Raw genomic sequence first — 72,089 nt, 5'->3', positions numbered from 1 at the left:
TTTCATTTCTACCATTTTCTACCTAGAACTTGTTACTCTCAGCAGTAACTAATGGTTACCCAGGTTACTAAATCTCCAATAACCATTACCCGCTAAATCTCAACTTAACCATAAAATTCCCGAGGTACCCCTAGGCTCCTCCCGAGCTGGGTATAGAAATCCCGTTGTGACTCTTGAGTTAACTAGCTCTCTAGGACCGTCTCGGCACGTGCATCACAATAATACAACCACACCCACGTGGTACAATTCACAGAATACAATTATCACATATCAATACCGTTATGCCAATCATTGCCAAAATTACAATTATGCCCTTCTAACACGATCCGGGCCTACATGCATACTAGTAAACATAGCCATGCATCTCAGTTAAACAAATAGCCAAATAACATGCTTTAAATCATAATCACGCATTTAATTCATAAAATCACACATAAATCCCAACCTGCCCTCCTGGCACACTAATCAAGGCCCTTAAGCCTTATTAGCGAATTTGGGTCGTCACAGTAAGTGATGGCTCGGACCACCTTGGTCCGAGGAGAGAAGTCCAATGCCCGATCGAGCATGGGTTGAACGAAGGAGGCTCGGACCACTTTAGTGCAAGGAGACAACTGCACCCGATCGGACATGTTCATGGGAGAGACCTTGGGTTGTTTGGATCCAAAGTGGTGATATGTGAAGGAAGAGTCCAGTGCCCGATCGAACAGTGGGTGCACGAGGGAAAGCTCGAACCATGTTGGTCCGAGGAGAAGGAATGTGTGCCCGATCGGACAGGGTACTTATGAGGTACCTTGGACCATTTTGATCCAAGGAGAGGTAAGTGGTGGCTCAGACCACCTAGGTCCAAAGAGAAAAGACCAAGGTTCGATCGGACCTTGGTTAAACGAAGGAAGCTTGGACCATTTAGGTCCAAGTAGAGGGGCATTGCGCCCGATCGCACAAGACGCCTCCCCCGATCGCACAAGACGCCTGAAGGAGTGTTTTGGACCATTTTGGTCCGAGGAGATGCTAGGAAGAAGATGGCTCGGACCACCTTGGTCCGAGGAGCAAAGTGCAAGGTCCGATCGGACCTTGATTGAAGGAGTCAAATAAGGTGGTTTGAACCACCTTAAGCCAAAGAAGACAACCATTGTGTCCGATCGGACACAATGAAGGAGTATACCTCGAATGTACCTGACCTTTGGTCCAAGGAGAGCCATGCACATACCACCTTTGACCTACGTAAAGCTTGAAGAATAGTCAACATGCATGAGAAGCTACGTAAAACTGCCCAAAACTACTTCAGTGAGAATTGGTCCAAGCATCCGGGAATCACTCAATCCTCACTTGAAATTAGGGATCAGTTATATTTTGAATGTTTATTTAGTAATATAAATATTAGGTAAATAATGGAATATCCCTATCAAAAGGGGATATCAGTTGGGAATCCAGGTCTATAAATAGAGACTTGGGAGGATCGTAAGAAGGGACTTTTTTTTGGGGAAATTTGAGAGTGAATCTGTATTCTAGAGAGAGAAAGTGTGTTGTTCTTGAGAGAAACCCTTTTTTGTATTCTGAAATTTTTGCACTAAAGAAACTCAGTTGACTCTGGTTCATCTGATCTTGAGTGTGAATACAGTAATAAAATCTCTAAGTGGATTAGGCTATTACCGATCATCGGGGCTGAACCACTATAAAAACCTCGTGTTATTTACTTTCATTCATAAAAACTGTCTGTTGTCGTTTATAATTCTCTTGAAGGTTGTCGTAGTTGACGTTCTTACGTCGTTGGCTAAATTCACAGTCAACACAAGGGATAGTAAAAGTACCAGGATCCTTACACTTTGGTGGAAGCTTCTTTTGTAGACCTGCGGAAACATTCTCCCCCACACTAACTTTTTCATTACCCCTCAACTTACGCTTATTAGTGCACAACTCTTTCAGATACTTAGCATAGCGCGACACTTGTTTAATAGCGTCAAGAAGAGGAATATTCACTTCTACCTTTCGGAATGTATCAAGAATTTCCTTGTCAACCTCTTCCTTTTTAGTCTTTTTCAGTCTGCTTGGGAATGGAGGTGGAATGACAATAGTAGGCTTAGGGCTGAGTTGTGTAGGAGTGGTTGGCTTTGGAGAAACATCTTCATTAACTGAGCAATCAACTTGTGGCTTGGATGACAATTTACTGGGCATTGGAGGACTAGGTGGATCATATTGCGTCCCACTGCGCAAAGTTACTGCACTAGCATTCTCCTTGGGATTCATCTCAGGTTGTGAAGGCAATTTATTTGACAGATGAGCCTCCAACCGGTTATATGATGCTGCTAATTGTCCCACCTGATTCTCCAAACTTTTGATGGACGCTTGGGTGGTTTGCTGAAATTGAAGAGTATTTGTAGCAAGTGCATTGATTAAATCCTCAGTAGAAGTTTTGGCACTTGGTTGTGGAGCAGCCTGCGGTGGTTGTGATGGTCTAGGTACATAATTATTTTGAGGCCTTTGGTGTGTAGTGAAACCAGGTGGTCTTGCTGCTGTTGGTTGTTGAGCTATTTGTTGATGATTCCCATATCGAAGGTTGGGATGATCACGCCAGCCAGGATTATAAGTTTGTGAAAATGGTTCATAATATATCTGACGTAATTGACCAGGAAAATTTCCCACAGCATTAACACCCTCAGTTTCTCCCTCTACTAGAGTGGGGCACGTATCAGTAGGGTGCCCCACTACTTGACAGATTCCACATGGCCGCACATGTTGGCCCAAAGCTAGTTGTTGTACCACTGAAGTCAGTTGAGCTATCTGTTGACCAAATTGATTATCAACAGTAGTTTGCACCTCGTTAACCCTTCTTGAAGATGACATATGCTCCTGGCGAGTACCAAACTGTTGGGAATTAGCTACCATATTAGAAATCAAGCTCCTGGCTGCTGCAGGAGTCTTGTCCACTAGTTCCCCTCCACTGGCTGCATCAATCATACTTCTGTCCAACGGCAGTAATCCCTCATAGAAATATTGAATCAATAGTTGCTCACTGATCTGATGGTGAGGACAACTAGCACACAACCGCTTAAAGCGCTCCCAGTAATCATAGAGTGATTCTCCCACAGCCTGCCTGATGCCACAAATTTCTTTCCTTATACTCCCCACTTTAGACGCTGGAAAATACCGCTCCAAAAACAAGGTCTTCATAGTGTTCCAGGTCTCCACAGTACCAGGGGGGAGATAATACAGCCACTCCTTTGCTGAATCCTTTAGAGAGAAAGGAAAAGCTCGGAGTTTTATTTGTTCTTCTGTCACTGAGGCTGGCTTCATACTGGAGCATACAATATGGAACTCCTTGAGATGATTATTCGGATCCTCACCAGGCAGCCCATGGAACGATGGCAATAGATGAATGAGGCCCGACTTAAGCTCAAAATTCACATCAAGAGGTGCATATTGAATGCATAGCGGTTGTTGATCAATATCTGGCGCAACCAACTCTTTCAACGTCCTATTTTGTGCCATATCTCTGTAAGATGTAATAGAATCGTCTGAATCTGAGTCGTGAGATGGTAAGGGCACTTTCACAGGATCCACTTGATGAGCAAGACGTTGAAATAGTGGATTATCAGTAATAGTCCGCGAAGTCCGAGAAGAAGATGAAGTAGCAAGATACTGTTTGATTGCCTCCAACCTGTTCTGAGTGTCTTCGCCAGACATATAACTCTGAGATGCCAAGAGAAATCAAGTTAGTAAGCGTAAACCAATATGAATAATAAAAAGAATTAAATAGTTCCCCGGCAACGGCGCCAAAAATTTGATGCGTGTCGTATTGCGTACCAAATTTAACAAATATTTTATTTACTCTAAAACCAATTATTTAGTAATAGTATAACGGCAAATAGAGGTCGAACCCAAGGGAACTATATTCAGTTTATTATTCACAAAAGCTTAACAAAGTTAAATTGGAAAGGGGGTTTTGGAAAGTAAAAGTAAAAGCAAGAATTAAGAAAACAATTGATAGCAAGAAGAGATTAACAACGATTTTAAAGACAGTTAAGAATTATTCTCCACCTCAGACAATCATGCATGAATATCAATAATGAATATTATTCCGATTCCCAATTAAACTATTAACCCTGCAGATAACGCTTAAGCAGTCAATTATCCCAATCTCCCTATCACAATCAATTACGGCTAAGCGCTCAATAATTAATTCTTTTTACCAAACAACAAACCTATTAAGCATACGATTCATTCAATTTAGTAAAAGCATTAACAACAGTGGAGATAGGTTAATCTAGGCAATAAATCAATGAAGCATTTAATTCATTTAACCTAGGTTCTATTCTTCATCACAATCAACAATGCTTTTGACCACATCATCAATTGCAATTTATCACAAACATTTAGAATCCTAAACTATTAGGTGAATAGAAATTCTAAGATGACAGTAAAATAATGCAAGCCCTAATTAGTTGTACACCCTAACAAGGAATCACAATATTTCATACAATAGGCATAGAAGAATAGAAGCAATTTAACATTATGGAAATCAAGAACAATATTCACATCTAAAATCAAACATTCATGTCTGGGTTTTGAATAGCCCTTAACCTAAAAGAAACTTAGCCAACAATCATGATGAAAAACATAACCAAAATCAAAGAATAGAAGAGTTTAGAGAAGAAGAAAACTATTGAAAAAGTTGAATGCGATCGTCCTTCTTCTCCTGCGCTCTCTCTGTGTTCCTCTCTCTAAAATCGTGTCTCTAAAACTCCTTTACAAATATGACCTAATCCCCCTTTTATTTCCCGTCCAAAAATTAAGAAAAATCGAATTTAATTCTGAATTCAAACGCGTGCCGCGGCAGCCATATTTCCTTGCCGCGGCACGAGGCTTCAGATATGCGATATAGGCTTTGTGTGCCGCGGTATGCAACTTTCCTTGCCGCGGCACGAGACTCTCTGTTTCTCTTGTAGCGGCAGGGACTTTTCCCTGTAGCGGCAAGCTCTCAGATTTCTGTACTTTTGTTCTTTTCTCGATTTTTCTTCTCTTTAACACTTTACTCCAATGGTTAGAATCCTACAAAATCATCATTCAACCAAAAATCATCAAAAATATACAAATATCCTTAAAAATAATGATTTAGATTAAATGAAACAAATTAACAAAACGATTCTAACTATCCCCAAACACACTACTTATGAACACAAAATCTGATAAGTAGAAAGGTAAACTATATACAAAAATATACTTATCACGGGTTGTGTGGGTCAAATGTTCACCCCTAATAATTATTATATCTATTATATATAAAAATCGTATAAATAATGAAAATTCTTGATTTTAACGGTTTGGTTTGTTAATTTTAATGGAATATTTCAAATATTTAATGGAATATACATTTAAAACTAATTAAAAATAGATATGTATTAATTATATTAATATAAATTCAAATGTATCATTATTATAATATTATATAATACAAAACTAGATATTTAATAATTATATTAATATAAATTTAAATGTTATAAAATATTATTATGATAATAATATATAATCCTAATTTTTTATTAACTATATTAATATGAATTCAAATATTATAAAATATCATAATAAAAATAATATATAATACATAATCTTAAATTTTATTAAAAAAATTATCATTTATGTTTTAAGAAGTTACCACATCACATATATATATTTTAAAAAATTATAAACAATATTTTAGTTTAATTTTTCATTTAATATGTTTATATCATTCTTTTATATATAATATTATTTATTTATTTAAAATTTATATGACAATGATATAAATTTAATAAAAATAATTAATAAATTATATAAATAAAACCAAACAAACGTATGCGTATCTAGTATATATACATGTGTGTTCTACTATATATATGTGTATGTACTGCAAAATTAAATAATTTTGTTGTCTCGTAGGTAGAAAAATTATGTGACCACTATGAGAGGAAGTTTAATTAATCATAGAGTTTCTTTTTTAATTATGTGTGTATATATAAATGGTACTTACCCCATGTTTATATTAAGTGATTAAATGAGTGTATATGATGAGAGTACTCTTTAAAGCTTATAATTAGCTTGTTAATTTCCAAGTGCTAATAAATTTCCATGCAAGCATGTAATTGCCACCCCATATATTATAATGAATAAGAATATAAAAGAATCATGTGGCTCTCAAGTGTCTTTTTGCACTATACGTATCTCGTGCGACTTAACTCACTATTTTGATCTCAAGTGTCTTATTGCACTAAGGCGATTTCAAGCGTTTCTTTGGATTGGATGTCTGCTAGGAAATTGGCTCATGATATCATGACAAGAATCATGAGACTCCATCTTAAAACCAATTAGTGATTAGTGGAGTTACTCGTGTTCTTATTAATGATTCAATATTCTTACACGTATTCCATATGGGACACCATACTCCAATAGAATAAAGATTTATATATATAGACTATAGTTGTATACATATTATAGTTGGCAATATACATCTCAATGAAAACCTACTACTAATACTAATGATAATATATATCCTTTTTTTTCATCCATTTCCACCACAATTATTCTTTCAACTTGAAAAAAATAATAAAGGGTAAAGTACTACTATAGCTTGGAAAAGTATGTAAGGGATATATTCACCACCACCACCAAAATTATATATAAGACCATTTTATTCTTAGCACGTTAACTCAAATTTTTTAAAACGATGATATATATTGTAGTTATAGTATACATAGTACTAATTTTCAGGAAATTGTGAATAATTTATGGTGCCAAAAAAACTTCAAAATAATTTATTTCACGCGCGTATAAACACATGTTTTCGTGTTTTTGGTACATGGATTGTAACGCCCTAGTTAACCAAGACCGTTACACTGTGTGTTTAAAATAGTGCAGGACTTGCTAATTAAGTCATTTGAATGAAAATGTGATCCTAAAGTCATAAACAAGTTGGGTTTACAAGATTTTGGTCATAAATGGATAATTTTCATTAAAATAAACGTTTAGTATATGGGATCCCAAAAACAGGGTTTAAAGAACATATTTACAAAATTTCCAAAAGTTATAAACAATCAAGGCCATTCTAATGGCAAAATACACATTTTAGGTTTTCGTCCTTGTACAATCGCTCGACCGTGGCAGCCGAGCAGCTGACAATGTACACCTCGCCACCAGAGTTCCCCAACCCATGGTTGATCCACCTTACCCTTGCCTACCTACACCACGTAGCACCCGTGAGCCAAGACCCAGCAAGAAAATCATATTACAGAGCATAATCAATAATCAATAATCAGATAATTTATAAAGCATAACCAGATATTCAGCAGCCCATAGCATTCACATAACCAGTGATAACAATTGACAAATCAACAATTTATTATCTATGTATTCAGCATATCATATTCATCAAATTAACAACAATAATAGACATGTCATGCAATAGCTAGGGTTGACGCCCTTAGGCCACACCCTCTGCTTAAGTCATTGTCTTTGGCTCACTTAGGTCGAGCCCAGTGTTCAACCCACTAAGTTTGGCTCGCTTAGGCCAAGCTCGGTGATTATTTAATTAACCTCTGCTACTAGTGGCTGAGCCGCGTCCTTGTGTGCCAATATTAATTCTGGCACTCTTAGGTCGTTTATCTCATGTCCACATGGCATAATACCATCATATGACATTGCATACAAGTATAAGGAACTCTTAATCCCGACATAACCACATAACCGGTTGCAGTTTTCTTACCTTTGATTTCGAGCGGAGAAGGTGAACTAATTCCGAGCATGGTCCTTAGCTCCGAGCCTTGGCGATAAACCTAGTCACAATCCATAAATGGTACTTTGATGAGTTTTAATTTCCAAAGGACAATCCCGGGACCAAACTCACGCTCTCAGGACCTTTAATTCCACTAAATGAAGTGGTGAAACCGTCCCCCCGAGCCCCCAAGCAAAACCCTAAAAAGTACCTAAAACCCAGTTCTTGAGGCAGGGTAGTGCTACAACGCTACAAACAGAGACCTAAGCCTCTCAGAAACGCAGGCTAGAGCCGTAGCGCTCTAAACCTACCCCTACAACGCTAGCACCAGAAATGACAATTTATGGGTTTCTTCCTTCGAACTTTCTCAAGCCAAAGCTCCACAAACCCCCTCCAAACCTCAACTAAACTCAAAATTGAACCTACAATTCACTATAAAAGTCATCTAAAAACCAGAAACCCAAAGAATAAAAGTCAGAAATTGTTAACTCTGATTACTGAATACGACCCTTGGTTGCCTTCACTATTTCCTCTAGCTTTGATTCCTCCAATTCCCAAGTTTAAATCCTTAAACTCCCATCCCAAAACCAAAGTCAGAAACCATACTCAATAAAGCCAGAAAAACTCAGATAAAACCTTAAAATTTACCATAATTTAGAAACTAATTCCAGCTGAATTCTTTAGCTACTCCAGGGATCAAGGTCCCAAAACCTAGCCCAGGCTTTCTCTTGAGTTCTCAGTTTCAAATTTCTCAAGGCAGAGTGAGAGAGAGCAAATCGTGAGGGAGAGAGAAGGAGGTGAGTTCAGTGTTTTTGTTTTTCTTCTTTTCATTCCTCTACTTCTATTACTTTCTACCAAAGTCTAAGGAACAACATAGTAAATCAGTTTTCTTTCCTAATTGCCAAAAGACTCTTTTACCCTCCCAATTAAAACTATGCCTTTTAATCAGGGTATTTTGGTCATTTGCTCCCAATTCCTGCTAATCTATCGAGTCTTCCTAATGTTCATCACTTAATTCCCGTCACCCAATTAATCTCCAATCATTTTCCCCAATGTCCAAAAATCTCCAATATATTTCCCAGATTGACCCCCGCCCCGAGTCGGGTATAAATCCCAGTTATGACTATTTCGCTAATCTGCTTACTAAGATTGTCTCAAGCCACATGCCGCAAATATATCCACATAATAATGTGGTGTCAACAATTAATCACATATAATTATATTTATGCCCCCAACGGGCCAAAATTACAAATATGTCATTCTAAGCAGAACAGGGCCCACATACTTATTTAATACTCATAAACATACATTTTACATATCTATACAATCATAGGATCATGCATATCATATAATTATGCATTTTATCAGCAATTCACATAAACACCAATTATGTCATCCCGACACACTAATCAAGACAATTAAGTCTTATTAGTAATTTTTGGTCGTTACATGGATAGAATCTAATATAATTTTTTTTATAAAACGGTGTACAATGTAGTTATTTAAAATCTTCATAAATTTTTAGAAAATTCTAAATAATTTACTATACTGAAAATAAAAAAATAGATTGTTTTGAAGCATGTTTTATAAGCACGTGAAATAAATTATTTTGAATTTTGTTTTTGGTACTATAAATTATTCGAAATTTTCTCAAAACTGATAGAATTTCCTAAATAACTATAATTTACACAATTATATAAAAAAAAATTAGATTATTATTTTTCCAAGGGCAAAAAAATAAATAAATAGATCCTTGACAATGAAGGCAAAATACATGCCCATCTATATATAGAGAGATATTAATATTGACTTTGATAAACGATTAAGTAAGTAATATGATGAAGCTGAGAGAGAGATATATGAATTGACTTTTAAGTAAATAGATCGATGATAATATATAAACAAATATATATATATATATATTTATATAAAGCATGCATGTATAGCAGTACATACACATAATTGATTCTCTCTTTCTTCTTTGTCAAAATAAAGAAGAAAAAAAAGAGGGTAAAAGATCACACTAAGCACTTACTATAACATAACATGCATGCACATATATATATTAATAACACTTTTCACTATTATATTTAGTTGTATACAACAAACAAACCACCTTTTAATAGATTCTAATATATCTCAAAGTTGGGTTAATTCACTGGACAACACTCATTAATTAGTTTTTTTTTTCTTTCTATACATTTCAAATTAAACCAGGCCACTTTTAACGTGGACACAACACAAGTAAATGTAACATACAATAAAATTGATTTATATATATATATATAGATACATTTATACACTTAAGAGAGCATGGCAGCGTTTTGGACAGGAGTAACGTATATCACTTTATTGTTACTATATTAGTGACACTTTTAATATTTTTTATATATAAATAAGCTGCAATTTTAATATATATATTTTTTTATATGAGAGCATATAATATAGCTACATGGCACATTTAATAATTCATAATGTCGAAATCAAGATTTAAATCGCTTGTTGCACGCGTATTTATTTCAATATTTATATATGTACAATATGCTATTTAAATTATGATTTCGACATATTAAATTATTCAAAAATACTTAAAAATTTGTGAGAGATCCTATAATTATGTTATAGACCGTCGTGTAAAAAAACAATATAGTTACAATTTATTCATTTAACAAAAATAGTAAACATATCTATAAATAATGATTTAAAACCATCACTATTCAAAAAATTCATATATATTTATTATAAGTGAATGTGTGGGTAAATAAAAAGAATAGTAAGATTCTTTTGAATATTAATAATAATAATATATAAAGATAGGAAAGGACATTGGAAACGACGGAAATTTGTGTGTCTTTTTTTTAAATACTCGTGCCTTCATTTTTACTAAAATAAAAGCATTATAATTTATATATATAGATATATATATTTTTAAAAAAAAAGATAAAGAAAAGAAGAAAAAGTGGCTCTCTATAATATATATGTTCTTATTCTCTTTGTAAGCTTTTCATGTATGCCGTGCATGGTACCACATATCCAACCAAAAAAATCATTTTTATAAAAATGAAGATATACATCTTAATATTATACACAGCGATATGATAATTTAGCTTATCCAATCACATTTATTAAAATTAAGATTTATTATTTTAAAAAGTAATAATACGTTATTGTGTATAATATTTTGGTACATATTTTAAGTGCACATATCATTCCTCTAGTAAAATATACTTGGTTTTATATGCAATAATTAGACACTTTTGACTTGTATTACTATTATGACTATTTTATTAGTTATTTGATTCATTTAGATAAATCATTATACTAGTTATTATTACTCACTTAGCAAAAATTTGTATTTTATATATATACATATTTACATAAAATGACTTCTTAATAGAGTGTTGAAATGATAGGATGTGGAATGTCATTTTGTAAAAAAAAATTATCAAAATGAAACGTTTGTAAAATGACAATTAAAAAAAATTGAACTGCCTAGATATCACATTTTTATTAAGAGATCATTATAGTAATTTTTGTTTTTGACAAAAAAAAATATAAAAGGAAAATGAGAAATTAATTTTAAAATATCTCCAATAATTAATGTAATTAAATTTATCAGTGTATAATTATCACAAAAATATTATGTGATAAATTTTGTATTCAATTAACTTTAACATTATTTTATTGTCTTCTTGTATAATTTAAAATATTAAAATCCACACTTTAGATGCTCAATCGATTCAAAGTTACTTTATTAGTTAATTATTGGTGTACTATATGATATTTAAATCGTACTATACATATAATAAAAGAATCGAATGCAATATAAACTACTTCTCCAACCAAATCCCTATAATATTAATTACTCATTTACTCCCACCCAAAAAAATAAAATAATAATAAATCAATTTTCACATAAGAACAAAAAAACTTTTAAAAAATTGTTTGATTACATTTTTTTATTCCAAATTTTATGTATTTGAGATTTAATGAAAAATATAGATAAATTGTCAAATATTTATATAGCTATACATATGGTTTTTTTCTAGCTGCAATCCCATTTTTTACACATTGTAACACTTAGGTCCCGAAAGTTAATTTTGTATCAGTTAGGTTTCCATCATTTTCAAATCGTATCATTTAGGTCTTTAAATAATATTATTTTTATTTCTTTTTCTTTCAAAATATATTAATAAAATATAAAAAAAAATGGTCAACAAAAATTAAAAAAATTTGGATCACTTAATTTATGACAATACCAAACATGAAATTAAAAAATATATATTTTCATAACATTTAAAAAAATATTTAATAGTTTTACAAATTAAATTAATTTTTAATTAAAAAAAATCTTATCTATGTTTTTTTTAATATTAATAATTAAACTATTACGAAATTATTAATATTTATCATGTACATATTTATTTTTATTTTGTAAATTTTTTCTATAATGCAACTTATAACTAATCATATATATATGCACATAAATAACTTTATATACACTATTAAGTTTTAAAAAATGTATGAAATAAACAAGTATATACATAATTGATAATATCAAAATAATCGAGATAATACACTTATAAATATTAATAATAAAACAACAATGTAGGTATGAATATTTTTTTAATAAAAAATTAATATTAAATATTTCTAAAATGGTCATAAAAATATTTTTTTCTCATGTTATGTTTGGTTTTATCATAAATTAAATATTCAAATATTTTAAGAATGATTAACTATTTATTTTGTATTTTTTATGTATTTAAGAAGAAAAAATAAAAAATAAATAAAAGTAGCATTTAGGGATCTAAATAATACAATTTAAAAATGTTGAAGACCTAACTGATACAAATTTTTTTTTTTTTTTTATATAAGTGGTATAAAGTGTAAATAATGAGAACTCACATATTTCAAAACTATTTTTACATGGATAGTTGAATTGAGCTGTCCATGAGATGAGAGTAAGCCAATATATATTTATATAAATTTAAAAAATAAATGTGGATGATAATAATTGAGTGTTAATCCAGGTGTCGTTGTCACATATATATATATAATTAGTTAGTAATAAAATATTATTATTTTAATTCATCGTAATTATAATATTAGTGAAAATTAAAATAAAGTTACTAATGATGAGGGCCAGCAAGATTAGTCATAATATTGTGTCTATTAATCAAGCAATATATAGTTATGGCCTTATATGAGCTTAATTATTATATTTTTTGCCTCACTTAAATTTTCAAATAGCCATAACTTTTTTTTCTTGAATAGTAGTAGTAATTATTATTATTATTAAGGTGAAATCAAATTTGAATCTTATTATGCCTTTGATTAGTGATGGTACTTTTTCCAACAAATTTTAAGAATTTTTAATGTTTATATAAAGATAATCTAAAATACACTAAATTTGTAACTTTTTTTGCACATAATATTAAATTACATCCATTACATATATTTGGCCATTAATCCCATGATAATTAAAAAGTATTACCTTAATTAACGTTGAGAAAATATAATTAAATTTAACTCATAATATAATATACATATACATATATTAATACTTGTATATATATAGCATATGGTTGACTAATCTTGATTTGTCGTTACATAAATGGACATATCAATCTAATTCCAAAGAAGGCATCGATCTAGGTTGAAATTTTCATTCCTATATATGCATTTCTAGTAATATGTTATTAGATAAAACTTTTATTAATATTCTGATTTTGAGTTTGACTAAATAATATAACATTTGAAATGTGGATACAAATACAGCTTATATATATTTATATATGTTATCATCTTGGAACTCGATATACTTTATATTATATATATATATAGTTTTTTTTGTATAAATTAAAAAGAGAAAATAAAAAGCCAAAAAAAAGAAGACAACTAAGTAATGAATATTTATTTTGATCGTATACTATAGTTTCCTACTTCCATTACAACTCAACCCACCTTACATAAATATACACATTTGACTAGTCAAAATCACAAGTACAAGGTTACATTTTTGGCGTTTTGGTATAAATTAATACCGTATATATATATATATATATATAGGGAGATACTATTGTAGTAGGGATACTTTTGTATTTATTGGTAGGGGTGTATCTGTTTTCGATATATAAAGAATGGTGGGTAGTCATTTGGTATTTTTTTGTTTTTGTAAAGTATTATTTTGGTATCCTCTGTTTTCAATAATGCTTATGTGGTACTCTGTATTTTAAAATCGTACATATTTGGTACCCTAAACTCAAATTTAATTAATAAAATTTTACCAATTTAATCAAACTGCTATCAATTATGTAAGTTACAAATTTAAATTTAATTACTTAATTACATATAACTGATGACAGTTTGATCATATTGACAAAATTTTATCTATCAAATCTGAGTCTAGGGTATCAAATATGTATAATTTTAAAATACTGGGTACTATATAAGTATTATTGAAAACAGATGGTACCAAAATGATACTTTGTAAAAACATAAGGTGCCAAATGAGTAAATTCCCTATAAAGAAATTATAACTCAAATTTGTTTATATGATGATATTGTAGTTATAGTAAGTATCCCATCAATTTTTGGAAAATTTCAAATAATTTACGGTACCGAAATCAGAGCTCAAATAGTGTATTTTATACGCGTATAAAAAAATAAGCATGTTTGCAACTGACGGTTTGAACCCTGATTTCAGTGCTGTAAATTGTTCATAATTTTTCAAAAATTGGTAGAGTGTGCGCCATAACTACAATACATATTGTCATAAAAAAATTGGGTTATAATTTTTGTATGTAACGAAAACAATAACGCCCCTATCATTACGGGAAAAAATAATCTCATATATGAGAATTTCCCCATATATCTATATATTTGTGTAGAGATTAATAAAAAAATGTGGTAATAAATATGTTTAATTAATTTTTAAATTGCTTATTAAAATTTTTGACAAAAAAACACATGGTTAATGAACATAAGTTTCTATTTTTATTATTATTATTATTATTATTAGTGCTTAAGAATAATATTTATGAAAATATTGTTATATAATAAAAATGAAACAATGTCCAAGTAGTAATATTATTGCCTCTTGAATTTACAAAATACTTACTAATTAATTTTGTAATATTATTAATTACTAATAATTTTTCTAGTAAAAAATTTGCAAAATAATCTTTAAATTTATCTTAATTTAACATGTATACTTTTTTAAAATGCGAGATACTTATTACTTATCAAAATTTAACAATTAAAATTAATCACTATAATTTTTGCAAATTCAAAATTTTAATCATGAAAATATATATATAAATATCACTATGCTTAATTAAATGAATTCTAACAATGAACAAATTCAAAGAAAAATAATTGAAATGAGTGCTATACAGAGGACAGTGTATAGTCTATACAGTTGGACAATAAAAGCAAGCTCTCCTACTTCATATTCTACACTTCTTTATTAGCCAACAAATAATAAATACTCTTAAGAAATAATATAATAATTTTTATTTTTTTATTATACTGATGATAATTAATAATAATAAGAAATTACTCCTTCAAGTCCATACAATACATAGGGAGAATAATAGGTAGAGATTTTTACCAAAATAAATGAAACAATTCATAAATATATATAATGATATAATTGAAGGGAGTTATATTTTTTTTTAAATTAATATAAAGACAATTCTTTTTTAAAATATTTTTCTAGCACATATTTATCTTTAACTAAAATATAGTATTTAAATTTTTTTAGGGGATACTATTTAAATTTTTAATTGTATAAATTTGTAGACTTGGTAAGTATTAGAATAATAAATTTCGTGTAATCTTTTTAGATATTAACTTTAATGTCCGAATTTTCGGGGTATTTTTATTCCATGTTGGTTGTAAGTTTAATAATGTGATTCATAAATTGGCTTAATATGTTCTCAAGTTAAACAATGAGCGTTGTTGGAAAGAAAAAGTCCATCTTCCTATTTAAAATCTTTCTCATTCTAAATAGTGGTGTAGCCTATTTTTACAAAAAAAAAAAAAAAAATCGAATATATTATTATAATGGTATTATGAAACGGTTGCCAAATTTATAACAAATTATAGCATTGATAGAATTTGACATAACAATAAATTTTGTATTTATTATATTACCACTGCTATGATTTATTAATTGACAATTAATTATTAAGTTTTGAGAGCATACAATGGTAGAAATAGATTGAAGTCCACAATTTGGACAGTAAAAAATAAAGAAAAAATTAATTTTGACATAACATATTCTAAAAAAATATTAAATAATTATTAATTCATATTTATTTTTTAAAGTTAAATTTTAGTTTGTGCATTATAACACAATTAACATTAGTTAATTTTTGTACCAAATTTAACATGAATTTATACTATAAGGCAATGTTTGGTTTTGAGGGATGGAATAGAATGAAATGTCTTTTAAATCCATTCCATTGTTTGTCTAATATACGTTTTCACTGGAGGGCAATTTCGTAATTTTGTCGTTGTATGTATCTTTGTCATATTTTTTCTTTTCTTTTCATTTGATAGAATATTGGATATGTATAATTTTTAATGGCAATAAAATTCATGGTTCTTTATGTTTGAATTTTTATGGAATCACGACATGAGTATAATGCCAAGTGAATAAATAACAGCTCGGGTTAAGTTGTTATTTATTAATTGAATATTATTATTGTTAACCGAGATTTTCGGTAACTATATTAACAAATATTATTTAAGGATAATTGTAATGAAAGCTGAAGATTAACACGAGGTTTTTACGTACTTGGAGCGTTAACTAGCCTTAGTCCACGAGTCAATGGTATTAGAGCTTGAAAAACCTTTTACAATGGAGTTTCTCTGTATTTTGACAGGGTTACTGTATCTTAGTTGAAGATCGATCCTTTTTACAATGTTCTGTAGCTTATATTTATAGGCTTATGGGAACACTGGATCTAAGCCGGGTACGACCCGGGCCCGTCGGAGATATGGATATTCTTGGCCTTTCGGGTGGAAGCTCAATACAAAAGATACAAAATACATGAATTCTAGGCTGGCTAAGGCCCAATAAGTTGACTCAAGAGCTATGTCTCGCCCGACAAAACGGTGCTTTTGGTCTGGCCACTTCGAGTTACGAGGCAGATTCAGGAGACAAGACCAGTCAGAGTACTTGACAGAGCAGACCTGAAACAATGGCGTGCAATCCCGAGGTGGCCTTTTCTGCAGGTGAAAAGTGGGGACAACGCCCATGCGGAGTGGGGCGGTTTCAGCGTCCTGGACGCTTGACCCCTCCACTCGGGGATGAGGTGATCCGGGTCTGTTTACCTTTGTCCCTCTTCATTTACCACGGGCCCGGACCGCGCCAGGGTCCGGGACCAGGACGCGTAGGTCGTGGGGGATCCGAATGATCTGTACATCACCCGAACGACCGTCCCGGAGGACGGAATCCGGAGGGACATGCCGGACCTCTTAACGGGCCCAGACATGCACCCCCGGTCCATACCCTTCTCGGACATTTCCGCACCGAGAGGCCTTGGGCCGGGCCCGCACGCCTACCTGGCCCTTGACAATGGGCCTGGAAGAAGGCCTCGAGGTCCATGCAGGAAATGGGGATAACAATTATTATGGGCATAATAGTAATAATAATATGTATGAAATTATTTTATCATATGATGTGTAATTTTTGGTTTGTCATGATATTATTATTATTTAATTGAATTAAATAACTAATTGAATTTGTGAAAGGACCATAATGCCCTCAAGTTTGGGATTGGTTCAAGATGAATTTTAAAGACTTTATTTTAATTATTTTATATGATTAAAAACCACAAATAATTTGCCAATTTTTCGAAATACAGCGAATGATATCAGTTGTGGAATTGTTCCACATAATTTTTAACTTTTTTTATAAAAGAAACTCATTAGAAATAGGATCTAGAAGCTTCAAATGCTCAATTTAGTTTTTGCACTTCTTAAATCGTGTTACCATGATTATTTGAATAATTTAATTCGCATGATAAAGGAAAAGTCACATAGTTGAAGAGAGGGAGAGAGAAAAATTATCATCTTTTAGAAAAGAGAGAGAATTTTTTAGTTCTTGCACTTGAGAAATTTTGGGTAGTATTTAACGTTCTAGAATCATTCTAGGGGTGAAAATAAATGCGTTGAATGCGGGAAAAGCAAGGGTAAGGCACCAAGTCGAGATTCACCATTTTTATCCAAGAAAAATGCAAGTTCTTGGATAGTTTATGATTTGAGGAGGTTTGGATTGTTTCTGAGTTCGTTGAGGCTTGTGCACCAGAGCAGGAAAACTAATTTTGAGCTCCATTGTTGCGGTACACCGGAGTTGGAGAAGGAGACGTCGATCCGAGGGGCTACGGGCAAGTTCTTGGGCTGGGGTTTATTGCTTTGAGGTGCTGGACACGAGGGGATCACTTTGCAAGCGAAAGAACGGGTCAGAATGCAGCCAAAACGAAGCCCTAGGCTTGCCAGCGCCAAAGAATAAGAGAACTTTGGTGAAGCCCGATTTGGGCACTTGATTAGTTAGCTAAGTTGATTCAAAACTAATCACATAGAAACTAGACAACACAAAGATGGCTAATCCTTGGGACCAAGTCCAGAGGAAATCACTAAGGGGTCATTTGGTATGCAGGAATCTGGAGACGAGAACAATAATCTGAACACTTTCTCATGTTTAGTGCTCGATTTGAATTTTTGTCACTTAGGAAACTGTACTCTAGGGGTTTTAACTTTACTTGATTTTGGGTTTAAGTGAAACTCATCTGACAGATGGTTTTCAGATACCCATGAATGTGAAACACTTCAAAATTATTATTTTTTTAAAAAATAAATCTCAAACTAATAATTTTTTAGTTAACGAGTTATTTTGTTTTCTAAATCTTATAATATAAAAACAAATAAACATATGTCAAACTATAACATGATAAATAATGTTTGTTTATTTAAATAAAATAACATGTAAAACATTTATATCATTACTTTAGTTTAAAATACCAAATAAAATATTATTAAAATAAAATAAATGTATTTTTGTATTTTTAAAATTTATACTAGATTCTAGTATTTAATAACTGTTTTTTTTAATTCTGTTATAAATAAATTTCATGAATAAAATTGTTTATAAATGAGTATTTACCTTATAAATTATAATCTAAGGAGAATTTGGTAATTTTTTAAAATTTCATTTGCTATTTATAATTATATATTTATTATTTTGATAAAATATATTATTATATTAATTTTATGAAAGTATGAAAACTTGACAAATTCCTATGCACAAGACAACCAAACACAGAAAAGTGATATTCTCATAAATCATAGATTAGATTATAGTGCACAACCAAACACAATGATGCAAGTTTCCAGACTATTAGATTACCCTATTCAACTTTCCTAGTAATATGAAAATTGTGAACTCCTCGTACTAAACAACCCCTAAGTATCAATAATCAATTTACACATAGTTGCTACAACTTTCTCACAAAACAGATTGTAAAGCAATACACTTTGCTAAATTCGTACATTATTAGCTTTTCAATTGTTGAGTATCCCACTCATTCTTCACTTTGAACTCCCTTCAAAGTATTTTTGTACCCCCTTCAGATCTAATTGAAAATCTCCTCCTATCTCTAAATTTCGAACTCCATCGATGAATGACTGAACTCTTCTCCTTTAACCAGAAAAACAAAGCAAGAATACACCAAAAAAAACACAAGAGAGTATCAAGTATAAAATATAAGAGTCAATCTTCTGCATTAGGGTTTTGGTGTCTATGTAAAGAAAAGCAGCTAACTGACTATCTAACCAACTAAAAGCTCAACAAATTGACAGACTTAACAACCAAAAGTTTAACAACTAAAGGTATAACTAATTAGATGTTAAAAGACACACATGTTGAAATTGTTCAATTACAAAACATGACAGACACGACTAACACAAAACCAAACACAACTACATGAATAATTTTGCCAAACTAAAGTTCTCAAAACATGGTTCTTACAAATAGATATATATTTTAATTAAATATAAAAGAATATAAAAAATAGTTTGTAAAGAGAGTACATCAAACTTTTCTTACATAATAACATTGGAATGAAACCGAATAATTTTTAATATCGACAATAGAGTTCAAACAACTGCTTTTACACGCGTATAATAAAAAATAAGCATGCATGTAACAAGTTGTTCGTTACGCAATTTCTACACGCAAGTATACGCGTTCATTTAACAGGTAATATAATGTAAGAAATGTCGAACCCACAAGGACTGTTACCAAGTACCAATTATTAATCATAATATTCTATTTGGTTAACAATAATTTGATTATAAGAATTAAGCAAAACTATTGAAATAAGGAACGCAATTGCAGGAATAAAAGACAGCAAAATAAATAGAGTTCAATAATTAAATGAACTAGGGCAATTAACTTCATCTACCATCCACTTTATATTTCAATAATACCAATTATACTAGTCAATTATCTCTCGTGATAGCAGGTCAACAAAAGTAACTTATATTCGTACTAGGATATACAAGTTTCAACCTTATGTAATTTTTCTACATCTCTGTGATAAATGAACATAAGACAGCATTAAGTACTACAACCCTAAGGCGACACAAACCAAATAGATACTCTCGTCCTATAATGAAATCTATGTCTATTCAATTACAGCATAACCAATTATCACTTCTCAGATTTCGAATCAAAATCATATAAATTATGTAATAGATGGCCAGTCAATCACAAGCATCAAGCAAAAAATCAAATAGATCACAAGATAGAATATAAATCATAAAACTTGCATTAATTTAAAATAAAGTTTAAGGAGAATCCATTAACACCCTAAAAAAAGAGTTTAGTTCATGACATAATTCATAATAACCATAGAAGAATTAAAAAGCATCCAAATCATATAAATTAAAAGTAGAAAAGAAGAAAAACTATGATAAGTTATTTGATTCCACTTGCAATCCTCCACAATATGTTTCTCTCCGTCTCCTAGGGTTAATCTCTTCTTAAAAATGTCATTAAGAAAGCTTTTATAGTCCTTAATTAATTATGTGCGAAATGACAAAATTGCCCTTGAAAAATATCATAATTTATGATTTCATACGGACTGGCGCTGCGACGCTAGTGTGTAGAGTTGCGGGTCTAATGTGCTTCGCGTTCCAGATTTCATCTCTGGAGTATGTAGCGCCGCAGCTCTAATTCTGGCTGACTTTTGTTTTCTTCTTTATAACTCTTAGGGCTGCGGCTTTACACCATAGAGTTGCGCTTCTAATTCCAATTTTTCACCAAATCATCAATTTGACCACCGATTTCGCCCAGTTTCCATTCCTTAGCCCGTTTAACACTGCTTCTTCAAGAATTAAGCGCTGTTACTCTAATTTCAAGCTATTTCCTAAATATCCACACTTAATCCTGAAAACACAATAATCACTATATAATATCGCACAAAATCAAATAAAAGACTAAAAGTGCATCTTAAAATACGCCATAAAAACATACCAAATCTAATCCTAACATTGTTTGAATTCTATTTTTTACACTATAAATTATTCCAAATCTTTTAAAAACTTGCAGTAAGTTCATTATAACTAAAATGTATACTGTCATAATTTTTTTTTTTTTTTTTTTTTGAAAATGCTCCGAGGTACCTATACAAGAAATGTCAAAATATCTAGCTATACGAAAACAATAAAGAAATCACTTTAAAAATATATTAAATTTTTTTAAAAAAAAGAAAAGAAAGTATTGGGGATTGGGATGGGGTGCGAATGTAGAGGAGAGGAATGGGAGACATCAAAGGGAGGCGTACGCCGTATGTTTTCATCCAGACAACTCGCCCATCATTAATTATCAATACCAAACCAAGCCCCTATTATTATTATACAATTTTATTTATTTATTTATTAATTATTTCCAAATATATAATATCTATCGATATATGCATAGGTCTTCCAAAGCACATCATGACTGAGAAAAAAAACTCTTCACGGAGGACATACTACTCTTTATGTACCTTTCCAATGCAGCTCTCTCTCTCCTTTCATAATTTTTAGACTTCATTTGGTCTAGAGAGAAGTTTGATGTGAATAAATAGGCTCAATATTATGCAATAAATATATAGGTTTTGATTTTGATTTTATTTTTCTAAGAAATTTAGATATATCTAGGGAATTTCTTTATTGCAACTCTCAAAAAGAGATGTACCGGTGCAATTCTTTTTGTTTGGATCTCGTAAACAGTTTTCAGTGTGATTTTTTATTATGAAAGTGTATTTTATAATTATTTAGAGCATTTTGTAAATTTTCAAAAAATTCTGAATAATTTAGAATACCGAAAATAATGTTCAAATAATATTGTTTTCCATTCACATAAAAAAATAGTCGCGGATGCAACAATCTGTTTGAATGTTGTTTTCGCTACTGTAAATTATTTAGAATTTTTTCAAAATTTACAAGATGCTCTAAATAACTATAATATACACAGTCATAAAAAATTTCACGTCGTAAACTGTTCACGGGGTACAAATAAAAAAAGGTGCACCATAGAAATATTCTAATATTTATTTTGAGCTTAATTTGATAAATCTAGCCTTTTGATAATTATTTAGGATTATAGCATTTTGGATCATGCGTTTTGTCTCATAATCTATTTAGACCATGTATTTTGATAAATTATTTTTGGATTCTATATTTTGTAAAATTGTTCAAATAGACTTTTGAACCCGATTTTGATCAAAACTTTTTGAACTCAAATCACAAATAATTTACCAAAACTAATAATTATGAACAAAAACGCAATTATTCTGCCTAACAATTGTGTTGTTATATTCAATTTTTTGTTCATCAAAATTGAGTTAGGGTTCTATTTGAACCATTTTATAAAATATTGAGTCCAAAAAATAATTTGTTAAAACGTATAGTCCTAACAAGTAATTAGACAAATCGCAAGGTCTAAAATGATATAATTCTTAATTAATATTAGTTTGATAATATTAAATTATTAATCCAATAATTATAGAATAAACGAGTATATAACTTAAAGACGAGAATATATAAAGCAAGTCAATATATACATGTAAGTAGGGGTGAGCATCTAAACCAACAAACCGCGGTGACCGACCGCACCGCACCATACTACACCGCAAACCGCGGTGTCAAAAGTGTAATGGTTTGGTATGGTTTGTATTTGAGCTAAACCGTGCGGTGCGGTGCGTGGTTTGGCGGTGTGAAATTTTGGTTTACACCGCACCGCACCGCATACTTACAAATATATTAAAAAAAATAAACTTTACATATATACCATTTTTTATAGTTACCCAATATGGGAGACTTGTATATTTTTTTTGTGTTTCACTGAACTTAATTGATAACTTGTGATGTTGTTTAGAACTTATTACGGATTTGTTATGAACTAAGGATTTAGTATTTTTTTTAAAATTTAAATTTTGTTATGACATTTTTTAACACAAACCGTGGAAAACCGCCCAAACCACACCGCAAAAAATGGTTTGGTTTGGTCGGTTTGGTGCAACCAAATCACACCGCATGGTGTATTCTAGTTACTAAACCGCACTTGTGGCGTGGTGTATTAAAAAGTGTTCAAACCGCCCAAACCACACCGTGCTCACCCCTACATGTAAGTATAGATTGTAAAGTTTTTTTTTCTTTTTTATATTAAGGGGCGAGGTTTAAATTTGGTACTTCCTCAATAACAATTTATTATTTGAATTAAAATTTATAGATGTTTCCTAAAGAAAATAAGTACTTGGATATTAATGGTCTGTTTGACATTATTTTCTGTTTTTTATTTTTAAAATTGTGTTTTCAGAAATGAGAACAGAAAATAATTTTTGTAGTTTTAAACAATCGGGGTTTGGTTAATGTTTCCTAAAACTAATTTTTTTTAGTTTTATTTAAAAAAAATAAATAATTAATAAATATATTTACAAAGAGAAAAATATTTTTAAAATATGTAATAAATAATGAGATAAAGTAATGTGAAAAAAAAATTGATGAAAAATAATGAGAGAAATTTTGAGAAAGAAAAATTGAGAAGAGAGAAATTGATCCAAGAAAAAAAATGAGAGAGAAAATGGCGAGATAGAAAAAATGAGGAGATGGAAAATGAGGATATAAGAAGTGATGAGAGAGAAAATAATGAAATAATAAATTATGAGAGAAATGAGATAAAAAGTGATGAGAGAGAAAGTGAGCATAGAAAAAGTGAGGAGATATATTAATGAGAGAAAATATGATGTGAGATAATAATAATTAAAAACGTTATGTGAGAAAAAAATATGACAAAAAAAATTCTCAAATTTTTTTATTTTTTGTGACTTTGTTTTTAAAAATTATTTTCTAAAATCAATATCAAACACCCTTACTTATTTAAAAAAAAAAAAAAGGTTTTAAAAAGAAAAAACAAAATTTTTAATCAAGAAACTAAACACCCTTTAAAATTCTCTATTTTTTGTGGATATTATAATTCTCTATTTTTTTTAATATACATAAAAGATTTTACAAATTTAATGCTTGACAAGTTAGTTTTTGTTTTCTCATTTAATAATGTCAAGTGAAATAGAAACTTTAAAATAATGCTTTACTATAAAGATTTTTTTTTTGTCGATAAATCAATAATTTAAAATTAATTCCTAGAGCTGCAAAACTTTACATCTACCGTACATATTTAATTTCACTTAAAAAAGTAAATATATTTTTTTCTCAAGAAAAGAGAGGCTTATCAATCAATTCAATTGGCAAAGTTAGACCATATTTTGTAGACAAAATTTTTGGCTTGGGAAATTTCACTCTGAATCTCCTATGTCATGTCTAGTACGATATGCTTTTCAAATTAATAAAATTACACAAAACTCCCCGGACCATTGCTTAATTATATATATTAAAGGGTAGTTTTATGGTGAGCCCTAAAAAGGGATACTCCGATGGATACCCCTCTAATAATTTTTGGCTCGGAAGTATTTTCGGTACAAATTTTTTTTATGAACGTATATATTGTAGTTATTTAGAACATCCTGTGAATTTTTTGGAAATTACAAATAATTTACAGTGTAAAAAATAAAGTTCAAATAGTTTGTTGCACGCGTTGCTGTTTTTTTTATGAATGTGGAATGTAACATGTTTGAACTTTATTTTCGACATTGAAAATAATTCAGAATTTTATTAAAATTTGTATAATGTTCTAAATAACTACAAATTACATAGTCATCAAAAAATTTGTCGAAAATATTTTATGAACCAAAAATACCAAGAGGGTGCACTAGTGTGACCCTTGGTGCATGAAGAATCATCATGTATTAAATACTTCATTTCAAAATAATATAATTAAAAAAATTATATTCTCAAATCTCAAAAAGTTGCTACTAATTTCTTTATTGGAAGGGAGAGAGTAGCAACATGCTTTATTTTAGTATAATAATTTTTTAAAAATTAAATATTGTATTCATTTATTTTGGTTCATAAAGTTATACATTTTTTTATCTTCATTTACATTTGCTAGAATATCTTTTGTTGGAATTTTTATTTTGTCTATCTACATATAAATCCTATCTCCATCATTGTGAAGCTTCATATTCTTTAGTATTTAGGTATTTGTTGTTGATGTTCAAAAAGTATCATAACTATACATTTATTTTTATGGATGAGAACTTATGATATAATATTAAAAAATTTATAATTGATTAGCAATATTTTACAATTTTAGAATATTGTCAATGTAATCATAAAAAGTTAATTTTCAAAATTTTTAACATCATTTAATAATGCTTTAATATATTTTTTGTTGAAAGTATTCTTGATCCTATTTATAAAGAATATACTAAAATAATTCATTGTAACATACCGCGTATAATTTCAACTTTCGACAACTACAAAAGCTAGAAAAATGGTGACAACAGTACTATTAGATATGCCAGTTTTTCCCTATTCAATATTTTTTATAAAGGTAGGGACGGACGAACACAAAATTATCATTCACGCCAATACGTACAATATTTTCTTTACCATATGATGAGAAACTATTCCTACCGAATAAAAAATAATCAAAATATTTTACACCCTAAGCGAGATTTACAGCTTATACCCTTCTCGAAACAAAAAAAATCAAAACATTTAACGCCTTAGGCGGGATCTACATCTTATATACTCATATTCCATAATCATACAATTATTTTACATGAAATTCCCTAAAATCAAAGCTAAGTAAAAAATGAATGAATTTCACATAATCAAGGCTATGATATAATTTTTTTCCATAAAAAAATAATTAACTAATAAATTAATAAACCTTTCTTCGTGGAAGGTAATTAACATTTGTTTTTATTTATTTAATAAAAAAACAAAAAACTAATACGGATAGAATATCTGTAAATCCAGCGCTTGTTAAAATTCAAATTCAAAGTCTCTCTCAAGAAAAAAAAAAAAAAAAAAGTCTCTTTCAGAGAATAGAATCATTTCAAAATAATAATAAAATGACAACTTTTCCGAGTGTTTTCCGGTGATTGGTCCACGTGTAAGTCTGTCAGATTATAGAACAACATAGTCGGTAATCGTATCGGTTACCACTACCGCATATTTTTATAAATTAAAAATAAAAATAAAAATAAAAAACATGGCTGTTATTCCATCAAAAAACATGGGACAAATCCTGTTCTCCGCGGTCAACGCTTTTACCCACTTATTACTCCAACCTAACACCTTCCTTTTTAGCGCGTGTCGTTCACTTTCCTTGTTCGTACATGGCACTAGTACTTTCTTCTTTCTTCAATCCCAGTATTGTTCCTTTGGTGTGCGAGTCACGCGCTGAGCTGATTAATAAATAAGGCTCGTATATGGTTTCGTATACTACTATCATTGTATCGTATGTTTTTACAAACTAACATTCCCTATAATATTATGTAATAAAATAAAAAAACAAATTTTATTAATGATGTAATAATATTTTTAAAATATAAAAGATTTAAATAATATTTGTATGTTAAATATTTGTGTTAAAAATATTAAAAAAACTATATTTTTTATTATTTATAAAATGCCTTATTAAAATTTAGAGGGTAAAAATATCAGGTATATGGATAAAATTATTTTATAAAAAAATTATTCTAGCTTTTTGAGAAAATAAAACTATTTATATATAGGTAGCTTCTTTTCACTAGATCATTTCATTTTTGTCCCTTGCAAAACTTATATCTATTTTTTTTTTGTTATGATGTTGTATATTATAATTATAGGGAGTGACTACAATGTATTTTTTTTTTTTTTGCAATACTGGTATTTTTTTTTATTTCGGCACCTGAATAGTTATAATCCAATTTTTTTTATATGATGTTGTGCATTATAGCTATCTAGAACATCCTACAAATTTTAAAAAAATTCTGAATAAATTATGGTATCGAAACATGGTCTAAACTGTCTGTTTAACGCGTGCCTGTTTTTTTGTGTATGAGTGTCAAATTTGACAATTTGAGCTCTGTTTTTTGCTTCGTAAACTATTCAAAATTTCTTGAAAATTTGCAGGATATTCTAAATACCTACAATGTACACCGTCATATAAAAAAAATTGTGATTATATCTATCCAGGTGCCGAAAATAGAAAAATGATATACCGGTGTTGTAAAAAAAAGATATGTTGTAGTTGTTCCCTATAATTATAATAAATATTTCATTAATTTAATTTATTTTTTTGAATAATTTACAATCTTAGAAATATAATTTAAAATAGTCAGCTACAACTGATTGTTTCAACACTGTAAGAAATGTTTGCTATAACTACACTTATACTTAAGGGTGTTCATTGGATGACATCCAATATTTTTAAGCTCATTCGATCCGATCCAATCATCCAATTGGATGTTGGATTTTTGGAACCGATCCGATCCAATCATCTTGAACCAACCGATCTGATCCAATCCAATTGATGATTTGATCGGTTCGGTTCCATCCATTGGATGCATGCATTGGTTATCCGTTGGATTGGATCGGATCCATCCGATCTTTTAAAACCTTTATTTAGGTTGATTTAAAAAAAAAAATATTAATTCAATTATAAAAACACTAATTACTCATCCAAATAATAAAAATATTTAATTGTAATGTTTAGTTTATGGTTTTTTTAATCATCCCATGTGTGCAAGCCTATAGTAAGCTACAGTGAGGTATTTGATGTAATTGGATGGAAATTGGATCGGTTCGGTCGGTTTTTATTGGATGTCGGATGGTCATCCAACAACCGACTGATCCAATTTGGATTTTTAAAAATTACATTCGATTCGATCCAATAGTAATTGGACATCCAATTTTTGGCGGTCGGTTTTTTTTTGGATCGGTCGATTTTTATTGGATCGGATATTTTCTGCACACCTCTACTTATATCATTGTGTAAAAAAAAATTGGTTATAATTTTTTCCCGTGCGTAAAACAGATCTACTCCAACCGATAAGAATAAATATGATGCCCCTACTAAAAAATTTCCATATATATATAATATTTATTTTGGCTTTCTTCTAACAAACATTTATTTGCCAATTATTCTTTCTACTTATAGTGTATGAAAAAGAATACTCAAAGCTTTTTTTTTTTTTTTTTTTTCCTTGAATAAATAAGACTACAAACACTTTTAAAACTCGACAAATAAAAGTTCAGTGCATCATCGTCACTAACTTAGTCCAAATAGTTCAAAATTTGTCATTTTTAATACACACAATTATTGATGAATTTAATGTCAATTTTGGCTGAATTGTATTTTGTTCTATAATATATAATTTAATCTATTGTTTAATTTATTCATTCTATTATATTAAATAAGTGAAATTATAAGATATATATAGAATTAAATTTTTCATAAATTATTGTTAGAAACATATCCTCACAAATCTATATTAGATCACATTACAAGAACATTAAAAACTTAAACAAGATAACAATTCCAACCAATAAATTTTTATTGTAAAATAAATCATATAATTTTAGATGGTATGGTTTAAGTGATGCCATATATATTTTTATTGTCTCTAATAATACAAATAAAATTTGCAAACTATTTGTTTAAGACCATACTATTAAAAGTGACAATAAATTGAGATACTTATAATTGTATTGAGTAAAAATCTAATATATAATTTTTTTTTCCATTAAATTGCCACTATACTACTATGTAATTTATTCATAAATGATGTAAAATTACATTATATGTATTATTTATATAATTACATTATTTTATAGACTTATAAATACAAAATTACATAAAAAAAACATGGATTTGGATTTTTTTTTCCTTACAACAAAATGTATACCATTATGTATTGTATACTTTGTTTTATGTAGTTAGATTAAGAATTTTAATCCCCGTCCCTGCCTATTCCTAGTCGGGGGCGGGGTAGGGTGGGGAGTCCCCACAAGAGCCATTTTTTGAACAAAAAAAATTAATTAATTAATATTTAAAAAAAAAAATAATGAATTACATAAAAATTATAATACTACATAATGTATTTACTTTAAAACACTAATATACTTTAATAACACATAATGAAAGATATGAAATACATAAAAAATATTAAAAATTTATCCGGAACCCATTTAGGCGAGGAGTATCATCTCGGGCGCCATCCAATTTAACATTCGTGGATAGAAAATTATCTCATTACCGCTTTGTTCTCTATTTAGAAGAGGAATCTCCATCCGATACGGGTAGGTCTCCAGAGAATTCTGTCGCCGTGGAGAAAATATGCATCCGTACTTCCAATAATTAAGAAAAGTTCAATTAATCCAACTATTAAGGGTAAGATGATGATATAAATTATCTATCATGACAAATTCAGGTCCAAAAAATATATATAAAATTACTAAAGTGTGGAAAAGTGACTACATTCAAAGCCTAGAATATAATATATCTTAATCTTTTCACTTTGTTAGTCTCCGATTAGTAAAAATAGGTAGGCGTTTAGAGTAAAAAACACAAAATCTGGGCAAATAGTATAAATATAAAGATAAAGAGGGTCAGAAAGCAAATAAGTTAAAATATAAAAGAGAAGAAAAGGAAAAGCGAACAGGCGTGAAAGGACCTCTCTCTCAGATAAAAACCCTTTCGTTTGCTTCCTGCATTTGGCTTATTTCTCTTTATCTCTCTCTCTCCAGATTATAGAGAGAGAAGAAAAGCTAAGCCTGAGCTGATGCAGATATGAATATGGGTCTCTGGGGTTTAGGCCTATAAAGCTTTTAATTCTTACTTTCATGGCATATTAGTAAGAGCAGTGTTTTGTTTTTTGTAGTCTATTCTTCTTAGAAGAACAAGAGAAGAAGAAAATGGCTTTATTTGATGAGGCCCAAGACCTACAAAACCCTCCAATGGTACTTGACGCCTTGTTCTGCGAGGAAGAAGGTTTTGAAGAGGAGTTTGGGGATAATGGTATTGAGGAAGAAGAAGAGAGTGAGAACTGTGATGGGTCTGAGAAAAAGCAGTCATCTTGCCCTTTGGTTTTGCTGGAGAACGACTTATTTTGGGAAGACGATGAGCTCACTTCTTTGATGAGCAAAGAGGAACAGACCCGTTTCAGCTACAGTGATCCAAGCTCAGATGACTCATTAATGGCGGCTCGGAAAGATGCAGTTCACTGGATTTTCACTGTTAAAGCACATTATGGGTTCTCCGCTTTGACTGTTGTTCTTGCTGTTAACTACTATGATAGGTTCATTTCAAGCTTTCAGTTCCAGAAGGACAAGCCATGGATGAGTCAACTCACTGCCGTGGCTTGTCTCTCTCTGGCTGCCAAAGTGGAGGAGACTGACGTCCCACTTCTTTTGGGCCTGCAAGTATGTACAAATGCCATGACTTTTTTTGTTTGTTTTGTTTTGAAGTCTATCTGTTTGCCGAAATGCCACATTACTTTTTGGTTTCTTGTTCGTGTTATCAATGCGTGTCTCTATTGTGATTTAGGTGGAAGAGTCGAGATTTGTATTTGAAGCTAAGACTGTTCAGAGAATGGAGCTTCTGGTGCTATCAACTCTTAAGTGGAAGATGCATCCAGTGACCCCAATTTCATTCTTCAGCCACATTGTCAGGAGACTTGGTTTAAAGACCCATTTGCATTGGGAGTTTTTGTGGAGGTGCGAGCGTCTTCTTCTCTCTGTCATTCCTGGTAAGTAACCAAAGATCTAGTTTTTCATTGCTAACTAATTCAAAACTGGCTCTAGTATGATAGTGATGAATGGATTCTTAGCTAATCTGAAAGTTCTTGGATAGTTTCTAATCATGTTGTTGGTTTTTTATTTTGATTTCAGATTCAAGGTTTGCGTGCTATCTTCCTTCAATATTAGCTACTGCAACAATGCTGCACGTAATCAATGAGATTGAACCATTTAATACAGTGGAGTACCAAAACCAGCTTCTGAATGTACTAAAAATCAGTGAGGTCCGTATCTAATCACATGGCTTTCTTGTATTTTTGAACAATTACAATGCATGCTTGCTGGTCTGAAACTTAAATACTGTGAATTGTAATGCTACAGGAGAGAGTGAACGAATGCTATGAGCTCATGTTAGAAACATCAGGCAGCCTTGGATGCATTCAAAAGCAAAACTACAAACGCAAGCATGGATCCGTCCCCAGCAGCCCTGTTGGAGTTATTGATGCTTCTTTTAGCTCTGATACCTCAAATGATTCTTGGGCTGTTGGTGCATTGGTTACCCGGTCACTGGAGCCTCGTTTTAAGAGGAGCAGAACTCAAGATCAGCAGATGAGATTGCCTCCATTGAATCGTTTTTCTGTTGATGTGCTTAGCAGCCCTCGTTAAAATCTTTTGTCCTATTGTCTTCTATCAAATATGGTACTAAATACTATCTCTCTTTTGCAATTTTATTGCACCACTTGTTTCTAATGTGCAAAAACATTGTGCTCTGCTCCATGTTCTTTCAAATTGTCGTTGTGACTATCCCTTGTGAAAGTATGAAGCACAATTGAATTGAAAATCTCCTACTCTTCATGATTCAAGTAGGGAGATAGAATCAGGATTCTAGAATAATTGGAAGTGATCTGAGGTTTATTTACGAATTCATGGTGTTTCTTTTTTCAACTTAACATTCTGTTTTAAAAATTCGAATGCTACTTGGCATTTTAGGCCGAATCTATGACAGGTTTGGAGTGATTGAGCACACTTTCAATCAATGAAAACTGTCCTTGTTAGCTCAGCTATCATAAATAAACCAAACAAATAAAAGATAAAACAGACTGTCAAAAATTTAATTGTGATCACTAACTAATCTGTTCTTACTGTATTTGTAACTTGTTAAGTAGTGTATACATTTCCATTTGTGGACCATGTAACATATACAACAACAAATATTAAATGCTCATAGTTTTGTTTGTTAATGTTTACATGATAGAAGCCAAAATTTAGATTTGTGATCAATTAGACTAATATAATCCTTGAATTCCTAGCATGGTATGTTATATTTCCAAACATATATGCTCAGACAGAAATCATGCATTTGAGTACTTGAGATGGAAAATCTTGTCTTCTTAGTAGAAAATGATTTTCTTTACTAGAACGTGCTACTTGAGTACAGAAAAGCCTTCAGAATTCATATTCAATGATGTTTTGTCAGTGCTTGGTGTTATAGGAATTCAAATTGTACTTGAAAGTAATCACAGTCTCATGTTTACAAAAGTCGACATCTTCATATATGTGATTACGTGCATGTCTTCCAAACACTGCATATTGTGATTACCTGAATGCCCTCTATAGTTTCACCATTAATTTCCTCAGTCGGTAACTACATGGCAAAATATTTTAAGAGTAGGTTACCAGACAGAACAACTGTCTTCTGGGATTGTCTACATGGTTCTTGCTTTATCGAATAAAACAAGAATGTAGTCAGGTTGAAAGGGGTAGTGAGGTTCATAGTTCATAGCAGGGTAAGATCAGATCCATTTTCACACTGATGAAGTTTGAACTTTTCAAAGTTTGAGATTTTTTTACAGGGTAAATATATTGAAGAGAGGTAATGTGAATAACCAAGTCTTTTTTTTTGTTTGTTCACTGTGGTCCTCTCTATATGAGTAGCTTTTGAGTTTGTTATGTCATGAAGTCTGGCAATATCTCTTTTCTTTATCATGATTTGCTTTCCACGCGTGAATATATTTTGTTTTCAAGGTATGGGAGTTTCAATTCATACATAACACTTAAATACTCAAATTAGTATGAACCCAACTCTGGTTATGGCTCTGACTCAAGTTTCATATTTTGAGGAATTTCTTTTTCCTCAGTTCTGTTTCCAACTTAATAATTACAGATCTACCATTCTCTTTGATTGGAGAAGAGAAAAAGGCCTTGTGATAGTGTTCTAATATGGCCATGAAAGAGTGTCCTAATATGGCCAGGGCATAATAGCAACATCTATTCAATGCTGCCAGCCACATTTCCCAATGGTATTGGGAAAAACAGTACCAAATCTCACGGATTTTGAGTTCCTTTGGCAGCTATAGTGTTAGTTGCTAACATTAAATCATATGTTTGATTTATCATAAATACAAAAATGAGTTGCTTTGAATGTATGCACTGAAACAGTATCTGAGTTGAATTTTCCCATATTTTTCTTTCTTAACTTTGGACAGTCTCTTTAGAATAAATTAACTATGCAAAGCTAATAATAAACAGTTACAAGAGAAGTGATACTTAGTCAATACCTGCCTGCAAAGAAAACTTACATTATTCTAATGATAAGTTTGATAACTAAAACAATTATGCTGATTGATGAGAAAAAAATCTTTGTCTCTCTTATTTATGGAATTATTTTTCATGGTAAAAAAATTCCCAATTCCCAGGCAAAGAAAGACAACAGAACAGGAATGTACAGCAGGAAGTTAGATGAGAAATCAAGCAAAAATAGTACACATGTGAGGGAACAGAGTTGGGGAGTGGTTGAGAACAGCTGATAAGATATATATATGTGTACATATGTTTTGGGAAGAAGTTTTCAAAAGGGGTTTTTTTTTTTTAATTATATACATATTTTGTATTTGTTCATTTTTTTTGTTTCTTTCCCTTAGTTGCCTAGAAGCAAGGCAACCCAGAAAGTAGGATCAATAGGAAACTTCAGAGGCTTTTGATGTTTTTTACTTTTTTTTTTTTTATCTGTTTTTACTTTTAGAGATTCAGAATCTGATACAGAAATCAGCACAATCTGAATGGTCTTAAGGGAAAACAAAACTGACCTCATAATATGGTATCAAAGTCTTCTCAGCTAAAGTCCAAAATTAAAATCAAGATGTCAACAAATTTGAGCAACCTTTTTATTTTTATTTTTTTATATGGTCCCTCATCTAATTTTTCTTCTGGTAATTTTGTAGAGGAAATTTCCAATGTCACCACCATTGTCGTTTAACCATAACAAAACAAGGATATATTAATAATTTCCCCCAACAAATGTGTATCACACTTTTTTTTTTTTTGATTGGTAAAATAAACCTATTAATTTCAAATAAATGCACCACCAAACCCAACCCAACTCATAACACTTTGGTTTTAATTTTTGTGAGTGGGACATACATGAATCTAATTCACTAGTCAAGATCTTCTGTCTCATATTAAATTTAAGAGCTGCCATTGATGTTGCTTTTTCAAGTGAAGGCTCACTATCTTTGTTGAAATTTCAAAACTAGGACTGGTGAAATGTTCTTTCTGGAAGAAACAATCTTGATTGATGTCAAAGTTTTAGTTGAAAAAATTAATGAGCAGCAATAAAAAAGGGCAAAGTTCATAACTGAACTCACCTACAAACTAGATCACAAAATAAGAGAACCTGGGTTTTAGAAACTTTAACTTGTCAGTCAGTCAAATCTCTTACAAATAGGTAATAAAGCTCTCCCCCCAAAACCAAACACCAGATAGAGCTCAGTCTCAATTTCCATAACAGAACTATCATGTCAGAATTGAAGTGGATAATCATATAGCTACAACAATATTTAATAACCCCATTTAACAAAGTCAGGATTTTTACTACTGGAATGTAAGATAATGATTGATCATAGTACAAGAAAGTTACACATATGTATTAGTGTAGCTTGGTGATGGTGACTCTCTGGTTTGATGATCACTGTTGTTTTATGTTTTTCATATACATTATGAAAACTTGTTTGTTTGAGTAGAAAAATAGCAAGGGATTAAGAGGAGATTACATGACTTGTTGTCATGCCTTGGTTGAGATGTTGCTTGATAGCCAGTCAAGACCTTCATAGAGTCCTTGGCCAGCTGTTGCACAGGCTGCTTGAATGTACCTGCTCATCAAATTCATTAATACATCAGTAACTACTAACTTTTTTTTTTCTTTCCCTTTTCCAATTGCTAAACATGACATGGATTTCGAAAGAAATGCTCATTTTAAACAGGTGTTCATCTGTTGTTTTCCATACCAGCGGCGCTGGCGCATTGAGTGCAGACCGAGTTTATCAGTGATCTCAGAAACACTCATGGCGTTTGGTAGGTCTTGCTTGTTGGCAAATACCAGCAGTGTCGAGTAGCGTAGTTCGTCCTGCAATAGAAAAATAATCCACAATACACATTCCAATGCAGAAAAAGAATGAGCTTGTGAAACATATAGGTGATTGATTGATTACTACCTCATTAAGCATTCTGTGGAGCTCATCTCTAGCTTCTGAAATCCTTTCCCTGTCATTACTGTCCACTACAAAGATTAGGCCCTGAGTGTTCTGAAAGTAATGTCTCCATAATGGTCGAATCTGTAACAATGAATTGATTTTGTTACAAGAACTGCAGCTTCTGCATACTCAAAAATGTCCATAGCTGAGTTTTGTTAGATAATAGTAGTTGAGAGGATCAAACTTGTTACCTTATCTTGACCTCCCACATCCCAGACTGTGAAGCTCACATTTTTGTATTCAACAGTTTCAACGTTGAATCCTGACCGATTAAAACCGAATCAGTACACAAGATGTTCATTTCTTTTGAGTAAACAACTAGCTTTACAAGTTGTTTGAGTATGCTCACTTTTTAAGTATTTTTTTCTTTAGTTTTAAGCTGTTTTTTTGGGCTCTAAAACAGCAGGATTCTAAACCTTGTATCAGTTTTGTTAGAAGACAGAATAAGTATATAGGTAAATATAATGCAAAAAGGCCTAAAAAGCTTAAAAAATCCTTAGCATAAAAGATAATTTTTCTCAAATACAAGTATGATATACCGATTTATGTGATATTTGCACATTAGTAACATTTGATCAATACAAAAAAAATTGAAGATAGACCAACTTAGATCAATCAAAAGAGTACATAGTTACCTATTGTGGGAATTGTAGTAACAACCTCTCCAAGTTTAAGCTTGTATAAGATGGTTGTTTTTCCAGCTGCATCAAGTCCCACCATCAGAATTCTCATTTCTTTCTTGGCGAAAAATGATCTCATGAGCCGAGAAATCGATAAACCCATCTTTGAATCTGGTTCAACAAAAGGCAGAGATTATATCAAGATCAAATCTTCTATATAAGAATGATGATAACAAATAAAGGGTAGAGCTTTTTGACCTTGTTTCAAGGATTGAACACAGGGAACCAAAGTAGTAGAGTTTTGCTCTTTTTTATGTATTGAATGTTTAGATAGGGAAATTGTTCTTCTAAGGCATAAAGGTGCCTCAGAATAGGATTCTGATTAGAAGTTGGAGAAGAATATAAGATTAAAAGACAATATCCTTTTGTTCTACTTTATGTGTTCATTTTCATTGGCTAACATTTTATAGCCATGGCTGTCAAAAGAAAAAGAATAAGAGAATATAAATATTTTCTCTCTGATCTTTGCTAGTTTAAAGATAAAGCTACAAACTTTCCCATTATAGGGTTACTATTTCACTATCAAAGAGATCCCTTCAAAGTTTCAAACAATAATTCAAAGATCACAACTCTTTAATGATCACTTGAGTCAAAGCTGAAAAAATATATATGCAATAAACATAAACATAAACATATTCATATCATATCATATACTGTCTGAATTCTCTACTACAAATTCAAATCTAAAACTTTACGACAACATTAGATATTAGTCACAAGAAAACTCATTAAAGTCAGTGCTGTCTTATTTTCTAGACAAGGCATCTTTGGCAGACTGAATTGAAACTGCAGCAGCGGCAACAGCACCAGCCAAGACACCACCGCCGCCGGTGGTGGTGCTCGAATTCCCCGAAGGATGTGACTTGTGAATCACTTGGACATTCCTCATTGTTTGGCCTTGTTCTGCCGAAGATTGATAATCCACAGTATCCACCTTTGATTCCACTCCACCTTGTTCATTCACAGTCTACACAATTTCGATCAAAAGTACATAATAAACAAGTTTGAGATTAGAAGATTTCATTGGTAGAAATGTAAGGCAGTATTTTTTTTTTACCTTCTTGGGTTGTGCATCCATGTTTACGAGTGATGTTAACTCAATATCTGAGCTGCTTTTTGGGGGTTGGTTAAGGATTTATATTCACTTGGTTTGCGTTGTTATTATTACTTAGTCTTAGATGGGAAATTATTTAGCCTGATTGGAAGGACATTCAGGCATTATATGGTCAAAAATACCTAAACCCAAGGCATCCCATATTTCATGCACATTATTGATATTAATAGTAATTGAGTGTTTGCTAAAAAATAAACTTTTTAAAAATCATTTTGCAAAAGAAGGTCATTTCGTAACCTCAAATTCCAAAAATGAGACAACAATCGAAATAGAACATTGCAAAGATCAAAATCATTGTTATACATTCTTAATAAGACAACATACAAAGTATATGTAATGCCATTTCATCAACTACATAAAATTGTTAAGTAAATCTTTGAGACAGTTTCTTTTGCTTTGTTTATCCAAACACAGAAATCAGAATATATTTTGCTTATTTTGCTAAAAAGCATAATAAGGTGGAATGATCAGTAAGTCATAAGAGGTGACCCACTGCCATGAACATCAGCAGCATCTGAGATCCTTTGCCTTGGAGACAATGAGGCGATCCCAGCAGAATCAAAATCAACGTTCACAATACTTTTTCTCTTTTGATTTTCTGAACATGTTCTCTCCTCTGAAACCTCCGGAATGGGGCTTAAGAAATCGACCTCCTTGCTGTTCTGGGACAGCATAGCTTGAGCTTCAGCCACAACTGAAGCATTATCATCCGTCGCATACAGAATCTTCTTAACAGCACCAACAACCTACAATTTTGAATGACAACCCTTGTTTCAAAAATCATATTCAGTTTTATTAATAAAAACAAACAATAAAAAAAGTAAAGACCCAGAAATCAGTACAGTGAGGTTTTCAATTTGCGGGTTTTGACACAGGATCTCGATATCCCTTAACTTTGCAAAATAGAAATCCCTCTCCTTCTCAAGGCTATCAACTGACAGTTTCAACTCGGTGATCTGCGTGTACAAATTTGGTCAATTTTCAAACTTCCAAACAAAAAATTCTTAATCCTAAACTTGTTAATAATAGTACCTGTTCATCATATGCAGGGCCTCCGCTAGATGAAGGCCGTGAGGTCTTCCCTGATTGATTTGCAGTGTTCACAGCATTTGCCGCCTCAGTTCTTCGAGCATTGTGGGAGGCCTGTGATTTTGAGGCAGCTGCTCCACCTTTCGACGAGGCTTGTGATTGTGCACCTTTCTTGCTCGCTTCTTTTCCTCCCTTTGATGCTTCCCTCCTTTCTAATGGATTGTAACTAATAGAAACAGAAAATATCAGCACTCACATTCATCATAGTACATGACTATTTTTGTTCAAAAACTCTAAAAATTCATCCCCATGTCAGTTAGATACTGAAATACAAAAAAATTCACACCACCCATTACAACCTGAAAGCTATCTCATCATAGTGTATGATTACTTTTGTCAAATACATTTTGCTCAAGAACAATAAAAATTCATCCCCATATCAGGTTACCACATTGAAATACCAAAATTTCCACACTACCCACTACCCAAAACGTGAAAGTTACCCAATAGAATGTATCATCACACAATTACATAAAGATAAAATTCACGCCATAATTCAATAAACATTCAAACCATAACAAAATTCCCCCAAGCAAAACTACACAGTAAACAATATTTAATTTAATACCTATGACCTTGACCTCCACTAAAGGAATCGCAGTACCGCTTCATCCATTGCATAAATTCCAAATTATCAAGAGGCCTTCCTTTTATAAGCTTGTTCACCTCAATATGCTACAATAATCAACATAGAAAAAGAAAAATTAAACAACTAAGAAAAATATTCAGAAATCAAAAAAAGAAAGACGAAGAAGTTGAAGATATAGACCTTAGTGATTTTGAGTTTGTTAAAAACATCTTGAAGGACCTTGTAATTCTGGATCATCTCGTACTCGCTCTTGGCATCGTAGTTGACCTTATGCATCGGCACCATTCCAGGATGAGCCGCATCCATAAGCTGACAATGAACCGCACCTGAACACGCCTGAACACCCGCAATTTCATCAAAATTGATTAGAAAAATCCGAAGGAAAACAAAAACAAAACGGAATTAGGGTTGGTGATTGGAGAATAAGATGAAGAAAAAAAAAAACCTCTTCGACTTTTGAGAGACTAAGATGGAGAGTGGAATTGATCCACGCCAAGATCTCTGATCTACCTACGAAGTAAGCAGCGTCCATCATACCAATATTCGTCGCCATCGTTAGATTTCTCGGAAGCTCTCTTTCACTCCCTGGTTTCTGCTCTGAGTTTCTAGAGAGAGAAAGAGGACGTTTCAAACGGCTAGTGTTGTGTGTAGAGAGAGAGAGAGAAAGATAATTTAAACACTGAAAAGGAGCGGGATTTCTTACCATTCAAAATTCATGTCGGATCAGACAGACGTTAGTGTCCGTTCAAGACTGGGCCGGGCCCATATGGGCCCATATCGACTGCTGCGGAGCTAGTGGCCTGTACTCTTTATTGGGCTTCAATGAGATCACGAGCCCAAAGTGACATGAAAATATACCGAATATAGGATTTTTTTTAACTTTGAAAAATATGAGAGGGTTTTTTTTTTCGGGAATTTTTTTTCTCACATATTTGTAATATTTTATTTTATATAGTATTAGCATATGGTTTTAATATGTTTTGATGTTATTTTTATAATTTTAATCTATTTATAATATTGTGTATCATTTATACTTTATAAAACAGTTTTTTACATTATTTAAAAAAAAAAAAAAAAAACTGAGACATTCTTCACCATGCTTTTTATTCCTATTTCTTCTTCTTATTTTCTTCAACATTTTCTACGTAGTAACTGCCTACCACTATAAAACACAATTTTTTTTATGTGATAGTAATCGTATGTCATTCTCAATTTTTCTTCTTTAGTGATGTATGGTAACTGGTTACCACTATCAAAATTAGTTTTATTTTTTACGTGGGGTGGTTGTAATTGTTTACAACTATAAAAATAATTTTGATTTTTTAGTAATGTACCATTATCAAAATGTTAATTGAATTGTAATTGATTACTTAGTGGGATTTGAAAAAAAATAAATTAAATTAATCGTGAAGGTAATTAGTTACAATTTGATCTAGAAAAAAAAAAAAAACCAGTTGCGATGGTAACCGAACACTTAGGCAAACTTGGAAAAAATAGGATTCAAACAAAAAATCTAAAGTAATCATAATCGTAACTCGTTACAGCTATGTCTAAAAAAAATTAGATATGAATAAAAAGAATTAGTTGTCGGGGTACATAGTTACTTAAACAAACCTGGAAAAAAAACTAAACAAAAAAGCCTGAACAAATCATGATGGTAATCAGTTAAACTTAGGGCTGGTAGAAAAAAAAAATAGATCTAAATTATGAAGTGTGAAATCCCATGTGAAAAAGAAGAACAACAACAAATAGAAAAAAGAATAACATTAAAACTAGAGGAGCAATAATGAGATTAGATAAGGTAACTAGTTACAATTAGGTCCACAAAAAACTCAAATCTGAAAACAAAACCAGATCGTGACAGTACAAATCCAGAAAAAAAAAAACCAGAACTAACAGAGGTACGATGTACTGTTGAGTCTAGTTTTTGTCATGTTTAGATGGTGTTTTAAGTAGTCTTTTATCTCATTTTTCTTTCATTTAGTGCAGGTTTATGCTGTGTTTGTTTATCTTTGTGAATATAAGGAAGAATTGAGTACTTGGAGGAAAAATGTCAAAGAAGGAGAAGAAATAACCAAGTTTTACAACATATTTCGAGAAATGATGAATCTCAACATGATTTTGAAGTGTTGGTGAATTTTTGGGATGAAATCTTGAAAAATTGATAAATCTCTTAAGAGCCACGGCATGAGCAAAGTAGAGCCGCGGCTAGCTGGTGAAACAGAGCCATTGTTTTGAAGGAAAACCACGGGTCGCGGCATGGCTAAAAAGGGTCGCGGCATAGAACGGTATCAACCCATAAATCTTAGATACAGAGCGCGACATGGCTGACTAGGGTCGCGGCATGGAGAGAACAAATTGCCCAGGAATTTAGACCGGGGCCGCGGCATGGTGCATGTAGAGCCGCGGCCCGCCTCTTTTAAAAACCGAATCTTAGGTTTTTATAAGGCGAAAAAGAGAGAAGAAAGGATGTACGAATATGGGGGTGGAAATTGCTGGAAGGCTGGAGGCTTGGAGTATTCAATCTACATGTTTTTCTTCTACTTTATGATGTTATCTTTAATTGTCTTTGTGATTAGTATTATGATTATGAACTAATTTTCTGTTTAGGATTTTTAATTGAATCACTTGAATCCCTATTATGAACTAATGCAATTTCAATTTTCTTCTTCTTCAATATTCTTCAATTCCATATAACCTGTACTTTTTGATTGATTATCGATTGACCATCTATAGTCATTATATATATGTTTCCAAATCAAAATATGAGAAGTGAGATTTGAATCTGCTGTGGTTATATTGAACATAATTTTAATTTGGAACGAAAGTATCCATATTAATTGTGTGACTGTTTATTAAGTTGTCGAGATTAATACTACCTTTGTGGTTCAATTTACCATAGAAATATAGGAAATTGTCACATAGGTTGAGCTTATAATTCATAGTATGATTATAAGCTGCTGTATCAACTTGTCAATTGAATTAGGCAGAAAGAAGAAGAACTTAGTACTTTGCATTAGGAAATGATAGGGAGGATAGTTAATGAGATTAAATATCATAATTATTTATTCAATGTTTAAATTCAAGGTTTTGTTATTAGTTGTTATTTTATTCAATTTTTAATTATTGTTTCTAAATACTATAGTTTTTTAGCTATGTCTATAAGAATCAATAATTTTAGTTGATCAAATAGAAAGAGAAATTAATTGACTGGTAATTGAGAATTCAGGGGACGATACTTGGTTTCTTTACCATATTATTACAAATTGTGACTGTGTGCACTTGCATAGCTTAAAAATTCGCAACATGTACATTTTTGGTTGCCAATGTGAGAGAACTCCTATTGTTGTGAGAGAAAATTATTGGCTGTCACTGTTGTGAGAGAAAATAAACAGAGTGAATCAAAGATACATGAGGGAGAGAGGAAAGTAAGAGAGACAGTGCATTTTTGTTAATGGTATTTTGTTTATAGTATTTTGTAGGATTCTCATATTTAAAAAAAAAAATTGCTAGAGTTTTTATATTTTGTGGCATAAGTTTTATGCCCATAAATATATAAAGTAACTTGTTTTTTTCCATATTTTTGTAAATAACCATTTATAATTTTTTTCTTCTTATAAATTTGTCGTTATTCTGATTTTTTATTTTTGGAAAATACGAGTTTAACCCTTGTATTTTTCCGAATACGCAATCGGTCATTGTGATTTGTTAAATGACAATTCACACCCTGTGTTATATAAAATTGATCAAAATAGTTTTCTAGACCGAGAGGGAAGCATAGAGATGTTATGGTTGACAGTCGAATGATAGAGCCCTAGCGAGAAAAAATACGAATTTTTTTTAACTCATTCTAGATGTTTAGTAGTTTAGTTTAAAAGTAAAAACAAAAACAAGCACAAGGTGGTTGAGATTTAGTAGATACAAATGTACAAAATACAAGTTGAGTTAGCATTGACATGAATTATCATCCCTAATCTTTTAGGGAAATCCCAATTTTTTTTATTTATTAAAGAGTAAGATTTTGATTAATGATTATCAACAATTATATAAGGGATCACTGAACTTGCAATACAGGCCACCATACATGATTATTGTCTAGAGAAAGCTAATTTTTTCTAAGGAGGTACATGGGTCGGGTTTTCGGGTTGAAAAAAATGGTACCGAAACCGATCCGAAATTTTTGGGTTTTGGGTTTTATTCGGGCTGGGCTTGGGCATTTGTGTTTTGGGCTGAAAAGCCAAATTTTGCAAAAATACCATTTTTTTTACACTTTTTTTCAAGAATACCATTTTTTCAGATTTTGGGTTTGATTTTGGTTTGGACTGGGCCAATTGGGTTTTGGGCCGAAAAGCCAAAATTTGCAAAAATACACTTTTTTAAAAAAATACCATTTTTCGGATTTCGGGTTTGAACTCGAACCCGAGTTTTAACAAACTTCAAACCCAAATTTGACCCGAATTTTGTCATGTTCGGGTCGGATTTAACCCGAATCAGACGGATTTTCCCAAAAAAACAGGTTTTCGGGTTGCGGGTCGAGCGAGTTTGTGGGTTTTTCGGGTCAAATGTTCACCCCTAATTTTTTCAATTCATGCCCAACTCCTAGCATCCCTAAGACAATGTTTATGTTGAATTAGACGTTAGTGTCCATTCATTACTCTGGGACGGGCCCATATCGAGCGTTGTGGTGCTGGTCTTTCATGGTCCATACTCTTTTTTGGGCTTTTATGAGATGATGAGCCCAAAGTGACAATTTGCACATTTTTTTTACTTCTAAGTTTGCTTCATTTATTATTTGCTTGTAAAAAAGATATTATAATTTTTACAATTTCGGTTTGTCTTTCGTGTATATCTAATATATATTTTTCTTGTATGATCGATAAATTTTAGTTTTAGATCCATGATTATATTTTTGAAATAAAAAAAATTAAAATTGTATTTTTGAAAATGAATAATTCTGAGATTGAGTTATAATGTTATATAATACGGAATAAAGTAATTAGTGGAATTTCATATTGAGTCTCACATATTCAAATTACACCTATTATCGTATTATGGCGCATCTTGTTGTAAGAGATCATATAGCAACACTCTTTTGTGATTTATACTAATTATTATTATTTTTCATTTATTTATCATAATTTCATAATAAACCACACTATTATAGTTTATAAACTAAAAATATAATGGTCTGGTTTATTATTGGACAAAATAAAAAGTAGTATGCATCTTTAATTATAAATTAAGTAATTCGTCATTTAAAAATAGAGTTACGAATTTATTTATTTTTATATAAAAATTTGGTCCAAAACATTTATGCTTTCTTCTATCTGCTTTTATTGTCATTTTTAGAAATTTATGTTCAGTTAGCAGTATTGTTATTGTGCTTTTTATGTATTTTTTTATTTATACTTTAATTTCTTTTTTTTTTTACTAAAAATATTCGTAACAACAGAATCTGGAAACATGGTATATTTGCAAACCAAGTAGAAATTGTTGTAGTTTTGAAAACTTAACATTATCCAATACTATGAGAAAGCCCAATGAAGCAACCAGATCTACGTGGAATGCTCTCAAAGCAACTAGAAACTTCGTTGAAAAATCTAGAAAGAGCGGGAAATCATTGCGAAAGTACTGAACTACCCTTCACCTAAACTATAAATAACATCTGAATATTTTGAAAATATCAAGTCAGATTCGAAAACAGAGTAATCCAATCAAAGAAAGAAAAAAAAAAAAGACCAAAGCTTCCAAAAAATGGCGATGATTCCAAGCTTGTTCGGCGGACGACGGAGCAGCATCTTCGATCCATTCTCTCTGGACGTTTGGGATCCGTTCAAGGACCTCACCTCGACGGAGACTTCCGCCATGGCCAATGCTCGCATTGACTGGAAAGAAACGCCGGAGGCTCATGTGTTCAAGGCCGATGTCCCCGGGCTGAAGAAGGAGGAGGTGAAGGTGGAGGTCGAGGAGGGTCGAGTGCTTCAGATCAGCGGAGAGAGGAATGTGGATAAGGAGGATAAGAACGAGACGTGGCACAGAGTTGAGCGGAGCAGCGGGAAGTTCGTGAGGAGGTTCCGGCTGCCGGAGAACGCGAAGGCGGATCAGGTGAAGGCTTCGATGGAGAATGGAGTGCTTACTGTGACTGTTCCTAAGGAGGAGAAGGCCAAGAAGAGTGATGTGAAGTCGATTGAGATCTCTGGTTGAGTAATAGTGTGAATTTTTTATGGACTGGATTTGCATGGTATGTGTTTGATGTTTTGTTTCTGAAAGTTTGTGAAAAAATGGTTGAAAATAAGTGTAAATGAACAAGACTTGATATGATATGAAGAAGAGTGATTAGTTTTCTTTTATTATTCTTCAATGTAGTCTTTTCTTCGTCTTCTTCTATTCTCACAAACTAATTTAAAAACGACAATAAATGAAAAAACGACATCAGTTGAAAAACGACAATAGGTAAAAAACGACAACAAGTGAAAAACGACAACAAACTAAAGACGACAATGAAATTGGGTAAAATGTCTCATTCACGACATATTATTCTACATTTGGACTTTAATTCATCTCGGACAAGTCTTATTCATCTAATTGTTATCACTTTAAGTAAAATAAAAGTGATAACAATTGTATCAAAGTTGAACGAGAAAAAAAAAATCGGAAGTAAAATTTAGATAAAAATAATTTTTTTCTTTATTATTTATGCTCATACTTTTTTTTTTGTTTGACAAAAATTATTTCTGCTCATACTTAATCATAAGATAAAATTATATATATTTTTTTTTTGCGAGTAAGATAAAATTATATTTGAAAACATAAATCAGTAGAAACAGCTTTTTTTGTTTTGCCATGCTAAAATACTGAAAAAAATAATAATAAAACAACCAAACATTAAAATAAATGTATTTTCTTAATGTACTATCAATAACCTAAAAAATGTAAATATATAATTTTTTTACAATATTTTAATTAAATAATTTATTTTATAAATTATAAATATGAGTAATTATTGTTTGGTTGCATTTAACACTTTCTTTTTATGGTTTTGCAAATATTAAAGTTATCCAACACATTAGTTTAAAAGTTATTATATAAATTAAAAAAATCATCTAAATAAATAAAAAATAATAAATGAGTCTATTATGCCTTGTTATATATTTTAAAATTTCAAAGTATTTAAATTACTATTTCAATTAGGGGTACATCGAGTACATTGAATTCGGATTTTGTGGATTTCGGGTTGGGAAATGCGATACTGAATTCGCTCTGATTTTTTCAGTTTTTTTTTAGTAATTTAGGGTTTCAAGTTTGGTCGGGATCGGGTTTCGGGTGGGATTGGGCCAAAAATGGACATTGGTAAAAAAAAAATCAAAAATACCAATTTTTTGACACTTTTTAGATTTTTTTTACTTTTCACATGTTTTTTTACAATTTGGGACTTGGTAAAAAAATTTGAAATGGTAGGGGGTTAGGATTTTTTTGTCATCAAATTTGAATTAAAATTAAAATATATATATTTTTATTTATTCATACCCGAACTCGTGTATCTGTGTTTACTACACCCGAATTCGACCCGAACATACTTGGATTCAGGTCTAATTCAACCCGAAATTAACGGGGTTGACCAAAAAACAGATTTTCGGATTGCGGGTCGGGTGAATTGTGTGAATTTTCAGATTTTATGGGTCAAATGTTCACCTATATGTTTTCAAAACTATATCTCTTATATAGAGTCCATCATATCATCACCATTGTTAGGTTTATGTGAAGCTCTTTTTCTCTCTCTGATTTTGGCTTTGAGATTCCAGAGATAGAAATAAGATGTTTCAAACGAATAGTGTTGTGTGTAGAGAGAGTGAGAATTTAGAAACACCTAAAATAGAGCGGGATTACGGCCCTAGTTGGCTTATAAAAGCTATTTTGGGAGCTTTTGACATCTAAAAATTATTTTGTAGTTGCTTGGATTTTCTAAGCACTTGTGTTATTGGTTCGTGATTGGAAAATTGTATTTTCAAAAAGTGTATTTCTAAAATGAAAATCTAGATTTATTGTCTTAAAATATGTGTTTTTAAAATATGATTGGTTCAGAATCCGTAAACTGTTTTTTAATTTTAAAAAGCTGAATATGTGATTGGTAGAAAATCTGAAAATATAAAAAAGTGATAGATTTGTAGGATTTTATGGTATAATGATTTGGATTGAGAGAAAATATGAAAATTGTGTTTTCTATTTTGTAGCTTAAAATTAGAATCAGTATTTGGATTAAGGAAAACAAGCAATCAATCAAGTATTCATGTGGGTCCTATAATTTTTTAATTTTAGAAATCATAAAATTGAATTTGAATTCACTACCAATCCGCGCGGTTAGCTTTTTAGTTTAAAAAGCTCTACCCTAATAAGTTAATATTTGTTGCTTCCTCCAAAAGTGCTTTTTAAAAAATTAAAATCAAAAGTAGAAGTTTAGCCAACAAACAAGACCTACTTACCATTCAAAATGCATGTCAGATCAGACAAAATTTAGTGCCCGTTCAATACTCTGGGTTGGGCCCTCATCGAGTGTTGCAGTGCTAGTTTTTCGTGGCCCATACTCGGCTTCTATGAGATCACGGGCCCAAAATGACAATTTACAATTTTTTATTATTCTAAATTTGCCTTTATTATGATTATTTTCTTGTAAAAAAATATCTAGAAAAAGTACACATAGCACATTAAATATCAATTTTATTTAAAAAAAAAACGAAATTTTACAAAAATTATAAAAATACTGTTTGTTACAATTTTCAATTTAATCTATAAATGTAGTATACAAAATTATAACATATGATTATGACTTGTAAATTTTAGTTACCAAAAAATTATATTGTTACAAATTTGTAAACTTTGTTTACAATAAATAAAACTCTAAATTTATGATTTTGCCCTTCTGTATTTTTGTATTTTTTTTTCAAGATTTTGTATTGTTAGTATTTTTTTTTAAATCTTAAGTATATTTGAAAATTTCCCAAAATATATTATTAATTTTAAAATTTTGCTATATATTTTGTGTATTTCTAATATGTTCGAATTTTTTTAATTTTAGTTACATAATTATATTTTTTAAATAAAAAATATTAAATTGTATTTTTGAAAACATAATAATTCCAAGATTGAGTTACATTATTATTTTAAACACGCACTTTAATGACTAATATTTGAACACCACATAATGCAGTATATGACGATTAGTGCAATTTTATATTGAGTCTCACATACTATCAAGCACCTTCATATGTCATATAACAACACTCTAATGATTTATAATATCACTATTTTTTCATTTATTTATACTAGTTTTATAATAAACAACACTATTATATTTTCTCTCAAATATGTATATATATATAGGTGGAAGACTTTTCAATAGTTACTATTCATAGATGGGTACTAACAATTTTAATAATGTGGCAACATAATGGCTTGATATAACAAGTCATTAATAGGTAAATATTATTTTTCTACATTAATTTTGAATTTAGTTTTTTTTTTTTTGCCATAATTAATGTTGTTTCTAAACAATTAGAAACACTAGCTATATTTCTAAATTGACATGCATTTAAAAAATGAAAAGTTTACAATATTATATTTTCATAATAAATACACGTTTTTCATCAAATAATCCTTCTAAAAATTTGAAAAAATTAAAATTTATTTTTAGAAATATTAATTAACAACTATAAATACGGGCAATTGATCGTAATCCAATGATTAATATTAAAGTAACAATCCATGAGTAGTAACTATTAAAAATGCACTCATATATATATATAATGGTATGGTTTATTATTAAACCACAAAAATAATATATATCTAACTATCTAAGTATGGATTAAGTAAAGTGATTCATCATTAAATAAAATAGTATGAATTTAGCCCATTTTACTTTTTATTAAAAATATGGTCCAAAGCATTTCTGCCTTTTATTTTCATTTTAACAATTTTATGTTAAGTTAATAGTATTTTTGGTGTGCTGTTTTTGTATTTATATTTTAATTTGACTTGTATAATTTCTTTTTTTACTAAAAATATTCGTAAAAAAAAGAATCTAGACACATGGTATATTTGCAAACCAAATAGAAATTGTTGTAGTTTTTGAATGAAGCAACCAGATCCACGTGGAATGCTCTCAGAGCAACTAGAAACTTCGTTGAAAAATCTAGAAAAAGCGCGAAATTATTCTGAAAGTACTAAACTACCCCTCACCCATACTATATAAATAGCGTCTGAACATTTTGAATCATATCAAGTCAGATTAAAAAACAGAGTAATCCAATCCAAAAAAAATAACGATCAAAGCTTCCAAAATTGGCGATGATTCCAAGCTTGTTCGGTGGACGACGGAGCAGCATCTTCGACCCATTCTCTCTGGACGTTTGGGATCCATTCAAGGACCTCACCTCGACGGAGACTTCCGCCATGGCCAATGCTCGCATTGACTGGAAAGAAACGCCGGAGGCTCACGTGTTCAAGGCCGACGTCCCCGGGCTGAAGAAGGAGGAGGTGAAGGTGGAGGTTGAGGAGGATCGAGTGCTTCAGATCAGCGGAGAGAGGAATGTGGAGAAGGAGGACAAGAACGAGACGTGGCATAGAGTTGAGCGGAGCAGCGGGAAGTTCGTGAGGAGGTTCCGGCTGCCGGAGAACGCGAAGGCGGATCAGGTGAAAGCTTCGATGGAAAATGGAGTGCTTACTGTGACTGTTCCTAAGGAGGAGAAGGCCAAGAAGAGTGATGTGAAATCGATTGAGATCTCTGGTTGAGTAATAGTGTGGATTTTTTATGGACTGGATTTGCATGGTATGTGTTTGATGTTTTGTTTCTGGAAGTTTGTGAAAAATGGTTGAAAATAAGTGTAAATGAACAAGAATTGATATGATGTGAAGAAGAGTGATTAGTTTTCTTTTATTATTTTTCAATGCAGTTTTTTCTTCTTCTATTCTCAGGAACTAATTGAAAAAAACGATAATAAATGAAAAACGACATCGGTTGAAAAACGACTATAAATGAAAAACGACAATAAAGGAAAAACGACATCGGTTTAAAAACGACAATAAGTGAAAAACGACTACAAACTAAAGACGACAATGAAATTGGATAAAATGTCTCATTCACGACATATTATTCTACATTTTGGACTTTAATTCATCTCGGATAAGTATTATTCATCTAATTGCAATCATTTTAAGTAGAATTAAAGTGATAACTATCGTATCAAAGTTGAACGAGAAAAAAAAAATCGGAAGTAAAATTTAGACAAAAATAAAGAAGGTGATTGGCACCTTAACTAAAAAACTGTTTTTTGTTTTTAAAAGCTAAAAACTGTTTTTTGAAAACAAGTACGGGTGTTTGGCATTGTTTTCAGAAAACAATTTTTAAAAACAAAGTTACAAAAAACAGAAAATTTTGAGAACAATAAAAAGTTGTTTTCTGTTGTTCTCAAATTTTCTCGCTTCTTATTTTTTATCATTTTTTCTTTCAAATTATTTTATCTCGTTATTTATTACAAACTTTTAAAATATTTTTATCTTTTTAAATATATTTGTTAATTTTTTTATTTAAGATTTAAAAAAAATAAAACTAAAAAATTGTTTTTATAAAACATTAACCAAACACTTCTTGTTTTTTTAAAACTACAAAAATAATTTTCTGTTATCATTTCTGAGAACACAATCTTGAAAACAAAAAACAGAAAACAATACCAAACAAGCTCTATTTTTTGAAAACTACAAAAACAGTTTTCTGTTCTCATTTCTGATAACAAAATTTTGAAAACAAAAAACAGAAAACAATGCCAAACAGACCCTTTGGGATATTATTAATTTTTTATTACTTTTTTTTTTTGACAAAAATTATTTCTGCTCATACTTAATCATAAGATAAAATTATATATATTTTTATGCGAGTGAGATAAAATTATATTTGAAAACATAAATCAGTAGAAACCGCTTTTTTTGTTTTGCCAGGCTAAAATACTGAAAAAAATAATATAAAAACAACCAAACATTAAAATAAATATCTTTTCTTAATGTACTATCAACAACCTAAAAAATGTAAATATATAATTTTTTTTCCAATTTTTTAATGAAATAATTTATTTTATAAATTATAAATACGAGTAATTATTGTTTGGTTGCATTTCACACTTTTTCTTTTTATGGGTTTGCAACATATTAAAGTTATCCAACACATTAGTTTAAAAGTTATTATATAAATTAAAAAAATCATCTAAATAAATGAGTCATAATAATGGATTGTTATATATTTTAAAATTTCAAAGTATTTAAATTTCTCTTTCAATTAGCGGTGCACACGGGTCAAGTCTTTGGGTTTTGGGTACATCGGGTTCGGATTTCGGGTTGGGAAATGGGATACTGAATTCGCTCCGAATTTTTCAGTTTTTTAGGTAATTTAGGGTTTCAGGCTTGGTCGGAGTCGGATTTCGGGTGGGATTGGCCAAAAAATGGACATTGGTAAAAAAAAAAAACCAATTTTTTTTTTACTTTTTTTTTTTTTTTTACTTTTTACTTTTTTTTTTTAATTTGGCGCTTGGTAACAAAATTTTAAATGGTATGGGGGTAGGATTTTTTTGTCATCAAATTTGAATTAAAATTAAAATATATAATTTTTTTTATTTATTCACACCCGAACTTGTGTATGTGTATTTACCACACCTACGAATTCGACCCGAACATACTCGGATTCGGGTCTAATCCGACCCAAATTAACGGGTTTGACGAAAAATCAGATTTTTTGATTGCGGGTCAGACGGATTGTGCGAGTTTTCAGATTTTATGGGTCAAATGTTCACCCATATGTTTTCAAAACTATATCTCTTATATAGAGTCCATCATATCGTCACTATTGTTAGGTTTCTCTGAAGCTCTTTTTCTCTCTCTAATTTTGGCTCTGAGATTCTAGATATAGAAAGAAGATGTTTCAAACGAATAGTGATGTGTGTAGAGAGAATGAGAATTTAGAAACACCTATAATGGAGCGGGATTACGACCCTGGTTGTCAAGGCTTATAAACACTCTTTGGGGGGCTTTCGACATCTAAAAATTATGTTGTAGTTGGTTGGATTTTCTAAGCACTTTAGCTTTTTAGTTTAAAAATTCTTCCCTAATAAGTTAATATTTGTTGCCTCCTCCAAAAGTGCTTTTTAAAAAGTTAAAATCAAAAGTAAAAGTTTAGCCAACAAGGCCTCCTTACCATTCAAAATGCATGTCAGATTAGACAAAAGTTAGTGTCCGTTCAATACTCTAGGTTGGGCCCTTATCGAGTGTTGTTGTAATGCCTCAAATTTCCTAATTAGGTTTAAGACCTTGATTAGGAGGCCGGGAGGGCCATTATTGATTTATTATGTTATTAAATGATAATATGTATGTTTAGGTGTATTAAATATGCATGTGAACCCATTTCTGAGCAATTGGGTGATTTTCATATTTTGGCCATTTCAGGCATATTTGACATATATGTGATATATGTGTGTGGTGCTTTATTATTGTATGGTTATGCTAGGGTTACTCAGCACAAGACGATCCTAGGAGGTAAGCTAGTGGGAAAGTCACAACGGGATTTATTCTTGACTCGGAGTGAGTCAAGGGGTATTTAGAGCATTACCGGGTTATTGGGTAATGGGAATAAATATTTGGTGATAAATTAGGAGTTAGTGTGATCAGGGGGAAATTCTGGAGGTTTTGACTATTTTGTCCCCGGGAGTGTTTTCGGGACCTCGAACGTTAGGATTTGTTTGAGGCTACTTAAGCTTGAAGTAACCTTTTAAAGAAATAAAAAGAACACTATGTACATTCTCTCTCCCTCTAAGTTCCACTTTCCTCTCCCGATCGCATTTTCGAAGGACACTTGAGTTATAGGATTCAGATTCAAGCGAGGATCGAGGCATAAAGATCATAGGGAAGATTAGAAGCTTATTAGCCAAAGGATTTAGTTGGGAAACAACTCAATCGGAGGTAATTCAAGTTTAAGTTCTAAGTTTTTAAAGTTTTTAAGCTTGAATTGGATTTTGTGTTTTTGGGTGATTTGAGACTTGGGTTTTGTTGGTATTGGATTATGGGGTTGTTTGGGAACTTTGATTTTTGAGTTTGGAGATGTTTGGATATGTTTTTGAAAGGTTTTTAGATGAAGAAATGGAGTTTCTTTGGCTAGGTTCGAGGTTGAGCCGCGGCTCTGTTCTTGGGCGCTGCGGCTGTAATGCCCCGAATTCTCCGATATGGAATAATGGCGGGAATAGTAGGCCGGGAGGGCCATACTTGTTTAATTATGCCATTAATTGATAATATGCATGTATATGTGAATTATATTATGATATGATGTTATATGCGTGCATGCGGGTCCACATTTGAATAATTATGCTAATTTGTTAATTTGGCCCATTGAGGGCGAATATGTGTATTTGGGTGCATACCTTGATTTGTAGATGAGATTCCATTATTATGGAGATATATCTGAGCTATTCGGCATGAGACGGTCATATAGAGTGGATTAGCGGTTTTGTCATAACGGGGTCAATTTTGGGGTAATGGAAATGTTTATTTGATGATAAATTGGGAATATTTGAGATCAGGGTGAAATTTCGGATGTTTTGACTATAACGTCCCAGGGGTATTTTTGGGACTCCGAGCACTAGGTTTTATTTGAGGTTACTTAAGCTTAAAGTAGTTGTCAGATAGAACATACGATCAGAAAACCTCTCGTTCTCTCTCTTTAGTTCATTTTTGCCACCTGAAGCATTTTTTAAGAAATCTCGAGTTCTAGGAGTCGGAATCAAGCGAGGATCGAGACATAGCGATCCTAGGAAAAATTAATAGCTTCTTAACTGAAGGATTTGATGGAAAACAACCCAATCAAAGGTAATCGAAGTTTAAAGTTTTGAGTTTTTAGAGTTTCTAAGCTTTGAATTGGACTTTGTAAATTGTTGTGTTTTTGGTGGGTTTGAGCCTTGGGTTTTGAGAGTTTTGGAGTTTTGGGAAGCTTGGGAACTTAGCTTTGATGTTTGGGGATGCTTAGGCATGATTTTGGAAGCTTGGAGAAGTTGAAAACACGTTTGGGAATGGCCCAGGGTCAGGGGCCGCGGCCCTGTTCTTAGGCGCCCCGGCCCTGGCTCGATGAGGAAGAAGAGGGGGTTCTGTCTTAGCTGGGCGCCGCGGCACTTGCTTCAGGTTTTTCTGGGGGCCGCGGCTCAAGGTGCCAGGGCCGCAGCCCTTGCCCTATTTTCACCCCGTTTGCTCGTTTTGACCCCGGGAACTTAGCTATAGGCCTCGGGAGTGTTCTTACTACTTGGATTAGTTGAAATTGATCTTCCTGAGGCTAGATATTGGTGTGGAAACCTATGTTGATCATTATTATTAATGATGTCCCGTGTTTGGTTATGATTAGGTGACCGCTAAAGGACTAAAGGTTGATCGCTCTCAAGGGTCGTTCTTTTTATCATTCTAGCTCGAATTTGAGGTAAGAAAACAGTGTATGAATACAACTGCACCCTGTATATGTATATGACATGCGTGATTATTATTGAGGCATGTTGGTTGATAAATGTGGACATGGATTGCATATTATATACTAGTGAATGTTGAATACTTGTATATGTACTGATTAGTCAGGGTTAATGACCTAAGAGTCAGAGATGGCATAGCGTCATGAATGCAGGGCCAAAATGAAGATTAGATCTAATCGATATCGGCATTGAATGGCTCTATGGCATTAATGCTGGACCGACCCTAAGGTCGATGAAACTTATAAGCGCTTGGCTAGTCTATGACTAGTTACTCAGAGCCAGGGCACAGGGCCCCGGTGACTGCTTGTCACATGGCTAGGGAACGATGTTCCAGGGTATGACTCTATGGTCATGAGGAAGGTTATGTTGGTGACTAATCACCATGCACCTATCTTGTTTAAGCTATGAAAGGTTTGATATCTGTTAAGCCCTGGTGATCCTATCGTCACATGGCTAGAGAGGGCTGTACCCATTTCAGTGACTTTTGCGACTGTCACCTATCTGTTTTGGACTGATAGTCCTGAATGATTATTATGATCATTGTTGATATTATATCTTGTTATATTGTGTTTTCTTGCTGGGTCTTGGCTCATGGGTGCTATGTGGTGCAGGTAAAGGGAAAGAAAAGCTCACCCAGCCTTGAGTGGAGAGCTTAGGTGGTGTTGTGTACATATGCAGCCGCTTGACCACCACGGCCAAGGCGTTCTCAGAGGAACTAGGGGGTTTACCCTATTTTCCCGCTTAGGTTGGAGGGATTGTAAATTTGAAACAGTAATGATCATTTTGTACTGAGAACAACTTGTAAATGTTTTGATTAGCTCTGCAGAGAAATTTGTAATGTAAAACATCCTTCCTTTTTATTAGTTTTTCTACCTTAACATGTTAATCACATTTATAGCACATTTTAAACAAAAGGACTCGGGTAACGGGTTAAATTTCTGGTTCACCGTAACTGTTCTGGGGTAACCAGGACGTTACAGCGGCTCAAGCTTGAAGATGATGGTGGTTTGGTGCTGATGGGCTATTTGAGCTGCGGCGCTATTAGGTAGAGCTGAGGCTCTAATTGCTGTCAGAGAGGATTTTTGGGCTTGACTTGAGTGGGGCTGCGGCTCTAATGGTTGGGGCCGCGGCTCAAAAGAGGAAAAGTGACCAAAATGGGTTTTTATTCATGGGGACTCAAACCTTAGGCCTCGGGATCATTCCTACTACCCGGATTGGTGGCGTTTGATGTCTCGGAGGCTAGGTCTTGGTTTCGGGATTGGTTTTAGAACTTGAACTCATTAGATCACCATTTGTGGTTGTGACTAGGTTATCACTAGAGGCTTGGAGTAAGGATCGTGCTTGTGGCTCGTTTACTGGTAACATGTGCTTGGACCAAAGGTAAGAAAACTGTACCTTGTGTATATGTGACATGCATGGTTATTCTTGATGCATGTTTAAATGTAATGCACGAGAAACATGTGATTAGGCCATGCTTTGTATACTGAATATGATATTTTTCAGAGCTTGAGCCTCTGTGTTTATGCATGATCCTAATTATGCTAGTATTTGTTAAGTAAGCATGTTGAATGCCTTGTATTCGGATATTGGATATGTGATATATGTTTGGTGGCATTGCTTACTTGTATATGGCACTTACTAGTCAGGGATACTGACCTAAGAGTCAGAAATGGCATAGCGTCATGAACACAAGGCCAAATGAAGATTAGTTATAATCGATATCAGCGTTGAATGGCTCTAAGGCATTAATGCTGGACCGACCCTAAGGTCGATGAACTTATAAGCGCTTGCCTAGTCTAAGACTAGTTACTAGAGCCAAGGCCTAAGGCCCAAGTGACCGTTTGTCACATGGCTAGGGAACAATGTTCCAAGGTTATGACTCTATGGTCACGAGGAAGGTTATGTTATTGACTAGTCACCATGCACCTATCCTGTTTGAACTAATAAAAAGTTCACTTGTCTGTTAAGCCCCGGTGACCCTATCGTCACAAGGCTAAAAGGGGCTATACCCAACTCAGTGACTTTTGCGACTGTCACCTATTTGTTTGGGCTAAAAGTCCTGGATGATTATTATGATCATTGGTTGATGTGTTATACTCAACATTACGTTTCTATTTTGGGCTAAAAGCCCTGGATGATTATTATGATCATTGGTTGATGTGTTATACTCAACATTACGTGGGTTTGTTTGCCTGCTTGAATAGGGCTATATCTGCTAGGCGTGTGCCTTATGATTTGATGACATGTTATTACTGTTCATGAGCATATTAAGTTTTCTTGCTGGGCTTCGGCTCACGGGTGCTGCGCCCTAAATTCTCCACGGGCTATTAGCAGGCTTAAGTATGGCATAATTGTGTATCAACCACGGGGATGATGTGTACCCCGGAGCTGCTGCCCCCAGGTCCCACCTCTTTAGCTCGAGGTAACCACAGGTTCACTGGAGTTGCTAAGGAGTCGGATCAGGAGTATGGACACTGCGGACTAAGAAGACGTCCAGCTCGAGATACGGGCTTGAGTTGGCGTCTGTGACCCCTTATAAAGTCAACCACGCAATGTAAACGTGTATATATCAGGCATCACGTGTCTTATGTGTCCCTGAATTCTCGGATACGCAGCCTAAACGTGCGTGTTTAGGCGCCCACGACTGGGTTGGGCCGTGCGGCCCATTATCCCCCTTACCTGTTGATTAGACTTCACTTCATTTGTCAGGTTTTAGGAATTAATCATGAATGTCACAGAGATGACATGACGGGTAAGAAGGTCACGGGATGACCCCCTTTGCCAACCCCCCAGGTGCCCTCTCCTATAAATATGGAGAGCCTGGGAGTTGCAAAGGATTGGACTCTATTATGTAAAGAAATACTCTGTAAAGAATACCAAAGATTACCAATAATATTGGCTGGTGGAGTAGAAGGATTTTAACATTTGAACCACCTAAAAAAAATGTCTTGCGTTACCATTTTATTTTAAGATTACTCGTCTGTTTCGGTTCAATACTTAGCACTAATCCCACTCTCTTATTTTCTTAATTACCTGTTGGCGAAGAACCGCGTCAACAGTTTGGTCATTTCATTGAGAGCCTCTCAGATTGGTGCTATCCCATATACCCAACCATGGTGGTCACTCGCTCGAGACATGGTAACGAGGCGGACCAATGTGATGGGTAGGAGGCTCATCATGCCGCCGTTTCGGATGATCGAAACCCTGAGGTTCAACAGCGGCCGGGCAAGCAGCCAATAGGCCAAGATGATACTGGAAGTTCGGCTCCCCGACCGCCTAATCCGAACCCAAATTTTTACACGGCGGTGGAAATGGAGAATGCTCAGCTGAGGAGTCAGCTGGCGAAAGCTAACCAGCAGATTAAGGAGGTGTTGGCTCGACTACCCCCTCTTACAACTGACGTTAATGTCGGAAAGAGGCAAGGCGAGACTCATAAGTCCCGTCGGGGTAATCGGTCCAGGCCTAGCCGGTTGGCCAGACCCGCGACATCCAACTCTACTCCCTCATCGCACTGCCGAGAGACAACCTTCGAAGAACTACCTAGGGCCGAGCAGCAGTATAGTCGATCGGTCCGAACTTCAAATCCCAGCTCACTACCACCCTCAAGTGCACCCAGGAGAGCTCGAGGGAATTCTAGAAGGAGATCCGGGGAGGGCTCACAGCGACAGCCTATCCCGACCAGCCGTCTTGCGCCCCGCTCAGACCGCCAAGCACAAGACCCGCAGGTTGGCAGAGCTGAGAGGCCCCTACCTAACCTCATCCGCTCTGACGGGACCAGGATTGCATCCCCGGTCAGACATCCTCCTTCACCGATAAGATATCTGTCTCCTCCTCGACCTGTCCGAGATGTTCCAGCTTATGGGAGCAGCAGGAGAAACCTACCCTCCGCAGGACCTTCCCATCGTGGCAGGGTGCCCAGGGAAATCCCGGATCCTCATCCCCAGAGGCGGGCTCCAAGCTTCTCAAACGGGAGCTATTGGACCGGAAGCCGCCGCAGTGACCTTTCTGGCGGAGACCTGCGCCAACGCCTAAGCTCGGCGCAAAGTCCTCAAACCACCCCGAGGGGCAGCCGTGCTCGCCCAAGGGAAGACCTGTCTGAGGTCCGCGACAGTGGGAATGTCCCATATAACCTATCTCAAGATAGGAGGGACGATAACCCGCCAAACGCGTACAATGGATCCGGAGCTGTTGAACAACCCCGGAATAACCAAGGAAATCAGGACAAAACCATTGAGCGCATGGCTCAGATGGAGGAGCTAATGAGGAAGTTCCTGTCAGAGAAAGAAAAAGACGAATATGATTCTGGGGACGAACTTGAGCTCTTCGCCCCCAGCATAGCAACTACGGCGTATCCGTCCGGTTTCCGTATGCCGCACTTGTCCAAGTTCAACGGAGACGGAGATCCATCAGATCATCTGGGCATGTTCAATACTTTGATGATGGCCCACAACATTGGTCCCGAGCTAAGATGTCTAATATTTCCATCCACATTGACTGGGCCGGCCAGGCAGTGGTTCAAGCAGAATAAAAAACAGTTAATAAGCTCATGGAAAACTTTCTCTACTGACTTCAAAAGAGCATTCCGAGCTTTCCAGGCTGCCCGCGTCAAAGCCAATTCCCTGGCGAACGTAAGGCAACAACCCGACGAGCCTTTGAAGGCTTACCTGAGCAGATTTGCGAACGTCGCTGCTCGGGCCAGAGACGCAGATGACAGCTCCAAGCTCATGGCTTTGAGAACTGGAATCCTCGTCGGAGGGGGACTCTGGAATGAGAAACAAAGAAAGGGAGTCAGCTTCGTAAATGATTTCATGAATAGGGCCCAGGGGTGGATCAACTTGGAGGAGGCCCAAGCCTCAGTTGAGGGAACCAGCCAGGTCCCTGAGCAGCCCGCTGGAGTGGGAACGGAGGTCGTGACAGCGACCCAGAACGTTACACAAAATAACTAGTTTGGAGGCAAGAGAAAGGGGAACAACGAGGGCAACCAGCACGGCCCAAAGAAGAATAAGTCCATAGAATAATTTAAGTCGGTCTACGCGACTTAGACGGAGCTCACCCACTCTAGGGAGAACATCTTCCTAGCAAACTCTGCTCGTCTCCCCTGGAAGAAGCCGGAGCCATTAAAGCACCAGAAGGGGAAGCGAGACCCCTCCAAATTTTGTCGTTTCCACAACGACGTTGGCCACAATACCGATGACTGTAGACACCTGAAGGAAGAGATCGAGACTCTCATCCGAGCCGGCCCCTCGGCTCAGTACGCGCGGAACAGAGTTCCCGCAGCCCCTCCAGCTCCGGAAATCTCGGTCAATCAATCCGGGTCTCGGATAGATCAGGACGTCCTTCCTCCAATGATAGGAGGAGAGATATCCACAATCTCTGGAGGTCCTCATTTGGCAGGAACGAGCAGAGGTGCCCAAAAGAGGTACGTCAACGAGCTTAAGGCTCATAATGGAGTGGAGTTCGTCCCCGAACGGCTTCTACCGAAGCAGCAGCGATTGGAGAGGCAACCAATTATTTTTACCGAAGAAGATGCCAGCCACGTTCAGTTCCCTCATAACGACCCTCTGGTCGTAGCAGTGCAACTCGCCAATCGGAGGGTTAGGAGAGTGTTGGTCGATAATGGGAGCTCGGTAAACCTTCTATTCCGATCTACGCTGGAGAAGATAGGATTGTCTGTCGCCGAGCTGAAAGCAACCTACATGATGCTTTATGGTTTTTCTGGAGAAGGATCGGCGACTATAGGGACGATCAAGTTGGTGATCACCTTAGGAAAGGGACCTTGGACAGTCTCAAAACTCCTTGAATTCGTGGTCATCGACTGTCCCGCCACATACAATGCCATTCTGGGTCGACCTACACTTATGGCTTTTGAAGCCATCATCTCCATCCGCCACCTTGCGCTGAAATTCCCTTCTTCCATGGGGATATGCACGGTCCGTGGCGATCAACTTGATGCCAGGGAATGCTATAGCATTTCCATGAAGGGAAAATTAAAACCCGGGCAGTTAACGATGACCGTTCAAGGCGGAAATGAGGGATCTCAGGAACTTTTGCCTAATCCTGAGATTGAAAAACCTCAGAGCGCCGAGAGGGAAAATATCATCCTAAGTGATGATATTGACCCAAGGATAGGTGAGGATAAATCTGAGCTCCAAGCTATCGAAGAACTCAAGGAGGTAAATATCGATCCACAAGATCCCTCACGACTGGTTAAGCTCAGGAAAAACCTCTGTGTTGACCGCGTTTTTGGCCAACGACGTGAGAACGTTAAAAACGATAACACCTTCAAGAGAAAATAAACGACACAAACGATTTTATAGTGGTTCAGCCCCAATGTGATGGTAATAGCCTAATCCATTTAGAGTTGTGATTATAGACCTGCACTCGAGATCAGATGAACCTGAGTCAACTGAGTTTCTTTAGTGCAGATTGATCGTACAGATGATATCCCCCCATAGTCGGGATATTTTATTATTCTCATTATATTTAAATTACAACAATATTCAAAATGTAACAGTACACCAAATTTGTGGGATAAATGAGAGATTCCCGTGTATGCCAAGACCGATTTTTGTTGAAGTCGTTTCTGGGAATCTTGACGTAGTCCTCCTCTATCTGGTCGACCCATATCTCATTCAAGCTGGTTGAACACACCTTCACTGGGCAGTCACGCACTTGGCTGGGCAGACATACACTTAGCTGGGTAGACATGCACTTAGCTGGGCAGACATGCACTTGACTGGTCGGACATGGTCATGACCGATCGGCCAAGTTCATTCCTGGTCGGACAAAGTCATGCATGGGTAGGCAAGGTCATTCCCAGGCAGACAAGGTCATTCCTGGGCAGACAACCATATGACTGGTCGGACAAGGTCATGCCTGGTCGGTCATGACACTTGACTGGCCAGTCAAAATTCTTCATTGGTCTACCGGGCCACTCCTAAGCCAGATCACTTTATCACAACTCTGAGGAGCCAATATATATTAAACGACTATTAATGTGTCGTTTACGGACCATGTACTGCCACTTGTCACCTCTATCGCCACGTCATCGATCTCCAATTTTTGGGGATAACACTCTGTGGCAAGAGGAAGGCGGAGTTGATCAAGTTCCTGCAGGAGAACCTGGATGTGTTCGCATGGTCACACGAGGACATGGTGGGAATCAGTCCAAATGTCATCATGCACACCCTTCATTTGGATAAGAGCGTTCCTGCGAAGTCCCAGAAGCAGAGGCGCCTGGGAACAACTCGCGCTAAAGCCCTAGAAGAAGAAGTAGCCCGGCTCAAGAAATGCGGCTTTATCCGTGAAGCCAGGTTCCCGGTCTGGGTCGCCAATCCCGTGTTGGTCCCGAAGCCCAATGGGAAATGGCGGACTTGCATCAACTTCTCCGATCTGAACAAAGCCTGCCCCAAGGACTATTTCCCCTTGCCGAGGATCGACCAATTGGTAGATGCCACGGCGGGGCACGAGCTCATGTCCTTTATGGACGCGTACTCGGGCTATAATCAGATCGCACTCGGGCTATGAATCCAGCGGACCAGGAGCACACTAGCTTCATGACCCCAACTAACGTCTATTGCTACAAGGTCATGCCGTTTGGACTGAAGAACGCCGGTGCTACATACCAGAGATTGGTGAACAGGATGTTTGCCAACCAGATCGGGAAAAATGTAGAAGTGTACGTTGATGACATGCTGGTCAAATCGAAGACTGCCGGTAACCATGTTTCCGACCTGGAGGAATGCTTCAAGATACTAAGAGAATACGGCATGAGGCTTAACCCGTAGAAGTGCACTTTTGGGGTCGCATCTGGAAAATTCCTGGCTTTCATTGTCAACACTAGAGGAATCGAGGCAAACCCCGATAAGATCAGGTCATTGCTCGAGCTCCCCTCACCTAGGTTGCGAAAAGACGTCCAAGGCCTGACAGGAAGGGTGGCAGCCCTTAATCGGTTTATTTCCAAATCCACCGACAAGTGCCTGCCATTCTACAACCTGCTCCGGGGGAATAAGAAGTTCGAATGGACAGAAGAGTGCGAGCGTGCGTTCCTCGACCTGAAAGCTCATTTGGCCGAGCCACCCGTATTGTCCAAGCCAACGGTAGGGGAGCCTCTTTTCCTTTACTTAGCTGTCACAGAAGATGCGTCTAGTGCCGTATTGGTCCGAGAAGAAGACCGGGTTCAAAAACCAGTCTATTACATCAGCAAGAGACTTCTCGGAGCTGAGTCCCGATACCCGTTGATGGAAAAGATGGCACTCTGTCTTATCATGGCCTCCCGAAAGCTCAGCCGTATTTCCAATCCCACTCAGTACACGTCATGACCGATCAACCCTTAAGGCAGGTTTTGTAGAAACCTGAAGCATCGGGACGCCTGTTGAAGTGGGCTATCGAGCTCAGCCAGTTCGAGATTTTGTACACTCCGCGAACTGCAATAAAAATCCAGGTCCTGGCTGATTTTGTGGCAGAATGCACAGGATTCCAAAGGGACCCTGTGGAAGATTCACCCCAGATCACCTCGACCCAGCCGTCATCGAAGATCTTCGTGGATAGCTCATCTAATGAGAACGACTCCGGGGATGGAATCATTTTGATATCCCCAGAAGGGCATAGGTTCCACTCGGCGCTAAGGTTCGGATTCAAGGCATCCAACAACGAGGCCGAATACGAAGCTTTGCTGGCCAGGCTAAGGGTGGCCCAGGAGCTGAAGGCCAGCTCCGTTCAGTGCTACAGCGATTCCCAGCTCGTGGTAAATCAAGTGCTAGGTGAATATCAAGCACGGATGGCTGCTTACGTGGCCAAGGTAAAAGTTGAGCTGTCTGCATTCGAACAAGGCTCAATCGAGCAGATACCCCGAGAGCAAAACGCTAACACAGACGCCCTCGCCAAGCTCGCTACCTCCAGGGAGACGGAGGCTTTGGGGTTAGTACCAGTAGAGTTCTTGGAGACGCCAAGTATAGAAGAGGTCGGGACGGAGGTCGAGATGATCGTCGCCAGGCCGACCTGGATGACCCCTATCCTCGAATATCTCACCGAAGGAAAGTTACCTGAAGGGTGTAATGACGCACGGCGGATACTGTACCAGGCTCCAAGGTATACGATGGTAGGCAGGGTGCTATACCGGCGTGGGCACTCCCTACCCCTCCTACGATGTGTTCTACCAGGCGAGGCAAATACCATTTTACAAGAAGTGCACGAGGGTTTTTGCGGGGACCACACTGGGGGGCAGAGCTTGGCCCTGAAGATCTTAAGGCAAGGATATTACTGGCCCACTATGTCGAAGGATTCGACCTCGTACGTCAAGAAATGTGACAAATGCCAGTGATTCGCCACAATTGCCCGAGCTCCCCCAGTGATTCTCGGACATGTAGCCTAAACGTGCGTGTTCAGGCACCCACGACTGGGTTGGGCCGTGCGGCCCGTGATTAAACCTCACTTCATTTGTCAGGTTTTAGGAATTAATCATGAATGTCACAGAGATGACATGACGGGTAAGAAGGTCACGGGATGACCCCCTTTGCCAACCCCCAGGTGCCCTCTCCTATAAATATGGAGAGCCTGGGAGTTGCAAAGGGTTGGACTCTATTATGTAAAGAAATACTCTGTAAAGAATACCAAAGACTACCAATAATATTGGCTGGTGGAGTAGAAGGATTTTAACCTTTGAACCACCCAAAAAAAGTGTCTTGCGTTACCATTTTATTTTAAGATTACTCGTCTGTTTCGGTTCAATACTTAACACTAATCTCACTCTCTTATTTTCTTAATTACCTGTTGGCGAAGAACCGCGTCAACAGGTGCTATGTGGTGCAGGTAAAGACAAAAGAAAGCTGGACCATCCTTGAGTTGGAGAGCTTAGGTGATGATGTGTACATATGCAGCTGCTCGACCACCACGACCGAGGTTTGAAGGGGAACTAGGGTTAAACCCTGTTTTGCCGCCTAGAACGGCTGGTTGTAAATATTTTATTGTAATAGACCTCTAAATTATATTTTTGGGATCCCAATGTATATAATAAACGTTCTAATGAAACGTTATATCTTAACCAAAATTTGTAATCCCTAAACCGCTAATCATACTTAGTTACACATTTTTGGCCAAATGACTCGATTAGCGAGTTTAGCACTGTTTACAAGGCACACTGTAATGGTCCCTGGAGTTGGGGCGTTACAGTTGTAGTGCTGGTTTTTCGTGGCCCTGATAAATGAGTTTTAGGCTCGTTTATTGTCTAGTTTTTAGGTTGGATTTTGTTAGTTTAGGGTTATTTTATTGCAGAATTATGCTCGTTTGTTTATGTTTCAGGTTTTCCATGCTAAGTTGGTGAAAATAGTGAAATGAAGTGAAAGTGGAAGAAAATATAGTTAATTTGGAGAAAATCGTGTTTTTCGGGGTCGATATGTACGAGTTATGTTACTGTCAATAGTGCTACAGCGCTATCAAAGTAGCGCTACAGCGCTAGGGAGGAGATGATGAAGTCTGATTGAATTTGTAAGTAGTGCCCCAGTGCTACAAAGCCAGCGCTACATCAAGGGCGCTACAGCGCCAGTGAAATAATTTTTAGGGATTTTGGCTTTGACTATGGTACTACAACGCTTCAATGCTGTCAACGCATTTTTCAAATTTTGAACCACTTTTTAAAGGGCAAAACAGTCTTTTCACTTGAGAATCTTGGAAGACTATTTAAGCAACATTATTCTGCAATTTTGAGAGAAGTTTTGATTTTGTAAAACTCTTGATCTAGAAAAGACTGCTGCTTTAGATTGTTTTTCTGGTTTTAGCTTTCTGGATTTTTTTTTATCTGAATTCCTTAGATTATTTTCTATGAGTAATTATTTGAATGTTATTTCCATTATATTATTTGAACTAATTCCTTCAAATGTCATATAGCAACTGATTAGTGCTCAAAAATATCATTTTATTAGTCTTAAAGTGTAAAATTAATTAAGTTTTAGTTAATATTTTCATGGATTTATTGTCATATATTTATATTTGAAAATATTAATTTTGATTTAATTTGTATTTAATTTTCAGGAAATAAAATATATTTCTGACACAAACAAAAAGAAAGAAGAAATAAAGAAATATAATTGAAAAGAATGATGATAAAGTGGTATTTTTGAGGGAGAAATAGGCTCAAAAAGGAGCCAAGCCGCCAGCCAAGCAGCCAGCCGCCCTTGACACGATCTGACGCACCTGTCTTGTCGTCGTCAGTCTGCTCCCCACGCGCCCAACAAAGAAGCCTGCCGCACCTGACGCTGCTGCCACGTCCTGCCACGTTCTGCCATGCCAGCTGCTGAGCCAATCTGCTGCTGCCATGTGCCTCCTTGTCTCCCACGGCTCAACAGCATTTTCCCCACTTTGCTCCAATTTTGCAGCCATTTCCCCCACTATTTTGTACACAGTTCTACACGTTTTTTAGTCTTATTTACACTATAAATAGAGTATCAAATGGAGTAAAAAAGCATCAGATTGTGGAAGGAAGAGGAGAGAGTATTGTTGGAGAGAAAAACACTTATTTTTCCTATTTTTCTTTTACATTTTTGTGAGTGAAACACAATGCCTATTTTAGGCTAAATTCTCTTGTGGAAAGGCTAGAGTGAAGTTCATGTTTAACATTATATTTTTAATATATTGATTCTTTATTTTGTTCTTCATTTCTATATATTTGTTACAATTAAATTTATTTTCTTCTAATTTTTATTCTAAATTTATTAGTGTCTTTTACATAAGTCTAGTCATGCTCTTCTTATGTAATTTAGGCTTTTAATTTAATTTAGGATATTTGTTATATTATATGCTTTTTACTGCATTCTGCCATTGGTATTTTGTCGCTCTAAGGTATATAATATGATAGGTTTTTAAAATTAGAAGTTAGTATAATTTAATTAAAGAACATATTTTAATGTGAGCTTTATTATATATATTTTCCAACTATAATTAATGGTGTAGAATTATAGTTGAGTATAATGAATCAATTTTATTAAAATATATATGTGTTTGCATGAATGAAACTTATGCCTTCCATACTTTCTTTCTGATTTTAATTCCTCGATTTTATTCATTTAATGTTTATATTCTTTTTCAAATTTACATTTTTCCAAAATTTATTATTTTTAATTTACTAATATTTATTTTTATTTTGTATTTTACATCTCTGTGGATACGACATAGCCTGATTACTACTGCGACCGCTTAGGAGTTTATTTGGCGATATCAGCAACACTCTAATAATTTATACTATCTAATTTTTTTCATTTATTTATACTAGTTTTATAATGAACCACACTATTATATTTTCTCTCATATATGTATATAATGGCATGGTTTATTATTAAACCACAAAAATAATAAAGATCTAACTAAGAATGGATTAAGTAAAGTGATTCATCATTAAATAAAATAGTATGATTTAGCCTATTTTACTTTTTATTAAAAATATGGTCCAAAGCATTTCTGCCTTTTATTTTCATTTTAACAATTTTATGTTAAGTTTTTTTTTTTTTTTGAAAATAATTTTATGTTAAGTTAATGGTACTTTTGGTGTGCTGTTTTTGTATTTTTTTTATTTATACTTTAGTTTGACATTTATAATTTCTTTTTTTACTAAAAATATTCGTAACAAAAGAATCTGGACACATGGTATATTTGCAAACCAAATAGAAATTGTTGTAGTTTTTTAATGAAGCAACAAGATCCACGTGGAATGCTCTCAGAGCAACTAGAAACTTCGTTGAAAAATCTAGAAAAAGCGCGAAATTATTCTAAAAGTACTAAACTACCCTTCACCATAACTATATAAATAGCGTCTGAACATTTTCAAAAATATCAAGACAGAATAAAAAGCAGAGCAGTCCAATAAAAAAAAAAGATCAAAGCTTCCAAAAATGGCGATGATTCCGAGCTTGTTCGGTGGACGACGGAGCAGCATCTTCGATCCATTCTCTCTGGACGTTTGGGATCCATTCAAGGACCTCACCTCGACAGAGACTTCCGCCATGGCCAATGCTCGCATTGACTGGAAAGAAACGCCGGAGGCTCACGTGTTCAAGGCCGACGTCCCCGGGCTGAAGAAGGAGGAGGTGAAGGTGGAGGTCGAGGAGGGTCGAGTGCTTCAGATCAGCGGAGAGAGGAATGTGGAGAAGGAGGACAAGAACGAGACGTGGCACAGAGTTGAGCGGAGCAGCGGGAAGTTCGTGAGGAGGTTCCGGCTGCCGGAGAACGCGAAGGCGGATCAGGTGAAGGCTTCGATGGAAAATGGAGTGCTTACTGTGACTGTTCCTAAGGAGGAGAAGTCCAAGAAGACTGATGTGAAGTCGATTGAGATCTCTGGTTGAGTAATAGTGTGAATTTTTTATGGACTGGATTTGCATGGTATGTGTTTGATGTTTTGTTTCTGAAAGTTTGTGAAAAAATGGTTGAAAATAAGTGTAAATGAGCAAGAATTGATATGATATGAAGAAGAGTGATTAGTTTTCTTTTATTATTCTTCAGTGCAGTTTTTTCTTCTATTCTCAGGAACTAATTGAAAAAAGCTACAATAAATGAAAAACGACATCGGTTGAAAAACGACTATAAATGAAAAACGACAATAAAGGAAAAACGACATCGGTTTAAAAACGGCAATGAAATTGGATAAAATGTCTCATTCACGACATATTATTTTACATTTTGGACTTTAATTCATCTCGGCTAAGTATTATTCATCTAATTGTAATCATTTTAAGTAGAATTAAAGTGATAACTATCGTATCAAAGTTGAACGAGAAAAAAAAAATCGGAAGTAAAATTTAGATAAAAATAAATTTTTTTATTACTTTTTTATTTGACAAAAATTATTTCTGCTCATACTTAAATCATAAGATAAAATTATATATATTTTTTGCCAGTGAGATAAAATTATATTTGAAAACATAAATCAGTAGAAACCGCTTTTTTTGTTTTGCCATGCTAAAATACTGAAAAAAATAATAATAAAACAACCAAACATTAAAATAAATGTCTTTTCTTAATGTACTATAAATAACCTAAAAAATGTAAATATATAATTTTTTTACAATTTTTTAATGAAATAATTTATTTTATAAATTATAAATCGAGTAATTATTGTTTGGTTGCATTTAACACTTTTTCTTTTGCAACATATTAAAGTTATCCAACACATTAGTTTAAAAGTTATTATATAAATTAAAAAATCATCTAAATAAATAAAAAATAATAAATGAGTCATAATAATGTATTGTTATATATTTTAAAATTTCAAAGTATTTAAATTTTTCTTTCAACTAGGGGTGCACACGGGTCGAGTCTTTGGGTTTCGGGTTCGGATTTTGCGGGTTTTGGGTTGGAAAATGGGATACTGAATTCGCTTCAAATTTTTCAGTTTTTTTGAGTAATTTAAGGTTTCAGGTTTGGTCGGGGTCGAATTTCGGGTGGGATTAAGCCAAAAATGGATATTGTTAAAAAAAAAAAAACCAAAATTTTGACACTTTTTAAATTTTTTCTACTTTTCACATGTTTTTTTTTTTTTTACAATTTGGGGCTTAGTAACAAAATTTGAAATGGAATGGGGGTAGGATTTTTTTGTCATCAAATTTGAATTAAAATTAAAATATATAATTTTTTTATTAATTCACACCCGAACCCGTGTATGTGTATTTACCACACCTACGAATTCGACCCGAACATACTCGGATTCGGGTCTAATCCGACCCAAATTAACGGGTTTGACCAAAAATCATATTTTTGGATTGTGGGTCAGACGAATTGTGCGAGTTTTCAGATTTTATGGGTCAAATATTCACCCATATGTTTTCAAAACTATATCTCTTATATAGAGTCCATCATATTGTTACTATCGTTAGGTTTCTCTTAAGCTCTTTCTCTCTCTCTAATGTAGGCTCTAAGATTCTAGATATAGAAAAAAGATGTTTCAAACGAATAGTGATGTGTGTAGAGAGAGTGAGAATTTAGAAACACCTATAATGGAGCGGGATTACGACCTTGGTTATCAAGGCTTATAAAAACTCTTTTGGGGGCTTTTGACATCTAAAAATTATTTTGTAGTTGGTTGGATTTTCTAAGCACTTTAGCTTTTTAGTTTAAAAAATTCTTCCCTAATAAGTTAATATTTGTTGCTTCCTCCAAAAGTGCTTTTTATAAAGTTAAAATCAAAAGTAAACATTTAGCCAACAAGGCCTCCTTACCATTCAAAATGCATGTCAGATTAGACAAAAGTTAGTGTTCGTTCAATACTCTGGGTTGGGCCCTTATCAAGTGTTGTAGTGCTGGTTTTCCGTGGCCCTGATAAACAAGTTTTAGGCTCATTTATGGTCTAGTTTTTAGGTTGGATTTTGTTAGTTTAGGGTTATTTCACTACTAGAAATATAGGTTTTTACTTCGGTTTTTATAGTGAGCATACAAAAAAAGCGAAGTAAAAACGTTTTCAAACTCTTTTACTTCGCATTTCAAATTGGCGCTCTGAAAAAAATTACTTACTACTTCGCTTTTTTAAAGAAACGAAGTGAAAAATTCATAGTGGAGAGGGCCATGTTTGTTTGCACAAGCCCTTATATTATGTTTAGAGGTAATAAAAATGCAAAAAACTGGCCAAACCAAACGCGGCCCTTGTGCACTTTTAACTTCGGTTTTTTGGTAAAAACCGAAGTGGAAAGTGGACTTTCCACTTCGGTTTTTACCAAAAAACCGAAGTTAAAAGTCTCCAACGGGTATAACTTAAGGACCTTTAACTTCGGTTTTTTGGTAAAAACCGAAGTGGAAAGTCCACTTTCTACTTCGGTTTTTACCAAAAACCGAAGTTAAAAGTCCTTTATATGCCCATTCCCTAGACCCGAACGGTCATCTTCTCAAAACCCCTTTCCCTTCTGTGCAAAAAGAAACCCCCAAAACCTCCATTAACCACCGTGAGCCAACACCCATTTTGATTCTCCAAGCTTTTTTTTTTGTTTTTTCTTTATTTCTTGCAATATTTCTACCCTATAAACCGAAATATAATCCAAAAATCTTTTTTTTTTTTGTTTTTTAGAGAAAAAAAGGCATTTGGCCGTGGGTTTTTTCTCCATTTGAAAGTGGTGTTTATTGCCGGATTTTGGCCGGATTTTTGACATTGCAAGGGGATTTTGAGCTTCAAAACAGGTATAGATTACTAAAATGTGGTTTTGATGATAATTTTTTAATTTTCCATGTTTTTTTTAATTTTTTTTATTATTCCGAATTTAAAATTAATATAATTAATATTTTATTAATTTTTATAATTATTTGTTTATTTTGTTAGTTTAAATAATGTGATAAAAATTAGGTTTATTATAAATATATATATATGCATATTAGATAGTTTTAGAAATTTTTACAATAGATAAATTTGTTTTTTAAATATTTGAAAAAAAATAACTTGAAGATGATCAAAGTGTTGTTCATTAGTTTCATTAACTAGTTTGATTTTTTTTATTTATTGATTTGATAATTAATTATGTAGTTTACTAATTATGTAATGTTTTAGTAGGGTCGTTGATTGAGTGGTGAACTTTGTTGTTCATTTCGGGTGCATTGAAGATTAATATTGAAGGTTAGTTATTTTTTGTATTTATATTACTATAAGATTTATGTATAAAGATAAGACTAATGTAATCATACATATTAGATTTAGTGAAAGTTATGTTTGAAAATTAGTGAAGTAGGCTCTGGGAAATTTGCGTGCTGTGGTGATATAAGGATGAATTGATTTATGTTTGATTATTTTGTTTGTTTGTATTGTTGTTATAGGAAATTTTGAAATTGCGGTATGCTATAGAAACAGAGGATACTCTGCCGAATTTTTAAAAAAATTTATAAGACTAGAAACTAATAATGATAGATTCATCTATGCTTGATTATTGTGTTTGTTTTAAATGGTTTTATAGGTAATTTTTAAATTACGGTATGCTATAGAAACAGAGGATACTCTGCCGAATTTTTTAAAAAATTTATAAGACTAGAACCTAATAATGATGGATTCATATATGCTTGATTATTGTGTTTGTTTGTATTGATTTTATAGGTAATTATGAAATTACGGTATGCTATAGAAACAGAGGATACTCTGCCGAATTTTTTAAAAAATTTATAAGACTAGAACCTAATATAAGTTTTTTTTCTAACTTATTAGGAATTGAATATTGTTATTAGTATGGATAAATCATGGATGCTTGAGAGGAGAGAAACATCACAATTTCAAGATGGATTCAACAAATTTTTAGAGTTTTGCCTAAAGAATTGTAGTGATCCACAAAAAATTCGTTGTCCTTGTATCGATTGTGGTAATGGAGTAAAGGGGAATATTACCATGATAAAGGATCATGTATTTTGTCGGGGATTTGATATGAGTTATAGTAAATGGTATTGGCATGGAGAATTATTAAATGATGACCCATATCCATTAGGTAGGCGAGGTGTAGATGATTTTGAGAGTAATGATTTTGATGATCATCCTATAGAATTGCTTGATGAAGCACAAGAAGAGTTTTTTCATAATCCAGAAAAATTTGATAGTATGGTTAGAGATGCAGACAGACAATTGTTCAGTGGTTGCAATAAACTAAGATTGCCCACAATGGTTAAATTTTATAACA

The 72,089-nt window shown here is 33.8% G+C and overlaps 6 protein-coding genes across 6 annotated transcripts; 4 read left to right on the top strand and 2 right to left on the bottom strand.

Annotated features, from left to right (window-relative positions):
• The first annotated feature begins 29,870 nt into the window (after window positions 1–29,870).
• LOC133812839 (cyclin-D3-3) lies at window positions 29,871–31,878 on the top strand. Its single transcript, XM_062246661.1, has 4 exons — window positions 29,871–30,613; window positions 30,738–30,939; window positions 31,082–31,212; window positions 31,310–31,878. The coding sequence occupies exons 1-4, from the start codon at window positions 30,107–30,109 to the stop codon at window positions 31,592–31,594; spliced, it is 1,125 nt and encodes a 374-aa protein (XP_062102645.1). The 5' UTR covers window positions 29,871–30,106; the 3' UTR covers window positions 31,595–31,878.
• Window positions 31,879–34,731: 2,853 nt separating this feature from the next.
• Window positions 34,732–36,446, bottom strand: LOC133812840 (ADP-ribosylation factor 1-like). Its single transcript, XM_062246662.1, has 6 exons — window positions 36,336–36,446; window positions 36,093–36,248; window positions 35,649–35,719; window positions 35,419–35,538; window positions 35,212–35,330; window positions 34,732–35,076 (listed from the first exon to the last, which is right to left on the bottom strand). The coding sequence occupies exons 2-6, from the start codon at window positions 36,238–36,240 to the stop codon at window positions 34,989–34,991; spliced, it is 546 nt and encodes a 181-aa protein (XP_062102646.1). The 5' UTR covers window positions 36,241–36,248; window positions 36,336–36,446; the 3' UTR covers window positions 34,732–34,988.
• A 1,057-nt stretch (window positions 36,447–37,503) lies between these two features.
• LOC133812838 (microtubule-associated protein RP/EB family member 1C) lies at window positions 37,504–39,588 on the bottom strand. Its single transcript, XM_062246660.1, has 6 exons — window positions 39,375–39,588; window positions 39,110–39,265; window positions 38,909–39,015; window positions 38,284–38,506; window positions 38,094–38,207; window positions 37,504–37,997 (listed from the first exon to the last, which is right to left on the bottom strand). The coding sequence occupies exons 1-6, from the start codon at window positions 39,480–39,482 to the stop codon at window positions 37,719–37,721; spliced, it is 987 nt and encodes a 328-aa protein (XP_062102644.1). The 5' UTR covers window positions 39,483–39,588; the 3' UTR covers window positions 37,504–37,718.
• A 5,015-nt stretch (window positions 39,589–44,603) lies between these two features.
• On the top strand, window positions 44,604–45,279 carry LOC133812837 (17.3 kDa class I heat shock protein-like). Its single transcript, XM_062246659.1, has one exon. The coding sequence runs from the start codon at window positions 44,684–44,686 to the stop codon at window positions 45,131–45,133; it is 450 nt and encodes a 149-aa protein (XP_062102643.1). The 5' UTR covers window positions 44,604–44,683; the 3' UTR covers window positions 45,134–45,279.
• A 3,905-nt stretch (window positions 45,280–49,184) lies between these two features.
• Window positions 49,185–49,896, top strand: LOC133812836 (17.5 kDa class I heat shock protein-like). The gene has a single exon (XM_062246658.1). The coding sequence runs from the start codon at window positions 49,271–49,273 to the stop codon at window positions 49,712–49,714; it is 444 nt and encodes a 147-aa protein (XP_062102642.1). The 5' UTR covers window positions 49,185–49,270; the 3' UTR covers window positions 49,715–49,896.
• A 17,410-nt stretch (window positions 49,897–67,306) lies between these two features.
• LOC133812835 (17.3 kDa class I heat shock protein-like) lies at window positions 67,307–67,948 on the top strand. Its single transcript, XM_062246657.1, has one exon. It carries the CDS (start codon window positions 67,350–67,352, stop codon window positions 67,797–67,799), a length of 450 nt encoding a protein of 149 aa, XP_062102641.1. The 5' UTR covers window positions 67,307–67,349; the 3' UTR covers window positions 67,800–67,948.
• The last annotated feature ends 4,141 nt before the right edge of the window (window positions 67,949–72,089 follow it).

Source organism: Humulus lupulus, chromosome 1 (assembly GCF_963169125.1).
Source record: "Humulus lupulus chromosome 1, drHumLupu1.1, whole genome shotgun sequence".
NCBI classification, from domain to species: domain Eukaryota; kingdom Viridiplantae; phylum Streptophyta; class Magnoliopsida; order Rosales; family Cannabaceae; genus Humulus; species Humulus lupulus.
Note: the sequence above shows the minus strand (reverse complement) of the source record. Positions and strands in the feature narration are given on the sequence as shown.

Bases quoted from the DNA above. Each gene is read 5' to 3' on its own strand.
- LOC133812838 (XM_062246660.1), bottom strand. From the start codon at position 39,482: ATGGCGACGAATATTGGTATGATGGACGCTGCTTACTTCGTAGGTAGA. The intron at 39,266-39,374 runs GTTTTTTTTTTT...GCGGGTGTTCAG, and splicing joins GTCTCTCAAAAGTCGAAGAG to GCGTGTTCAGGTGCGGTTCA. The intron at 38,507-38,908 runs GTATTAAATTAA...TGTTTCTATTAG, and splicing joins AGTGGAGGTCAAGGTCATAG to TTACAATCCATTAGAAAGGA.
- LOC133812837 (XM_062246659.1), top strand. From the start codon at position 44,684: ATGGCGATGATTCCAAGCTTGTTCGGCGGACGACGGAGCAGCATCTTC.
- LOC133812836 (XM_062246658.1), top strand. From the start codon at position 49,271: ATGATTCCAAGCTTGTTCGGTGGACGACGGAGCAGCATCTTCGACCCA.
- LOC133812835 (XM_062246657.1), top strand. From the start codon at position 67,350: ATGGCGATGATTCCGAGCTTGTTCGGTGGACGACGGAGCAGCATCTTC.
- LOC133812839 (XM_062246661.1), top strand. From the start codon at position 30,107: ATGGCTTTATTTGATGAGGCCCAAGACCTACAAAACCCTCCAATGGTA. The intron at 30,614-30,737 runs GTATGTACAAAT...ATTGTGATTTAG, and splicing joins CACTTCTTTTGGGCCTGCAA to GTGGAAGAGTCGAGATTTGT. The intron at 30,940-31,081 runs GTAAGTAACCAA...TTTTGATTTCAG, and splicing joins TCTTCTCTCTGTCATTCCTG to ATTCAAGGTTTGCGTGCTAT.
- LOC133812840 (XM_062246662.1), bottom strand. From the start codon at position 36,240: ATGGGTTTATCGATTTCTCGGCTCATGAGATCATTTTTCGCCAAGAAA. The intron at 35,720-36,092 runs GTAACTATGTAC...TTAATCGGTCAG, and splicing joins TACTACAATTCCCACAATAG to GATTCAACGTTGAAACTGTT. The intron at 35,539-35,648 runs GTAACAAGTTTG...TCATTGTTACAG, and splicing joins ATGTGGGAGGTCAAGATAAG to ATTCGACCATTATGGAGACA.